Here is a 72,089-nt window from a genome sequence, read left to right on the forward strand (position 1 = left end):
TTATGGTGCCATCTCTTTGTTCTCTCCTTGTATATCTTGGCGTTGTGATATGCTTTTTCATGCCATTCTTCAAGCTCAGAGAGTTGCATCTTCGTTTTTATCCCTACAGCTTCCAAGTCCATGTTCCATCCTTTGATAGCCCAGTGAGCCTTGAATTCTAGCTCAACGGGTAGATGACATGTCTTCTCATAAACAAGTTGATATGGTGACATTCTGAGAGGTGTTTTATAGGCTATTCTATAAGCCCATAATGCATCGGGTAGTCTATCCTTCCATGCAGTCCCCATCTCGTTGACCATCTTCTGCAGAATGATCTTGATTTGTTTGTTCGATGTTTCTTCTTGGCCACTTGTTTGAGGGTGATATGGAGTTGCGATGTTGTGATGGATCCCATGTCTTGATAAGTAATTGTGAAAATTCTTATCAATGAAGTGAGTGCTTCCAGCACTAATCACCATTCTTGGAACACCGAATCATGGAAATATTATTTCTTCAAACATCCTCTTGGAGCTCTTGGCATCAGCAACTTTACATGGCATGGCTTCAACCCATTTAGAAACATAGTCAACTGCCACCAAGATGTACTCATAGTTCTTCGACTTTGGAAATGATCCCATGTAGTCGATACCCCGGACATCGAAAAGCTCTATCTAAAGGTTGTTGGTGAGTGGCATGATGTCTCTTGAATTGATGTTCCCATGCTTTTGGCATGAATCACACCTCTGGATGAAGTCCTTTGTGTCTTCATACATGGTTGGCCAAAAAAATCCACTTTGCCAGATCTTTGCATGAGTGTAGAATGTGCCATGGTGTCCTCCATGTGGTGATGAATGGCATCGTTCTATGATCTTGATGCCTTCTTTTGCTGGTACATACCTCCTGAGTAGGCCATCAGAGTAGACTCTGTAGAGGTATGACTCATCCCATATGTGGAGACGACTTTCGTAGATAAGCTTCCTTTTGTTCTCCCCTGGTGGTACATAACCTACAACCATAAAATTGACAATATTTGTGTACCAGGGGTTGGATCTCATGATCTTGAAGAGCATGTCATCCCATAGAGAATCATTGATGGGCAATTCCTGTGGATTCTCAAATTGCATTCTAGACAAGTGATCAGCAACAGAATTTTCTACTCCCTTTTTATCTTTTATTTCTAAGTCAAATTTTTAGAGTAACAAAATCCATCTTATAAGTCAAGGTTTAGCATCTTTCTTAGCAAGCAGGTATTTCAAAGTAGCATGATTAGTGTAAACAATCACCTTAGCTCCTACTAAGTAAGATCTAAATTTATCAATAGCAAAAACAATAGCCAGGAGTTCTTTTTCAGTTGTTGCATAATTAAGTTTAGGTCCTGTCAAAGTTTTACAAGCATAGGCAATTGCATGATGCTTCTTATCTTTAGTTTGACCCAAAACTGCCCCATAGCATAATCACTTGGATCACACATAATCTCAAAACATAAAGACCAATCAGGAGGTTGAATGATTGGTGCACAAATGAGTGCTTTCTTAAGAATTTCAAAAGACTTTAAGCATGCATCATCAAATTCAAAGGAAACATCCTTGGCCAAAAGATGTGTAAGTGGTCTAGCAATATGTGAAAAATCTTTTATGAAGCAGCGGTAAAACCCCGCATGACCAAGAAAACTGTGGATCCCTCTGATAGTTATGGGAGGAGGTAATTATTCAATTACTTCTATTTTAGCTCTGTCTACCTCAATCCCACGTTCGGACACCAAGTGTCCAACCACTATGCCTTCTCTAACCATGAAATGACATTTTTCCCAATTAAGGACAAAGTGTTTTTCCTCACATCTTTACAAAACCTTGTCTAAATTTTCAAGACAATCATCAAAAGTTTTTCCATAAATAGAAAAATCATCCATGAAAACTTCCATGATTTCTTCAATCATATCAGAAAATATAGACATCATGCATCTTTGGAAAGAAGCTATAGCATTACATAGTCCAAAAGACATTCTACGATAAGCATAAGTTCCATATGGACATGTAAAGGTGGTTTTGTTTTGGTCATCATGATGGATTGGTATTTGATGGTAGCCTAAATATCCATCAAGGAAACAAAACAAAGAATGATTGGCCAGTCGCTCTAACATTTCATCAATAAAGGGTAATGGAAAAAGATCTTTCTTTGTTGCCTTGTTAAGTTTTCAGTAATCTATAGACATCCGCCATCCTATGACGGTTCTTTATGGAATTAATTTATTCTTTTAATTTTTTACAATAGTCATGCATCTCTTTTTAGGCACAACTTGCACAGGGCTAACCCACTCGCTATTTGGGACGGGATAGATGATCCTGGCATGTAAGAGTTTCAAAACTTCTTTCTTAACAACCTCTCTCATCGCATTATTAAGCCTACGCTATGGCTCCCTAGAAGGTATAGAATCTAGATCTGTAGGGATGCGATGTGTGCAAAGAATAGGGCTAATTTTCTTAAGGTCTTGGAGTGAGAAGCCAAAAGCAGAGCGATGCTTTTCTAAGACACATAGTTGGTAAGTGGAGGGTTTCTTCCTAAGAAAGTTTATCACTTATGATCATAGGAGAATCCTGATCATTATTGAGAAAAGCATATCTAAGACCAAAATGTAGGTGTTTAAGCTCAATGGAGGGCTTAGGTGGCTCCTTCAATTCATCTAAGGGTTCCAGCTCTACAGAGTCTCCATCTTCTTCTTCGATGAAGAACTAGGCATCATCTTCAAGATTGGGTTTGATCAACTCATCTAGAGATGCAACCTTAACCTCTTCCATTGGGTCTTGCTCAGGACTTGGCTCAGTCTCAGTATTTAGAGAATGAGTGATGGGTAAAGATAATTTAAAGTTTTTCCCTAGGCTTATTTTCAAACTCCTTGTTTGTCCTTCTTGGATTAGTCTTTCAATTGGTTGTCCTATCAAAAGGTCAAACTCCATGATATCAAAGATATAAAAGCTCAAATGAACCATGGTGTCTCTTACCTTGATAGGGAGGACATAAAGTATCCCCAAACTTGGGAGAATGTGTCCTGAAAGACTTCTCAACAATTTTGTTGTTGGGGTTAATGGCGTGTCTTTTAATAAATCATGAGCAAAAGATGTGAACATGATATTAACACCCACAACTGGATTATACAGAGTATCGAAGGAAGTTCCATTTATTTGGCAACGAATAGAAATAGAAGGTGATTCTAAGCGAATCACATTAGAGGAAAGCTCTGATTCTTCTAGCCATTCATTGCTTATAATAGACACTATCTCCTTCGTAGTCTCTTTAAAGAAAGCTTCCTTAGAAGGTCTAAGATTTCTTTATGGGGTAATGGCTTTTGAGGCTTCCACATAGTGTGGTATTTTGAGGTGTTCCATATTCAACAAAAAGTTCATCCTCGAATTCAAGCATAAAATCCAAAATTGGAGTTTCCTCCTCTTTCGGTGGTTTGGGATTTGGGATAGCTGAAGTTGGTGATGGGTTTGGTAAAGGTTTAGGTTCAGCTATATGAGATTCCTCCTCTAATGGCTTCTCATTTACTTCTTCAGGTATGGGGTGTTCTCTAAGATTTTATCAAGAATGATTCTCCCCAAATTGGCAGGGACATGCAAGAACGACCCTCCTGAATCTATGTTAAGAAACTTCGAGGTTTCCTTATTAAGACCCATATAAAAGTCTTGAAGAAGAATGGGGTCTTGAATGGCAAGGTCAGGGTCAGTGTTAATTAGATCTTTAAAAAGTTCCCATGATGTGCCAAGAGATTCTTTATCTTTTTGTTTAAAACATAGAACCTTTGAACGAAGACTGACTACTCTAGAGATGGAAAAGAAATATAAGCAAAAGTTAGAGCATAAAGCTTCCCAATCTCCTTGCATACTCCCTATGGTTTGATTATACCAATGTTTAGCTCTTCCCGTCAAAGAGAACGGAAAAAGCTTCCATCATAAGGTTTCATCCGACATGCCCACAATGTGTAACCATGCACAGGTCTGCTCAAACTCACGTAGGTGAAAGTATGGATTTTCATCATCTTCGCCCGAAAAGGATTGTTCCCGGACCATGTTAATTAAACATGGGCGCAACTCATAGTCAGGTGTTAAAATAGGCTTTGAAGATTTTGGTGGCTCTAGGTGTGCGCTCGTAGGTGCAGCGTATTGATGGATAGGAGTGGTTTCCATTATAAAAGAAATAAAAGAATAAAAGATAAAAGCTAAAAGATACAAGGTTAAGCTAGGTTTGAAGTTAACTCAGCAATCGTTTCCCCAGCAATGATGCCAGAAATGCTTGTTGGTATATTTTAGACACACACAGATAAATCCATAAGCGCACGGATACCGATGTAGCACTACATTGGAAAGTATTCTATAATATCAAACTCAAGGAAACGTGTGTGAGCTACTAAGTCTAACTTAACCAGGAGTAGCAACAAGGCTTAGGATAAACAGGAACGTAGAGGAGATCACTAAGGCATGGATTGCAAAGTGACTAAGGTGGCCCAGCTGGCCAAGGCCTAGCAGCCGTAGTCCGTCTCAGCCACTCTACATCCCGTGGCCCACCTCGACCTCTTCCTCTTCCTTCTATGGCACGACTCACGGCCACCTTGACACCTCCTCGATCTAGGCCATCCAAAGAGGACAAGGAGAAGTTGAGGCCATCGAGTACGCCTGCTCTAACAAAGACAGGCATGCTCCACGCACTACATAGGTACAGAGAGGATGCCCACCCCTCGAACCATGGGATCCTAGAACAGGGCGCCATCCCTCTAACCATCTCTGCATGGAAAAGACTACACCGTGGGGCGGTGGCAGCAGGTACGGTACTGCACCACCCCAAACTTAACCCAATGAGATGGGCGTACGAACTCACCCACTATGGGATCGGTCACACAACCTCGAGCCTATCCTCTTAGGATCGACCTAACCAATGAAGGGCCTCAACCTAACCCCTTGAGGTCGAGGTCAACATCACCATAGTCAAGGGGGATGACCGTCAACCCGGGACGGTCACCTGCCCCTATAGCACCCGGTTTTAAGAACAAAACCAGATACACACCATATGTGAGCCCAGGAAGTCAAATCTCACATATAGCTACAAATAAGGGTAACATCAAAAGACAATGCTCAATATATAACGCACTTAGTATAAAGGATATAACCTTAGACAGTAAATAGTGGAAAGACAACTTCGATCTTCGGGTGAAGACTCCAATTCCATAGGGACAACTGACTGGTTGATCACAAGCCTAATTTCTCCAAACTCTAGCAATCTGGTACCCATCCAGGATTTTTCCAAAGATTTAAAAAGTAAAGCAAGCGTAAGTACATGTCGTACTCAACAAATATAACATGGGGTTCATGAGGCTCAAAAGGCTGACACTGGTTTAACTACGATTAGCTTTTAATGAGTCATCTTTTAGCAATTGGGTGGCAACAAGTTTATTCACAAGCCCATATAAACACATGATCAGGTAAACATGAATAATGAATAGCATAAACAGTAATCATTAATGAGCATCTTTATCATTAGTATCATCAGTGTTCATCATCTATTTCGTAAGGGTCCAAGGCCGCTCGTGACCATGAGCAAAGCCGATATACTAGTTTTACACTCTGCAAAGGTTGTACACTTTCACTGTGAGTCATGATTTATCCTTTCGCCCGAGGTGATCAGCCTCTTGACCCACCACCAAGGAAGGTCAGCAAGGTTCACTATGAAGCCTTTCAAAGGTTTGTCTAACAAGTTAGGACTGCTAAGGTTTCCCCATCAATAAGCATGAACCCCCCTCCAAGGAGTGAATAACAAAATACCAAGAAACCAAAGTGCACCCTCTTGGCAGGCTGAGATCATACCTGTCGGAGCCCCTCTTGCGCCATAAAGGTGACCACTAATAAGCTAGAAAAGGTCCTCATACTGAGCTAAAACCAGAGCCATGTAGCCCTCACAGTTGTACTGTAAGTCCCTAATGTTCGCTTACAGATAAGTCATTAGGGAGAGGAATCTAGAGCACTATAAAAATAGCCCAATGCTCTAGCCCCCTTGTTCCATGTTGCTAAAAAACATCTTTTAGTGTTTATTTCATAATCCATTAGTCAAGTTACAAGATCATGGCTTTAGTTGAGCACTAGCATCATACTACCCAATGCAATACCCCATAGGTGATAAGGAATCCAAGATATCAAATAGCTAGGAAAATTACTACGGTTGCCAAGGTAGACACATTCATATGATTAAGTTATTAAAGTGAATAGGACAACAAGAATGATCCCATGCTATACTTGCCTTAAACTCAGATCCTTCTTCTAGTCCAAACCTTCAATGAACTGCTTCTAGATTCACCGCGTATAGCTCACCGACTGGACATGATCATAAAACACCACACAAGCATCCATGCAATCATACACAAAGAAAACAATAATACTAAATTAGAACAGTACACCAAACATAATACACATCAAGTAAAAATGTTCTAAAGATGTTCCGCATGTTACTACGAACACACAGACGCGAAAACCACTCTAATCGGAGCTATAATAAAAATGTTATGAATTAAACAAGATTTCCTTTAATAAAATAATAGATTAAATCTAACCTCAAATTTCAAAAGTTGAAAACAAATCTAACAGTGGTATGAACATGTAGACAACGTAAATACGAACCTAACGCAATTTAAACGGGTCAAATCGGAGTTAAAACAGAGAAGATATGGCCTATAGATGGTAGTGGCAATTTTGTAAATACTAGGATCTAGATTTTCAAATTAAAATAAATAAAACAGGATTTTGAATCTGCCAGTGGACCGTTGGTTAGAATAGGAGGAAGCCGAGGGGCTCTTTAGCAAAAGTGTCATGGTGAAGGGGTATGTTCTAATCATAGACGTTGATCTGCAGATGGATGGCTAAGACAGAAAGGAGAGAGGTGGGGTTGCCGGCGTTGTGACACAGGCGGCGCCATGGTTGGGAGCTTTGCTCCTTGCTGGAGTTTGCCAAGGTGGCGACTCCGGTCATTGCTGGCCAAGAGAATGGCATGGGGAGGGAGAGAGGTGAGCCGCGAACACATCCAAAGGGTTAGGAGCGACGGTGGATGCACGACTGCGGTCTGCGGCTCCCAAGGGCAGCTCAGGGTCATCGGCGAAGAATCTACGTCGATGTGCGAATGTCACAGGGCGAGAGAAAGAGGGCACGAGGTGCCATCAGGCTACTTACCGAGATGCGATGGCAGGCAAGTGAACCACGTCGACGGCGAGGTTAAGCAGTGGCGAGGCAAGCACGACATCGGCAGAGCTAGGGTTATGGTGGCGTTACGTTACGGCTTGAGAGAAGGCGGCATGCTAGGGTTAGGGATGGGGTCAACGGGCATCTAGGGCTCCCTTTTATGGGGGCGCTATGCATGGGGAACACACCGAATCGATGGAAATCGGGTCACAACAAGTTACGAGTCAGAGCAGAGTCTGGCTCCGATGCGGGCTAGACGTGGGAGATGGCGCTGACACGCAGGCCTAGCGTGCTAGAGAGAGAAGGGGTGGGGCTAGGGTGGCAGAGAGAGGGAGCAAGGGCGCTGCGTGGCCGAGCGGCTACGGGCCTCGGCTGGGCTGGCCCAAGGCGGGAACGCGGGGAGAAAAAAAATAGGCCGCATGGAGGAAAAAGAACGGTGACGCGGCTCTAGGCTGCCTGCTGGGCTGCGGTAGCGGGAGCGGTCGAACGGGCCAAATGCCGGGTAGGGAGAGGAAAAATAAAGAATTCCTTTGCTATTTTCTTTTCCTATTTCAAAACCACATTTAAATATGAACCAAATCAAGTTTGAATAGGATTTCAAATACACTTTTCAATTCAAACAAAAATGAGAAATTTTAGTAAGTTTTCCAAAAATAAAATTTTCAACTTTTTAAATGTTTTTTATTTTCTAATTTTCTTTTCTTTTATTTCAAAGCCAGTTTCAAAAGCACTTTGAATTTATTTTGAATTTTGGATTCAACCACTCATTGCGGTAGATCAAATGCACCGGCATGTATGCACATACATGTTGCTAAATTCCTATGATAAATTTTAATATAATGAAAAATATTCTTCTTCCTATATTTCATGAGCACAAAATACAAAATTAAATCAATTTATACTTTTTTCAAAAAGAGCAAATTTTAGGGTGTTACAGCCCCCCCCATTGTCATCTCAAAGCCATCCGAGACAACAGAAGCAAGGACGGAGGCCACACCAAGCCCACACCGCACAGGACAGTTGGTGAACCACCACCATTCCCACAGGCCACCATGGTGCACCATTCCTTGACGTGAGGAACAAGAACAGTGACCCCGCTCAGACGTGACAATAGGAGTAGGGACAAGACATAGGGGACCCACCAACCGGGACTCAGCAATGACTTCCTCCTCCCCTTGGGCTCGCGACCACTCGGGTCAGGAGAACCCATCTGTCTCTATTGTAACCTAGCCCCCAAAACCTATATAAGGGGAGCCAAGCCTCCTTTCCAAACAATCTCGATCGATTCCTCCTACTTTGAATCCTTAGCTTACGAACCCCCATTGTAAGCCTTCAGAGCACTTGAATCGAGAAACACACACTTGCTACCCTCTGAGACTGGACGTAAGGCTCCGTCCCAATCTAGTATAATTTCCTTATGTCTCGAGTGCTACCATCGTCTTCCTAGAGCAGCGTGGCGCTAAATTTACTGGTTGATCCTCAAAACGCCGATACCCTCTCATTTACTCCATAGATTGATCATCTAAGTGAGTGGGGAGTGACCCAAAGTGCATTTGCATTGAGTTGAGGCATCTAGTGGCACTTGGGATTGGATTTGGTGCGGGTTTTCTTGTTATTCTTGGTGGTTGCCGCCACCTAGACAGCTTAGAGCAGCGGAGGATCGTTGAGTGGCTTTGGTGATTGTTGCCGGCTTTGATCGAGCTTTGTGAGGGGTTCTTGTGTCTACTCCTCGCGGGAGATTCGTGAAAGGCAACTCTAGTGGAATCATGGCTTGTGGAGCCTCTCTTGTGTGGTTCTTATGGCACCCCATGTGTTGGGCTAGGCTTGTGATGCCTATTAGCGCGTGAGCCACCAAGTTAGTCTCGCCACAACGTGGATGTAGGTTGCCAATAAGCAACCGAACCACGGGGATATATCTTGTGTCATATTGTCTCTTTGGTATTCTTGATTGAGACTTGCCCGGTTCGGTAATAAAAGCTCTATCTCTTGTGCATTTACATTTTCTAGTTTATTTGTGTAGAGCTTGTTTGCTTGCTTAGCTTGTAGAATAGCTAGTAGTTGTAATTTTTTTAGGGAAGCCATCTGGTGCATTTTATTGATTTGAGAATAGTGTTACATCTTTCATCGGGCTTCAAGAATGAAGCTAGGGGGATCATCGACCGAAATACAAGTATGCTTTGACTGAATAGCTAAACTTGCTAAATTATGCACTACTCTTTTAATATCTCTATTACAATGCTCAATAGAAATTGAAGAAAAAACCTGCCAAAGCATCTTGCATTCATCATATAGTGGCGTGTCGACTGTTGCTGAGAATCCGCTCTGCTCCATCGTCTCTACTACCTCCCAATAGTTTGACTGGATGATGATATGATTACAACCAATATGTTGGGCTATGAGAAGCCCATCTCTAAGAGCGTGAACTTCGGCTGTTGGAGCATCCACCATGTGTTCAATAAAGCTATAAGCTGTAGCTATAAAAGCACCATTTGTATCTCTCAAACCCCCCTATAGCTCCTTCACCTCTTTCAGGTTTATAGCTCGCATCAATGTTTAGTAACAGTGTTCCTTCAGGAGGTTTCTTTCATCCCTCAGCACGCTAACAGTCTTCTTCATAGCTCTTTGATAATTTGTTGTCAAAGTAGCAATGGACAAAGCAGCTCTCACTTGGGATTGGATGGTCTCACCATGAGCTAACTTCCTTCAATCCAACCATATGAACCAGCCACCTGTTAAGATCAATTCGGCCATGCCCAATTGATTCAGAAAAGCAAACGGTCTTGATCTGTTAATCAATTCAGCCACTATTATAGACCCCGAACAGTCCACAACTACCTCTCTCAATCTCCTACCGCATGCCGATCATCTGCCAAATCTCCTTAGCTCGCTTGCACAAGAACAGAAGGTGCTTAATATCACAAGCATCATTACACGCAGGACAAGTCCCTGAGTTTTCGATGTCTGTTGGCAAGGACACTCCTACATGGTAGCAAACCCATGTAGAACTTGCCACCCAAAAATTTTAATCTTTGCCGAGACATTAAGCTTCCACAATCTGGCCCATACCTCCTCTTCGCCAACTGCACTTGCTTGCTCACTAGAACATCAGGCGCCCTGCCATGACTTATCTTTTACACTCTTCAATTCCAGCAGGTTGACTAGATAATTGTTTCATGCACGAATAGTGTAAGAGGCAATAAAAGGAGACTTGAAAGGATGAAATATACCCAAAGACTTAGCCTTAGATAGAGTGCTTTGAAGACAGTTGTTCACGTGCCTGAACCTTGATTACTTCTGATGGGTTTCAACTCTAGCCTACCCCAACTTATTTGGAACTTAAAGGCTTTGTTGTTATTGTTGCTGCTGCTGCATGAATAGTGTAAGAGATTAATTTATGATGAATGCGTTTCCAATGATTGCTTTGCAAATATTTTTTGAGGAAAGATTGCTTTGCAAAATTGTACTGCATGTTCATTGACTCAAATGACAAATACTATCTCGACATTATAATTGCGTGCTAGGAATGTCTCATTTCACTTCAAAAGAATCCTGCCACTGCATGCCTCTAGAGAGCATAAAAAAGCAGGCTAGATAGTAGCCACTTAACCAAAAAAGATCCAGAAAGATTTGTACATGAAGCACCCCGCTCAATGTCGTTCCTCATAATTTAGTGCATCAGAAAAATGATAGAACACTGCATCAAACCAAAGTTTCTGTTCCAATTCCAACATGGGCTATTCAAGGCTAGCTGGTTAGCTCAACAACCAACAAATGCAATTCACAAAGCACAACCATCTTTGTAATTCATTAACAGCCCAAATACGCCACTTTTGTCGTTGGCTTCGATGGAGCACCACAGAGCAGTGCCGCATTTCCTGCTCTGTCCTTGGCCCGTAGATGCGCTCGTTGTTGTTGCGAGGACGTGTTCCTGTCATGATTAGAAGAACATTTTACAGGACCTGCATAGAAAGAACATCATCTCCTCAAGGATAACCCATGCATCAAGCAAACTTTGCCAAAAAAAAAGATCAGAAGAATTACCCAAGTGAGCTCCACTCCACCTTATCGCAACACAGGAACCCCCTACCATCTTGTTGATCCTTTGGCCCTGTTTGGGGCAGCGTTTGCTCAGCTTCTGAGCCCAATAAGTAAATAATCCCGCACAAACGCCCTGTGATCTGGGCCTGATCGCGAACGCGCTTCCGCGATCTCCGGTCGCCCGCAACGCTACTGAAATCGCGAGCTCGACCTCGCTTTTCCAAAATCGCGACCGTGTTTCTCTCCCGATGCCAATCCTCCCGAGCGCTCTCTCTCTCTCTCTCTCGACGCTCGCTCTTCTCCACCGCCGCCGCCTCCCTTCATCCCCGCCGCCACCTCTCTCCAGCCCGGCCGCCGCCTCCCCATCTCGCATCTCGTCACCTCCCGGTCGCTGCCGCTCCTCCTCCCTCCCGGCTCCTCCACGCTAACGCTGTCGCTCACCCACGCTCACGACGATGGAGACGCTGTGGAGGACGACGACGCGAGCTCCGCCAGATCCCCGGAGAGCGGAGGCCACCACGCGAGCTCCGCCGGATCCCCGGCGGCCACATCCGACCGAGCCCCCGTCGGCCACCACACGAGCTCCTTCCAGAACTCCGGCGGCCACATCCGGACGAGCTCCCGTTGACCACCACTCGGCCCACATGCGGTGGTGGCATGCGTATGCGTGCGGTGGTGGTGGTACGCGGCCACCACGGTCGAGTACATGCGGCCAGGGAGCTGAGCGCAGGGAGCATGCGAGCTCCAACGAGGTCCACGCGAGCTCTGACGAGGTCAACCCCCGCCATGGATGACCTCATGGCAGCCGAGCCGCTCAGCTCCGCAGCCACCCACTCCTCACTCATCTTCCGAGCGCCCGTCGATCTCCTTCCCCGCGCTGCAATCAGCCGAGGTAGCTAGCCTACGTGAATCCCCTACCTCTCCTCTCCCTCCCCATGCTCTTGGATTTGGAAATGGTGGCCGAAATCGCTGTCTCGGGAAGCTCGCCAAGCTGTCCATGGCGGCCGAGCTGACGAACACGAGCACCTGCACCTCCCGTCCGTGTTCCCTCTGTGCCTCCATGTCTATTTCCTATCTTCCTTGGACTAGTCAAGAGAGAGAGTAAATGAAGGCGTACCGGTGTACCCAAATTGATGTTATTTTGGACTATTACTGTACACGGGTATACAGGACAGATAATCTACCAAACATAATCAGGACAGCCAAATGCCTAGCTTATTCAGACAGCAGATTCTCTATATCGTGGCTTATCAGATAAGCCTGCTCAGCTTATAAGCGAGACTCAGAAAAGCTGAAACAAACAAGCACTTTATTGAAAGTTTATAGAAAAAACGAAAAACTACCCATTGGTCATTCGTTCACACGACCAAAAGGAACAGAATATAAAACAACTGCCTGAAACCTAATATCAGTACAACAGGTATGAGAACGTTTTTGGAGAAAACGAAAAGCTATCCATTGGTATTGTTCACATGGGCAAGAGGAACAGAATATAAAACAACTGCCTGAAACCTAATATCAGTACAACAGGTAGAAAATATGAGAACACAAACAATCTCTAAACTTAGAAGGGCAGAAGCTCAGGCATAAGCCACCTAACTGTATGCTGCACAGATCTGTTGTGTAGGATGTCATAGCTTATTCACTGTACTCTGAATCATAGTTAGCAAACATGTTGTAATGTCGAGTTCCAAACATCCTCGGCATCATATATACCATAAATCAAGAATTTGCACTGTTCATTTAAGTTAGTGTCACTCATCATTTACAACAAAATGTCCATCCCGTTTTGATCCACTTCACTTTGCACGAAGCACTGGGATTCATATATATTTCTTATAGAGTTATGGAAAATGATTCATGATCCATAGCTGCAAATATTTGTCATTGCAATTTCCACTTTACACTAAAATCATATAAATGTATGCATCTCAATAAATATATCCCGGCAAAACCGATTACTTGAGAACTACATTCGATTATTACATGAGGAAAAATTGTCCACATAAGACTGCAGTTGGGTCTCACACACATGGCTTTTGTCTATAGCTGTGTACACATCCTGATCAAAGGCCGTAACTGAAAACCACATGGACAAACAGCTTGCTTGAAATTCAGAACCCCAGCAACAGGAGCAATGCTATTAATGGCTGGTAGTTGCAATACCCAACATCAAAGGCAGTGACAGAAGCTATGTTAAAGGATCATACTTTAAAGGCTGCCTACTTTAAATCTTCTACTCTCTGAGCATATGAAAAAGAGGTAAGATAACAGCAGTTGGATAGTCTTGTTGTTCGGTAAGTCTTGCTATGGCCGTGCTACAGCTAACAGCTGTAAGAGCCAAGAAGCAATCTCCTGTAGATTGCCAGCACAACACTCTTGCAGAAAGGATAGCCGAACGATAGACATTGGTGTGGTGCTCAAAGTTTATTGTACCCTGTTTGGTCATCATGTTTGCAAATTAGAGATTACTAAAGATCCTAGAATATTATAAACCACTATCTGATCTAATACAAGCATTACCTAGTCTTGTTTGTTTCGAATCAGTTGGCTGCTGCTTCCTACCAGCAAGAAGCTAGCAACCAAGATGAATAAATGATGCAAACATTTTCTAGAGCTAAATCAGTACATCTCATATGAGCTGGAGCTGCAAGCAGATGGAGAAGTAAAAAATATAGGTATCTCAATGTAATATCCAAATTAGAACGTCAACCACTATGCAAAAGCGTAAGAAAATATCAGAGCACATAAGAAATATGCAAAGATCGAGGATGCGATGCAAAATCCCAACTAACCAAGCTTCGAAGAAGGATTGGTGTTCTCAGCTTTGTTCTTCTTAGCTCCGCGGCGGTGTCGGGGGGGGGGGGGGGGGGGGGGGGGGGGGGGGGGGGGGGGGGGGGGGTGTAAAAATTGCCCATCTTGATCTCTGCCGGAGACTTCAGTGTTGCTGGTGGAATCCGGGGCTGCGGGGGGGGGGGGGGGGGGGCGCACAAAACATGGGCTAGGCGACAGGGGTGTGGGGCAATGCCATTGTGTGACGTCGTCGGCCCGAGCAACCGCCAAGCCATGGTCCCCACAGCTGTGAGCCATCGAGGAGCCATCATGGTGCCGTAAGTCTCATCTGAGCATGAGCTCAAACAGTGGAGGAGGTCGTGGCTCGGATCTGCGACGGAGAGCAAACTCAACTATGCCGAACAGATCTAGTAGGTAAGAACGTAAAGATAAGGACAGTGAGAAAGGAATGGAACAGATACACGGCCGCACCGTCGAGTCGCATCGCCACCGATGGCCCATTGCCCCATGTGCCACCACGCCACTTCTCTACCCACCGCGCCGCTTGCCGTCCTCACACCATTGCCTTCCCTTGCAGATCCGGTGCCTACCGGAGTGGCGGCGGAGGCCAGGAACTCCGGCGCGGCGAGATGCGAGAACTCTCTATGCATGAGGAGGCGGAGCTCTCGGCGCCGTGCTCCCACCCATCAACGACGACGCCAGTGCTGCCCTGGATACGGCAAACCAGGAGGCGCGTGCAGCTAGCGGCGAGGACGGTTGTGGCGGCGGGGTGAAGAGAGAGAAAGGAGGATGAGGAATGAGGGCAGCTAGAGCTAGGCACCTGGGGTGGGAGCACTGGGCAACGGGAGGGGTTTCGTGCAAAACTGGCTGCGGGCGGTTTTATGTAAAATGAGAAGGCACTTGAATTTTCTCTTCTTTGTGTTAGAAATAATATTTACACCAGGGCTTTATATATAAATTAGTTGAACAAACACACTTAGGCCTCCTTTGGTTCACGCGTGAAGCAGAGGAGAAATGGAGCCTATGGATTTGCTGACGTGGGTTTGGAGTGGAGGAAAGCACAGTGCCGATTCCAGAGAAAAGAATTCATCCACACACAAGAACGCAGGAAATAAAACATCCGGTTGGAGCTCATGTTTTGGGAAGTCCGAGGCAAATGACCAACCTGACTGGTTGAGGTCCTGTTTAGTTCCACCAAATTCCTAACTTTTACGCTATGTAAAAAGAAGATTCTCCGTCACATCAAATTTACGGTACATGTATGGATTACTAAATATTGATGAAATCAAAAACTAATTGCACAGTTTGGTTGTACTTTGTAAGACGGACGTTTTGAACCTAATTAGTCAATGATTGGACAATTATTATCGAATAAAAACAAAACGGCACTGTACCCGTGTTGCTACAGTGTTTCAGCGGCGCCAACTCAAACGAGGCCTGAATTGTACTGCACTGCACAAAAGTTGGCCAATGATTTACGCAAATCACTACACCGTGGAAAGAGAAAAGTGTTGCAGAGTGATGTTTTCTGTCCTGTCAAATCGGAATCTCACTGCAGTATTCCAGAGAAAAGTTTTCCTCTTGCCAAAAAAAAATTCAAACCGATGAATAGTAGCACTTTCGTCTTATTTGATAAATATTGTCCAATCGTGGACCAACTAAGCTTAAAAGATTCATCTCGTGATTTCGAACTAAACTATGCAATTAGTTATTTTTTTTACCTACATTTAATGCTCTATGCAAACGGCTAAAAATTGATGTGATGGAGAGAGAGTGAAAAAACTTAGAATTTAGAGGTGATCTAAACAAGGCCCTCCATTCCAAACGACGGCAACGCTTTCATTCCTATGTTTTTGGATTCCTACGTTTTTCCTACGCTTCACCCGTGAGCCAAAGCGGACCTTACTGTACTGGCCTACCGAATAGGACCGTAGGTTTATTTATGAAAACTTAGAGCACTTTTTTTTTGAAAAAAAAAGCCACGACGACGCATCCACTCGCGAAGGAGCCATCGATCCTCCGAATTCTCTTTGTGCCTATAGAACTGAGCGGGTTTTAAACAACCCCGATTCACTCTATTCTCCCCAAATTTATGTAGCCATTGACAATGGTATGCAGATCAGACAGAGAAGGAACCATTTTGGTTGTAGTGCCACGCTACTACATCCTCCCTATCGGACGTGAAGGGGATTTGCATGATTCGGTGAGCATCCACAGGCCAGAATAAGTTATTTATTAATTCTTCGTCCCATGCACCGCTCACTGGATTAATGAGCTCCTCAACTAATGTAACCAGATTATTTCAGCGAGGTGTTAAAACCTTGAGATTGTGATGTAACACCCCGGTGTTATGTACCTAATTAGCAAATAAGTTAAGACTTAATAAAGGTTGCTAAAGAGTTTCTTGTGCTCTGTTAATAGGTGCTTGCTTGTGATGAACAACAAGTAGGGTTAAACTCTTTTAAATAGGTAAAAATAATCTTTATTAGAAAAAGACCAAATGCTTGTTAATAATAATGATGTTCATGAAGTAGTGTTGCTTTAGTGCTTTGTATGAACCTAGTGTATCTTGATCATATGTGGTGTTTCCATAATTTTTGAAGTCAAAAGGGCTCGTAAAACGATAAGTTTTTGTTTTGTTTGAACAACTTTTGTTAATAGAATCAATATGTGTGAGGTCATCCAACCTTCCTTTTTAGCTTAAACACCTCTAAATGATCCTTTGAGTAAAATGTGTTTAGGGTTTGTTTTGGAAAGATGTGATGAAAATGCTTAAAAATCACCCTGTACAAGGTCCGGTTTATCCGGTCTTTGGGCAAAAACCGACCAAACCATCGAGACAGCGGTTTCAAACCCACGGGTTAAGCGGTTTCCATGTACTAGTGCAGGCAAGCAGTAGCCGACCAAGGCGATCATGCTAGTTGGCGACGACTGTGAACTCGCGAAGCAAGCACCCTGTACTAGGTCGCCCTCGTGGCGAGGTCGACGGCGACCACGGAGCGAGCACCACGGTGAGGTCGACGGCGACCGCCGAGCGAGCCCTGGCGCTCTCATTGTGGTGCAAGTAGCACGGCCCGAGGAAGCTCTGCATGGAGGAGAGCTGCTCACTCCCAAGAGGCACGCTGAGCTGCGCACGGTGCGGGGGTTGAAAGCTCGCGAGCTCACGCACGCCATGTCATCGAAGACCGCTAGCAGGGGCCACTCGTCGGTGGTGGTGAAATTTTTGCATTTTGGTCCCTTTTGAAAACATTTTTTTACAAAAAGACCTATGCCAAAACGTTTGCTGAAAATAGACCATTTTTAGGCGTCTTAGAACATGACGCCAAGGTATGAGGGTCGGCGTCGACTGACACGACGCCGAGGTCTTGCCACATCACGGATGACCCCGGTCGACGGCGACACGGTGGTGCATGGGGTCTGAGACGTCGGCGTTGTGTCAGCCAACGCCACAGGCCCAACCTCGGCGCGGTGAGACTACACATCGAGCTATTGGCACCATCTAGCGCGCGGCCCAGGCGGCCCAACAATGCTTCGTGGCCCAATAGCTCGGCGCGGGGTCACTTAACGCCGAGCCACCAGACTCGGCGCGGTCCGACTCAACACCGAGGTCTGGACTCTTAAAGCCACGCCACGGCCCCCTTCTTCTTCCTCCCTCCATTTTGAAAGCGTCGGCTCTCTGTCTCCCAAATCCTCCCACGGCCCCCATGAAACCATAACCCCCAAATGCGACCCTAGGTGCCCGGATCTCGTCTCCCGAAGCTTCCTCGAGGTAATGGTCCCTCCCCTCCTCCAATCTATCCACGTAGATGTGCTTGCATTGCCTCTAATCATGTGAAATCATGGGTGTATGGTGTTTTGGTATATATGTATTTGCATTTGCAAAATGTATGGCTTAGGTTGATTGAGTGCATTGTTGTTTAACTGTTTTATGTGCTGAACATGTTAGGTTAGTTTGGTTTCTAGTTATTTTGGTCATTAGGGTTCTTTGTTTATTGTAGGTGTCATTAGGGTTAGTTATTTGTTGGTCATTAGGGTTAGTATGTATTTTAGTTATTTGTTGATCATTAGATTTCAATTTTTTATGACTTGAACATTTTGCCAAGGTACTCCTCTTTCCCCTCTTTCATTTCATCCATTTAGATTTGGTTGTTTGTGTTTTTTTTTGAACTTGGCATTATAGGTTTGGTTCATGTTCATGTCATTCGTGCAATGTATGGTGGTTCAAATGATTGAATGACCCAAATGTATGGTTGTTGTTGTTGTATATGTTCTGGTTTATAATCATTGAGTTAAATTTTGTGTTTGTTGGGATTCAAATTTGCTTAGGGTTTGTAATGAAAAGCTTATTTGGGAGGTATGGTGATTTAGTGTTAGTAGCTTTACATTCATTGGAAGGTACTTTGGATTGATTTTTTTCTACATAATGTTAGGATGCCAAGGCGTGGTAAAGCTCGTATTCCAAGGTAATCCCAATGTTTATTCATTCTTTGTGCAACAAATAGAAAACCCTAGGTTTAGGTTTGGTTCTCCGTTAATATGACTAAATTCTTTCAATTGTAGCTATGGTCGTCAGAGGGCAAATCCCTACGACCTAAAGCCTCTCCCTGAAGGTGTTCCTCGACCCATGTGCTTTTGTGGTGATCCTTGCAAGATAGACATCTCTGAAGATGAGGAAACATATAGACAGAGGTACTGAATGTGTCCCAATTATGCATGGGAACCTACAAAACAACAACGCCGTGCATCGATTGTGAGGAATTTTTATTGTGTGTTAATTAATTTTCTTGTGATATTAAGTATTGCTTATTTATTTGTTTTGTAATAATTTATTTTTCTTATAGACCGTTCCACCACTGTGTGACTTTGAGCAGTGGATTGACACTGAGATCAAGGAGTCGGACAAGCAGCATCTAGAAGGCCTGAAGGAGTGGGATGCGGAGGTTAAGGAGAGGTTTGAGCAGAGACGTAGATAGGAGGCTATAGAAAAGGAGCATAAGGAAGATGAGGAAAGGAGGCGTGTTGTTGCGTACAGGGCGGAGAGGGAGAAGAAGCTTGAGCGTGTGCGCCGAGCGAAGGCGGCGATGGAGGAGAATCCTGATGCCTAGAGGAAGGGAAAGTGGCCTCGTTGCACTCAGTAGGTATTTGGTTTATTCATGAGCGATGTCGTGTAGCCCTGGACTTTTTTACTATGTTGTAATGCACTCTGCTTTTATTTCAGATGAACTTATTCCTTGGACTTTTTTTATTATGTTGTAATGCACTATGCTTTTATTTTAGATGGTCTTATGCCCTGTACTTCGTTAACTATCCTAGGACTATAGTGCTACTGTTTGTATCACTGAAAAGGCTACTTGTGCTATTGCAGTCACTGAAAGGGCTACAAGTACTGTTGTAGTCAATAAAAAGTCTATTTGAAAACTCACTGAAAAGCCTAGATTCATTTACTGTTATATCTGTATACGCAATGAATTAATATCAGAGTGATGTACTGCATTTAGATGAAGTGACAAAACACAGGTGTAGCCTTTTTCAGATGAAATGACCAGTCATGGTTGTAGGCTTTTTAGATGAAGCATCTAACCTTTGCAGATTCAATAAATGAGTATGCACACAAGTTTTTTGTCAAGTAGCATTCATGGTGAACCTGCCTTCATCTCTATATATAGTGCTCCATGTCTTGCTCCACATCCACACTGTAAGGAAAATGGACCCTTGGCCCATTTACTTTGGATTTTGGTGTTTGATGACCAACACAACTATATTGGACTAATGAATTTGCAAGTATTTATTTTATAGTTCAATAGGGTGCAAGACATGACTTGGACGAAGGCGACGTGATGATTCGATGATCAACACCTTAAGAAAGACCTTAGGAGCACAAGAAAAGACCCAAGATATCAAGCAAAGTCCAAGCATGAAGATAGGAACTAAGCCATACGCAAGATCGCGAAGAAACGAGCTCGCAGAGGCGACCGGACGCTGGAAGCGCGACTGGACGCTGGACCGGTGGCTCGGCAGACAGACGACCGGATGCAAGGACCGGACGCTGGCGGCAACCGACCGGACGTAGAAACGCAGCGTCCGATCAAGTACAGAGAGGTTCTAGGCGTGTGAAACTATGACCGGACGCTGGCAGCGTCTGATCGGTGGTTCACGGCTACAACGGTTAGGACGACCGGATGCGTCCGGTCAGGACGATTCAGTGTTCGGTCAGTAGCAGATTTGCGGGAGTTCGACCCCAACGGCTACTTTCTCAGTGGGGCTTATAAATACAACCCCCAACCGGCCATTTGAGGTGTGTGGAGCTGAGAAAACATACCAAGGGTGTTGATACACCATTTTAGTGATCTCCACATGCATAGTGCTTAGTGCTTTATTAGGTGATTAGCATAAGTGCATTGCGAAGTGCTTAGGTTGATTAGACCACCGCTTATGCGCTTGCTCTAGGTGTATGCCTAGTGTTTAGTGAGGTTTGCATACCTCTTGCCATCCCATGCTTGTGAGCACAAGAGTTGTACATTGGAGGGGCTTGAAGTCTTGCGAGATCGCACCAACCGCGTTTGTGGTGCGGCCGCCACCATGTACCGAAGGGAACAAGGCCCGCGGCGTTTTAGCCAAAAGCTTGATAGTGAAGACAGCGGGGAGCATCCGAGAGAGGCTTGCCGGAAGGCACATCGGAGACCCACTTGCACATGGGGAAGGCCCGAGGCTATCCACGGAGTTACCCAACTGGGAGCTTGGCCCTTGCGAGGGATTCCTTGCGAGGGGCTCCAACGAGGACTAGGGGGAAGCTTGCGCGCTTCTCAATACCTCAGTAAAAATACCAGAGTCATCGATGGGAGTTTGCATATCTCTACCTTGCTCTTTAAGCTTCTACATTTACATTGATCATATTATTATCATTTGCGGTAGAGATAGCAACATACTAGCAAAACTATAGTTGCACATCTTGATAGATTATCTTTTGCATAGGTTTTGCTAGAGGTAGACAAAGAGGCCATAGTTTTAGAGTTAGATTTTATAAGTTGCCTAATTCACCCTCCCCCTCTTAATCGTCATGGTCCCTTCAATTGGTATCAGAGCCGGTTGGCTCATATTTGGACCCTTGGCTTAACCGCCGTTGAGCCAACGCTATTGTAGAGTGGTTGGGATGGATACCGCTAGGCCTCCACAATTTGATGGCACTAACTTCCTCTACTATAAGGCTAGAATGGCTTGCCACCTTGAGGTGGTTGATTTAGGTGTATGGAAAGTCACTCGTGACGGGATGAAACCCATTAAGAATCCTAAAAGCCCACAAAGAGTGACAAAAAAGAAATGCATTTTAATGCTAGAGCTAAGAATTGCTTGTTTGAATCATTTAATATGGATGTGTTTAACCAAGTGTTCACCTTAAATACGGCACATGAAATTTGGTTAAAACTCCAAGAGCTCTATGACGGCACAAGTAATGTCCGTGAGCAAAAACATTATCTAGCTAAGCAAAATTATGATTCCTTTGCTATGAATGATGATGAGCTTGTTCGTGATATGTATTCTCGATTGAATCTAATTATCAATGAGCTCCATTCAATAGGATTATTAAAGCTAGATGATGCGGACATCGTGAGGAAGATCATCTCCATTCTACCACAAAAGAAATATGCAAGCATCATCACCATCCTTCACAACATGGAGAACTTGAGCACCATGACCCTGGGCATTGTCATTGGCAAGCTAGTGGCATTTGAAATGTCACGTAAGATGGGTCAAGGAGAAGCATCTTCATCAAGCAAAGGCAAAGCTCTCGCTTGTAGCAAGAAGAAAAAGATGAAGGGCAAGAAAGTTGAGTCAAGCTCAAGCTCAAGCTCCTCAAGTGAAGAAGAAGAAGATGAGGATGATGATGATGATGAACAAGAATCAAGTGATGATGATCAATCTTCCTCCTCCACCTCTGACCTTGATGAAGAATCAATCAAACTTATCAAAAAGGTGGAAAAGATGATCGTAAGGCTCAATCTCAAGGGTGTGCCCATCCAAATTCAAGACCTCGTTTTCACTAATCAAAGAAATGAGCAAAGAAAGAGAGGATGCTATGGATGCGGTGAGTTGGGGCACTTTGTGAAAGTTTGTCCAAACAAGCCCACACCCAAGGCAAAGAAGAAGGCGTGCAAGAACAAAGCCCTCACATCAATAAGGTCATGGGATGATTCTTCAAGTGAAGAAGATCATCACAAGAGGCAAGGGCGCAAGCACTCATCATCAAGCTCCTCTCGTGTGTGCCTTATGGCATGAGGTAATGAAAACTCATCCTCTAGTGAGAGCGATAGTGATGATGATTTGCCTTCTTACAATACAATTGTGCAACAAAATCTTAAATATGATAAAGTTTGCACTAGTCAACAAAAGAAGCTCAAACATTTAAAAGAAGAGCTAGATAGTTCACAAGAAGCATACAAAAATTTGCTTGAACAATATGAAAACTTTGCAAATCTCAATGTCGAACTATCCACTAAAATTGAGCAACTTGAGGCTAGTGCAACAACAAATGCATGCACAATCAATGATGAGCAACTTTTAAAGAAAAATGAAAAATTAAAAGAAAAGTTAGCTAGCTCACAAGAAGCTTATAATAGTTTGCTTGCTAAAATGGAAACCATGTGCAAACATTGTGATGAGCTAACTAATAAAGTTGCTAATCTTGAAGCCGTTAGCACAAACCCAACCAAGGCATCTAAAAAGAAAAGTTCTATCTTTAACATGTCAAAAATGGATGCCTCTACTTCTTGTAATGATTTATGTTCAGACTCACCTTTGTGCAACCAAGTTTGTGTTGAGAAAGTTATTGTAGATACATGCACACAAGAGGTTGCAAAGGAGAATGAGCAACTCAAGCAAGAAGTAGCTCACCTCACCAAGGACTTGACTCAAGTAAAAGGCAAGGCGAAGCAAACCCAACTTCATCAAGATAACACCATCAAGGGAGTGAAGAAGCTTGATGAAGGACAAACCATGGTTTGTTACGTATGCCACAAGGAAGGTCACAAGTCCTATGAGTGCAAGGTGAAGAATGGGGGAGGAGCAAAGAAGAAGGAGAAAAAGCAAACAAACAAGCTCTCCAACACCTACACCAACAAGGTGGACAAGAAGGCCTCCACACCTTATCTCTTGAAGAAGAAGAAAAGTGATAAGGTGGTGGCCATCAAGGTGAACAAGCAAGCCAACAATGGGGTCAAACGCTTTTGGGTGCCAAAGGAAATCATTTCCAACATGAAGAGCACCAAGAAGGTTTGGATCCCGAAAGGGAAGTGAGAAGTTCGTCGGACTTCGGGGAATTTGGAGACTTGGCAAAGTATGGGTGCATTTCATGGGGTGCATCATGATAGACAAAATCATTGCCAAGTGGGTTAGTGAATATTATGGACCCAAATTCCCCTTCCCATGTTAGGTAACTAGATGTTATTACTTTTCAATTGGTACATCTTGCAATTAGATTTTCCTACAATTGGTATCTTTCAGCATCTAGTTACTCTTCATGCCTAGGTCTGCATTTGCATGCTTATATCTTTTGTCATGCATACACTAGGTATTTCATATGGTAGGCTTGCTCGGTTATATTCTTAACCCTTGGAGCAAACCTACATGGTGTTAAAATTGCTTAGAAGCACGGCACATAGCTTGTCTTACTTTTGTTTATCTAATATGTGCCAAAGTCCAAAATTATAGATAATCTCTCCCGAATATCTATTTTGAAAATGATTCTCACATTCATGAGATGTCATCTTTCAAGTGGTATTTTTTATTCTAAAATCAATGTGCATGATTTCTACAAAGTATTCTACTTTTGTGTGCACATATTTAGGGGGAGTAATTCTACAACTTGGATGCTTTGAGACTAACACTTTTTCAAATGGTATCAATTTTTCAAACATATGTGTAGTAGTCTCATTGTAAGGAAATTAGAGTCCCCGGAGTTAAGCATCATTCTTTAATTGGCATCATCATGTTGATTTCTTTTCTTATTTATATGCTTTCTCCATGCATTATATAGATTAAACTCTCTTGTGCAATAAATTGCTAATTATGCATATGCTTTGCTTTCTACCATATGTATGCATACTTTTAGGGGGGCTTAGTCTATATAATGTGAGAGTCAAATTTTGTGATCCATTTCACTCTTTATACAAAGGATCACAAAATTTGACCCTCCCTTGTGCTACTAATGTCTTCCTTTTCAGTGTTTGATGCCAAAGGGGGAGAATTTGAAGGACCAAAGGCAAGCATCAAGTTGATGTCTACAAGTGGTAATGGTCCGAGAAAGGGAGGAAAGTGAATTATGGATTAGTCTAAGTAATGGGAGAATTTTTTTTTGAAAGATAGGCTTTAATCCATAATATCACATGGGGACATTTGCAAGGGCAAGACATGCTTTTAAGTAAAGTTTTAATTGGTATCTGTCAATTAGTATCATATAACCTTGCCCTTTGCATTGCAACCTAGCAAGTAGGTAGTTTTTAACTTCCAAATTCTATTTATTTGCTTGCTTTGGTCGTGTTGGCATCAATCACCAAAAAGGAGGAGATTGTAAGGAAAATGGACCCTTGGCCCATTTACTTTAGATTTTGGTGTTTGATGACCAACACAACCAAATTGGACTAATGAATTTGCAAGTATTTATTTTGTAGTTCAATAGGGTGCAAGACATGACTTGGACGAAGGTGACGTGATGATCCGATGATCAACACCTTAAGAAAGACCTTAGGAGCACAAGAAAAGACCCAAGATATCAAGCAAAGTCGAAGCATAAAGATAGGAACCAAGCCATACGCAAGATCATAAAGAAACGAGCTCACAGAGGCGACCGAACGCTGGACCGGACGCTAGAAGTGCGACCGAACGCTGGACCGATGGCTCGATAGATAGGCGTCTAGACACAAAGACCGGATGCTGGCGGCAACCGACTGGATGTAGAAACACAGCGTCTGATCGAGTACTGAGAGGTTCCAGGCGCGCAAAACTACAACCAAACGCATCCGGTGACAGGCGACCGGACGCTGGCAGCGTCTGATCGGTGGTTCACGGCAGCAACGGTCGGGATGACCAGACACGTCCGGTCAGTAGTAGATTTGCGGGAGTTCAACCCCAATGGCTACTTTCTCAGTGGGGCTTATAAATACAACCCCCAACCGGTCATTTGAGGTGTGTGGAGCTGAGGAAACATACCAAGGGTGTTGATACACCATTTTAGTGATCTCCACATGCATAGTGCTTAGTGCTTTATTAGGTGATTAGCATAAGTGCTTTGCAAAGTGCTTAGGTTGATTAGACCACCGCTTATGCGCTTGTTCTAGGTGTATGCCTAGTGTTTAGTGAGGTTTGCATACCTCTTGCCACCCTGTGCTTGCGAGCACAAGAGTTGTACATCGAAGGGGCTTGAAGTCTTGCGAGATTGCACCAACCGTGTTTGTGGTGCGGCCGCCACCGTGTACCGAAGGTAACAAGGCCCACGGCATTTTGGCTGAAAGCTTGATAGTGAAGACGGCGGGGAGCATCCGGGAGAGGCTTGCCGGAAGGCACATCGGAGACCCACTTGCATGTGGGGAAGGCCTGAGGCTATCCACAGAGTTACCCGACTAGGAGCTTGGCCCTTGCGAGGGGCTCTAATGAGGACTAGGGGGAAGCTTGCGCGCTTCTCGATACCTCGGTAAAAATACCAGAGTCGTCGATGGGAGTTTGCATATCTCTACCTTGCTCTTTGAGCTTCCGCATTTACATTGATCATATTATTATCATTTGCGGTAGAGATAGCAACACACTAGCAAAACCGTAGTTGCACATCTTGTTAGATTATCTTTTGCATAGGTTTTGCTAGAGGTAGACAAAGAGGCCATAGTTTTGGAGTTAGATTTTATAAGTTGCCTAATTCACCCCCCCCCCCTCTTAGGTGTCACGGTCCCTTCACACACAACTTGTTTTCTGGTTTAGTTTTAGCAAATGTCGAGCGGAGGTTCCTCGAGTGGAAAGGGTTTTGGTGGAGGGAGAGGAAATGGGGTGACGAAGGGAACTCTGATTGTGTGGGAGGGTTCTCTGGGTCCTGATTCTTTTGAAGAACCAATAGAGGAATTTCCTTTGGAGGAAGAGTGACTTCACCCATGAGAGACCTCTTAGATCATATGACAAGCGCATTGAAGATTGGCCAAAATGCCACCATGGTTTGGATTGCATTGTGCAGATGTACAACAACTATGACGGTGGAGGCCATTGTTTCTTCAGATGCCCGCGAGGATTTGTATTTCCTTTGAACTCTCTTCTTTTTTAGATTTGCATTTGGTTTGTAGTAGTACTTATTGGTAGATGGGTTTTTAGGATTCAAGCTATCCAGATAATTGTGGCTTCACTAGATGGGTCGACCCTCCTCCTATCTATCCCCATCAACAGTACATCACATATCTATAAGGATGCATCTTTGACCTAGAGTATGGCCCTGGAAGTGGTAACAGGGACAAGTCAGACGATGACAACAGCAATGATGCATAGGAGGCACTATGCAATAATCCGTACTGCTAGTGCCCATACCATAAGAAGCATGGGCCTTCTTCTCCATCGCCACCTCCACCGCCGCCGTCAGCTGGAGGATACTATGGGGAAGGCGCAACTTAGTTCAATATGTGGGAGCATTATGAGGACCAACCTTTGTTAGTCAATCCGAATGTGGAATGCTTGTATGAGTTGTTCTTTTCAATCTCCTAAGGCATGCTAGGTTTAGTTTGCAACATGCCATTGTTAGTTTTCATGTGAGTGTGTAATCGTAGTACCTTTGCAATGTCTGTATCACTTGTTTCTTTCAATCCCCTAAGGCATGCTAGGTTTAGTTTGCGACATGCCATTGTTAGTTTTGATGTGAGTGTAATCATTGTGCATTCGCTATTTCATAAATTGCAATTTACCATGTACTATGGTTGATTCCCAAACTGAAAAAAAGATTTGACTCTCTCTAAAAATACAGGATTGAAATCGAACCAACCTTCGGTTTTTCCTACAGGAACAAACATAAATATAGCATGTCTACTCTTATTAGTATAACTCGTGTTAGTAGAAGAGGAATCGTTGAGAAAGATTTTTCATTTGAATCATGCAAATAGGATTTCAACCTATACCAAAGGTTTAGAAGACCTCTGTCTTTAATACTTTATTCTTTCTTTTTTATGATTTATAGGCTCGGCGTCAAGTCGGACGATGCCGAGGTAGATGACCATGGCGTTGATTCAGCCCACGCCAACCCTAGGGTTTGGCTCGGCCATTTATGTGAAGTGTTGGGCTGAGGCTCAGCGTCGAGTCGGCCCATGCCAACCCTAGGGTTTGGATCACCACGGCCCACGCCAGGTTTGGGCCGAACCTCGACGCTAAGTTGGCCCACGTCGAGATCGGACAGCTAGGCGCCGAGTCGAACCACGCTGACGTTTGGGCCACGGGCGTCGTCGGGTCAGCCCACACGCCTACCTCGGCGTTTAATATTTTCATGCCGAGATTAATGACTCGGCGTCAATTTACGGAACACCGAGCTTGGGCACCTCATCGCTTTGAGGCAAAGGATTCCAGTATGCACCAGGGGTCAACGTCAATTGACTAAACGCCGAGGTGCCCACCCTCGGCGTGTGTTCAATTGACGCCGAGCTCCTGGGTTCACCAAAAAACAATGAACTGAGCATACACATAACACATAATACACAGAATACATGACAGAATACATGAGCATACAGAATTTCACATAACAAATGACCACACCGACATACACATTCATTCAACATCCATACATACATAAGGTCCAACACATTCAACATCCAACATAGTCCAACACATTCAACATCCATACATAGTCCATACATATGCTTCATCAATCATCCAACATAGTCCAAACATAATACAAGGTCCATACATAGTGCATTACATAAGGTCCAATGCATACATAGTCCATGCACAAAATATAGCATATGAAGTCTTTGGATCTTTTAGCTCGCTCCTTGTCTAATGCTCCATTATTTTCTCCTTGTCTCTTTTTTTCCTACAGTAGTCCATTTTCACAACTTTTAGCAGATATTGAGCTAAGTTAGAAACCATTAATGAGACTACCTTCACATAGCTATTTGGTGTTTGCTAAAATCTAAGCCAAGTATCATGATTACCATATCAAAAGATGTACCTTAACGTGGATGGCGAGCGCAATGCTTTCCCCTCCCAAACGGATAGGTACCTGGAGTGTACCTGTCCACTGGTCTAAGCGTCCTCTGTGGATGTCCAGAACTGGAGGGGCCTTGAGTTCCTTGGGGTGCATCTTCAAGCTAGGACATGCCAATCTCATCATACTCATGCTCATAGTACTCTCCCTGTTCTTCATCATCTTCTCCCTGGTGTTCTCCTTCATCATCATAAGGACCATGTCCTTGACCACCCTCTGCACTAGTTGCTGCACCATGTGAAGAAGAAGTCCCGCCAACATGTGCACCATGTGAAGATGAAGTCCCTCCAACATGTGCAGTAGAAGGTCCAGCACCAAGCTGTTGTGGGACTGCCACATCTGGGGCACGTCTACATCCAAGGCGTGCAGCTACCTTTCGGAGGCGATGCATGGCACGCTGCATTTTGAAAGCACTATTAGTAAGTGGGGTTGGTCGCAAAACTATATAAAGATGTAACATCAACTGAATGACAGGAGACTACCTGAATGTGCTATCGTAACATGGAGGCCTCATTAGTATCGCCCATAGGAATCATCAATGCCCTTCCTTGCTCGGCCACTATCCTCATTATCTCCATGCTCTATGCAACAAAAACAAGAATTTAAGTCTCCATCACAGTAAAGACCTCAGAGATGGAAATAGTTGTATCACTTACAGCTCTAGCTAACGCAGGGGCGATCTCAACTTGCCTGCCTTCTCGGGTAGCTTGGTCATATGGGTTGTTGCCCTCATCCTCACTCGCAATGTCAGCAATGTCTTGCTCCATCCAAGTAGGCCTCAATTGAAGCCTTGTTCATTGACCAAGCCAAACAAGGTAATCATCGAATGGCTTGTCATGATGGACGGCGTGGATGCCCATGTTGTTCTGCTCCATCAACATCCACTCATCAATGTAGCACTGGTGCTCCAACTGCCAGTTGGTGATCTTCTTCTTTTTTGTCTACTGAACCTACAAATTTTACACCATAGCGGCAATATGAAGGCCTACTCAATGATTCATTCATGTGAAACGAACAAAATATTGCATGTTACGTACTTGTGGAGCTGCCAACCGGTGGAGAAATCCTCGAGTAGAGAAGGTTGTAGCCTACCAAACTGTCATGCTACACGGTGTGGGAGATGGTACTCCACTGCATAGAAACAAATAAGGGGGGTCCTCATCGTCTAGATGTCCTCGTCTGCCATGCACAAGGAGCTCAAGTTGAGATCCGTGACTTGCCTCCATCGATATGGGCGCCATTCAACCTGTACGCAATGTCATCATCAACTAGTAGATGCTTAATTTGTGCACATATCCTCGATTAGGCCAAAAGGGTGGGAAACTTACATGCTGTGGCAAAAGGGTGTCTAGCTCATTGGTGAAGCTAATGTACACATGGCGTGACACGTGGTAAGTTCCGTGGGCTTGCTCATAGAGGTGTGCCATGGTAGGGGCGACAACTGCATCTCCTTGTGGAAACCAAGGTTGTGGGGGATCAAGCTGATGCGGTCTCCCAACTAGAAGCCTCTCCCACATCCAAATCTGCAAAATAGAGTGTAAACTTGCATGTTAATCACTTTTGTTAAGAAAAAACATTGAATTGTAGTAGAAACTTGTACAACTTTGCTTTATTACCTACAACAGTGTGATGCACCCTGACATTGTAGCATGCGCGCCTCCAGGACGGCGGCAAGCCTCGCAAAGCTGATGGTATAGGAAGGCAAGTATAGTCGAGCCCCAACTCGTATTGCCGGCATCCTCCTAGTTCCAAAGGCACGGGATGTACATCCAGGACGCCGTGTCTCCAGTGCCGTCAGGGAAGAGAACCGTACCAAACATGTGCAAGACATAGGCCCGACAGTAGTATGTCATAGTCTGGGTGTCTACGTTGGGTGGGCACTCCCAAAACTGCTGACGAAGCCACCTCAGGGACACCCCACTGCTGCGCTATTTCTTGCCAGCCTCAACTGCCGCTAGGGGACGTCCCAAGAAGTGCTCAACCCGCTGCTGCCATCCTTCAGACTCTGTGTCTCCTGTCACTGGGAATTCTCAGATTTTGACTCCAAGGATCATGGCAACATCCTCGAGAGTGACCGTCATCTTCCCGCACGGTAGGTGAAAGCTGTGTGTCTCCGGACGCCACCGATCTATCAACGCCATTAGCGCCGCTGGGTTGAAAGGTGGCGTGCCTCGACGACAAACACGAGCAATGGTAGCAAGGTTCGCCAGCTTCAGGAGGGGCGTGTCGTCGTAGACCATGGTCGTAGAGGCCTCATGTGTCATTGGCCTCAGCACATTCAAAACCTACAAAAAAAGACAAGCTTGAAAAAGTATTAGTTCATGTCACTTTATAAAGAGCATGGACTATAGAGCAAAAGATGAACAATGCACTGTTTCATATGAATTATTGAATATACCTCTCCGTTCTCGATCCTCCGAGCCCGGTGGTGCTCATCGAACCTTGGATCAAGAAGGGGGAACCGATCCATCCTGCAACATAAGGAATGCCAAAGCATTAGTATAAGTTAAAGCATGTATATGTGGTACCAAGTAACATAATAATAAAAAAATAAAAGTAAACCAATGCACTATTACACAAAGCAATTCAAGTAGCTAGCTTGGTGGATACCTGTTGTCTAAGTAGTTCAGGACATTTTCTCTTATTATGGCCCGTCTTATGGCAACCAGAGCAACGACTCTTTTGGGTGTCCTCTACAAAATATGTCCCAACCTTACTCGTGGTTGATCTACCTTTCGTGGCTCGGTCCATGTCCATCCTGAACCGCTTCCACTGCCTAGGTCCTCTACTCTTCCAGAGTAAACCAAGATCAGCCACATACTTGGGGCCATCATAAGTAGGCCATTGGCTCTCATCAAGAAATGGCTCGAACTGAGGATTCTAGGTGCTCATTAGGTTCCTCAAAGAGAACTCTACGGCCATACGGGGAGTGACCTCAGCATCAACACGTTTAAGGCGATAGGATGTAATCATGTGGGAGCAAGGCCTATGGTATATGGTCGGTTTTCCACATGTACACTTGTTCTCATTGATCACTACTTTATATTTTTGAGCACCCCAGTTTTCACCACCAATGTTAGTTCCACCACCCTCTAGAATCTCATATCCATGGTTGATCGGATTGAAACATGAACCCTTCTATCGTTTAGACTTTTTCTTTGAGAAAGCTAGCTCTGGAGATGCTAAAAGTGGCCAAGCTTTGCCTGCTGTCCATAGAGACCTTGCATGCTTCTTCCTCAAAACGAACCAAGCATTCAACTTGTAGAAGGTGAATGAGGCAATAGCAGTCACAGGCAGACCACAACAACCTCTTAGAAGGCTATTGAACATCCCTGCCATGTTACTAGTCATGAAGCCCCATCTCCAACCTCCGATGTCATATGCAAGTGACCACTTATCCTTCGACGCCATCAACTCGCTCAAGAATTACCTGCCATCAACATTTGTGGCTAACTTCAGGGCATCTAGCTTGTCTTCAAATAATTGAACCTCTTCTTGCCTACAAACCTCCTCAAATAATTTGAAGTTGTCCTTTGTGTGATCACACCTTATAAGATTCTGAGCAAGGTGTCTGGTGAACCACCGGTGATGTATTTGGCCGTAACCAGGAATCTCTTGTTCTACGACATTCAGAATGCCAGCATGCCTATTGGATATCACACAAACATCACGTCCCAGACCAATTACCACTTGTCTTACTAGCCTGAGAAACCAACACCAACTATCCGTGTCCTCCTTCTGAACAATTGCAAAGGCCAATGGCACAAGCTGGTCTTCTGCATCTGTCCCAATACAAACAAGCATTGTGCCTTCAAATTTCCCTATAAGAAAGGTCCCGTCAATTGAGACGATGGGCCTGCAATGCTTGAATGCTTTGATGCTCTGCCCGAACGCCCAAAAGGCCCTTCCAAATACCTGGCTACCATTCCTTGTTTCACCCTCCTTAGGTAAATACTCGAAGTGCATCACAGGATTTACAACCCTCATTGCGTTCAACATTATAGGGAGGCGCTCATAAGCTTCTTCCCAATTTCCAAATATTATTTCTAGTGCACGTTGCTTTGCCCTCCATGCTTTTCCATACTTGACATAGTAATTGTACCATTGGAAGATGATCTCAACCAACGCAGACACTATAGTGGTTGGCATATGCTTCACCATGGGGCATAACTGTCTTGCAATGAACCTAGAATTGAGCTGCAGATGGTTCTCTTCTGCCTTAGCAGTGGCACAAACATGTGGTTGCTTCATTGAGGTAATCTTCCATTTGCCTGCCTTCATCTTCCTAGCACATGCTCTCCAACCACACTGTTGTTCTTCACAAGCAACAGTGTACCTCTTCTCCTTGAATGAATTGATGACCCTAAAAGGTCGGTTGTGTACAATGGAGTACTCTTGCAACCATGTTTTCAACTCATCCATGGTAGAAAACAATATGCCCTTCCGTATGATAAGGCAACCGCTAACATCAGGCACTGTTGTATCACTTGGCCCACCATCAGCTACTACCCTGTGACCATGGCTAAGGTCCTTGGAATCACCAACTAGTGGATCTCTCCAAGGCAAGACCCTAGACAATATCTCTATTTCCCTAAAATTAAGACGACCAACAGGGCGATCGTCATCAGAGTCTTTGGCTATCTCCTCTACGAAGGATTCATCATCTCCAGCTATCTCCATGTCAAAATGGTTTGTAGCCCTAGCATCACCAAAGTCTTCTTCACCACTAAGATCATCTTCATCACTAAGCTCATCCTCAATAGAAAAGTCTCCGCTAGCGTCGTCCAAACCTTCTTCTACATCACCAATTACATAATCAGCATCCTCTTCATCACTATCATGATTGCCCTCACCATCAGCAACCACATTCTCCTCCTCATCTCGACCGCCCTCATACCAACCTCCATCACGCTCGAGCGATCCAAACACTTCACCACCACCGTAGCCTAGTTGTGTGACAAGTATTTCTTCTTCAGACAAAGGACCATAACCTATGTGAGCAGGGGAAGATGGGCATGCTTCGAAGTTATCATTTCCTAAGCCAGACTCCTTACTTACTACTAAATCCAAAGATCGCACTTCTGAGGCCAATACAACTGCCTTGTAATCATTCCATTCAGACTCGCTTGTAATTTTGAGCAACCGCTTGATCCGAGGACCCTTCGACGACCCAACATCTATGACACCTTCAAATTGAACATGCACGTCTCCTTCATTCTAGCCTAACTTAATCTTCACTCGCTCCACTAACTGGGTCAAAGATGGTGTTTCAGAAAAAATCAACAACTCCTCACACATGTCCAGAAATTCCAAACTATCATCTCTTGTCCTAATAATATGGCCTCCATGATGCAACCTCACTAATTTATCCATCTATAGCCATCACACAACAAGTAGTGTCACATATCAATATATCATGCGAGTTTCAATCCAATAAGTAGAAACTAAAATATATCATTTCATCTTTTTCAACCCCAACAACATAATCATTTCTAGTCATAAAAAATTGAAATCTAATGACCAACAAATAACTAAAATACATACTAACCCTAATGACCAACAAATAACTAACCCTAATGACACCTACAATAAACAAAGAACCCTAATGACCAAAATAACTAGAAACCAAACTAACCTAACATGTTCAGCACATAAAATAGTTAAACAACAATGCACTCAATCAACCTAAGCCATACATTTTGCAAATGCAAATACACATATACCAAAACACCATACACCCATGATTCCACATGATTAGAGACAATGCAAGCACATCTACATAGATAGATTGGAGGAGAGGAGGGACAATTACCTCGAGGAAGCTTTGGGAGACGAGATCCGGGCACCTAGGGTCACATTTGGGGGTTAGGGTTTCGTGGGGGCCGTGGGGGAGACGAATAGAGAGTAGAGCCAGCGCTTTCAGAATGGAGGGAGGAAGAAGAAGGGGGCCGCAGCGCCGCTTCAAGAGTCCAGACCTCGGCGTTGAGTCAGGTCGCGCTGAGTCTGGTGGCTCAGCGTTAAGTGACCCTGTGCCAAGCTATTGGGCCACGAAGCATTGTTGGGCCGCCTAGGCCACGCGCCGGATGGTGCCAATAGCTCGGCGTGTAGTCCCACCGCGCCAAGGTTGGGCCTATGGCGTTGGTTGACACAATGCCGACATCTCGGACCCCATGCGCCACCGTGTCGCCGTCGACCAGGGTCGTCCATGACGTGACAAGACCTCGGCGTCATGTCAGTCGACGCCGACCCTCATACCTTGGCGTCATGTTCTAAGACGCCTAAAAATGATATATTTTCAGCAAACGTTTTGGCATAGGTCTTTTTGTAAAAAATGTTTTCAAAAGGGACCAAAATGCAAAAATTTCACTCGGCGGTGGCCGTGTCACGCGCTGTGTGTTTGCACTGCTCGTTGGCATGATGTGTCAGAGCATGTTCTCCGAGGAGATTTTTTTTTAACATTTTTTAAAACTAATTTTAAATCTAACACTGTTTAATTTTTTTTAAAACTAACACTTTTGGCTGTGCCTATTGCCATGGCGTGGCAAAAAGCCTGTGCCGCACCATGCATGGTGGCATGGCGAGAGGGGTGACGTGGCGACGACCGGGGCGCTGACCGGTGGTGTGGCAGGTGCTGCCGCGCCACTGATCTTGGCGCAACAGTGATGCATCGTAGCCTACGACGCGATAGGACTAGATAAATAACGCCCGTGAGCCACCCTCCCTCCCGCCTGCCCACGAGCCACCTACCCTCCCTCCTACCTGCCCTCCTGCCCGCAGCGCCGTCGCCGCCGCGCCTGCCATGCCACAAATGCCAGCACGACACGGATGCCCTCACTGCAGTTCAACCCTTATTGAGGTGAAATTTGGCGCCGATTTCTTCATAATCAAAACCCTCATACCTTCACTACCCCTTTATATTAATCGTTAGCTATGAGATTGAGAGATTCTTTTAAAATATACTTTAGCCATTAATTTATCTTACATTGTGTCATTATTTATATACTCTAATTGTTAATTTTCTTACAATGTATTATTAATTATAGCGAAAACAAATGTCTAATTAAAAGACACGTGAAATATAAATCTATTTATGTGTTTTTTGTGCACTAGACATACATAAATATAGCGATAAATTTGGTTGGTTGAGTTTTTATGATTTAAATTGTTATATGCTTGTTTTCTTTCATGGAAATATTAATCCAAATGATCATTTTACTCAAGCATATATTGAAAGCACTAGAACTTCCAAAATCATGCACAACATCGTCGATATCGTACAGCTATGAGTCCATCATAACATTGTGCGAAAAAAGTAGACAACTTGTATTTTTAGACATATCAGTATAAAGTATAGGACTAAGTATGACACATATGATAGTTTTCATTCAATTCATCTTATACTGGGATACTCATCCCTAGGTTAAAATTATAATGAGCTACTTTAGCAGATGCAGACAAGCTATTGTAATAATTTAATAAGAAACAATGGTGGACAGCAGGTCCATACATAGAAGTTGCTTATTTTTCGTGAAGTTGTTTAATATGTCTGTTAATGTTACTTTGAATATATACATGTTCTTTCATATTGTGTTCCTATTGCATAACAAGTTGTTCAAATTTTGCAATGTTACATAATGTTAATTTGAATATTGTTAATTTGAATACTCTAACCCTTTGTTTATCAATTTGTAACAGGATGGACCCTCCCACGCAGCACCCGTTGTACCCTCTTCTTGAGGTGGAGTACGACAAGCTGCACCGAGCACACATCTTGAGTGACACTGATGCAGAGGTGCCCTTGCCTCCTTTGAGGCCCCGCACGCACACCAGGACGCACCAGTGGGACGAGCGTTACACGCTGTACATACGATGTGCTGGCTTCCTCGAGCTTGTCCGTGTTGTCAACTACGGTCTTCCGCCCCTTGACCCAGCACTACTTACTGTAGCTATAGACAGGTGCGAGTGCCTTCATTGTTGAAAGCTCTAGTTTGGTTTTGGTTAATTGATGAAACCCTAAGTGCTAACCTAGTTTATCAAAGTGATTATGAGATAGGTAGCACTACTCTAAGTGATGAAGTAATGGCGAAGATCATGACAATGGTGATGGCATGGTGATGATCAAATGCTTAAACTTGGAAAAGAAGAAAGAGAAAAACAAAAGGCTCAAGGCAAAGGTAAAATTGTAGGAGCCATTTTGTTTTAGTGATCGAGACACTTAGCGAGTGTGATCACATTTAGGATCGATAGCCGTACTATTAAGAGGGGTGGAACTCGTATCGAAATGAGGTTATCAAAGTGCCACTAGATGCTCTAACTCATTGCATATGCATTTAGGATCTAGTGGAGTGCTAACACCCTTGAAAATGTTTGTGAAAATATGCTAACACATGTGCACAAGGTGATACACTTGGTGGTTGGCACATTTGAGCAAGGGTTAGAAACTTCACCGGTGGAGTGTCTGCCCGTAGAGTACGAACAGTCCGACGGTGCCATCGGCGCCCTAGACAGAAAAGACAAAGGTCACTACAAGTGACTGGACGCTTGTCTCGGTTGGACCGGCGTGTTCGGTCAGTGGCAGTAGAGGGCGGGTGTTTCGGTCTTCGATCGGACGCTGGCGCTAAAAGTGACCGGACACTGGCAGGGTGCGTCCGGTCAGTGCTGACATACGCTGATGTGGGACGCATAGAAGAGACATTGACTGACCGGATGTTGGGTGAGTCCGGTCGAGCATGACCGAACGCGTCCGGTCGTGAAAATTCGCATTTGGAACCTTACTGGAAACGATCGGACACTGAGATCCAGCGTCCAGTCACTTTCTAACTGACGCGTTCGGTCATCACTTGACCGTTGAAATCGGGCGATCGGCGTTTGAAGCCGATGACACGTGGTGCACATCACACGACCAGACGCTGAGGTCCAACGTCTGATAAATATGAGCAGAGCATCCGGTCGGCCCGTGTTCAGTGCAGTAAGGAGCCCAACGGCTCTATTTCATGGGGGCTTCTATTTAAGCCCCATGGCTGGCTCAAGCTCACTCTCTTGCACATTTTCATTGACATAGCAACCTTGTGAGCTTAGCCAAAGCCCTTCCACACATCTTCATCATTGATTCATCATCTTTGTGAGATTGGGAGAGGATGCAAGTGCATTGCTTGAGTGATTGCATCTAGAGGCACTTGATGTTTGTGTTTTACTGCAGATTTTGCTTGTTGCTCTTAGTGGTTGCCACCACCTAGATGGCTTGGTGTAGTGGTGGAGGATTGGCATGAGTTGCTGATTGTTTGTGGCCATCTTCAGTGATTGTGAGGAGATTTGTACCTTCCCTGATGGAGCACCAAAAGGTAACTCTAGTGGATTGCTCGTGTCATTGAGTTACCACACTTATGGGTAGGTTATTGCGGTGTCCAATTGTGTGGACGAGGTTTGTGCAACACCTCTTAGCCGCCGAACCACCAAGTGTTGGTCGACACAATGGGGACGTAGCGTGTTGGCAAGCACGTGAACCTCAGGAGAAAATCGGTTGTCTCTTGCCATTTGGTATTCTCCCAGTAATTGATTTAATATTCACCTTGTGATTGGTTCACTCCTCTACACGGTGGTATAATCACCCTACTCACTCATTTATATTCTTGCAAACTAGTTGTGGCAAGCTCTTTAGTGTAATTAGAATTGAGAGCTTGCTTTGTTATTTTAAGTTCATCTAGTGGAGCTCTTTAGAGTAGCAAGATTGAGAGCTCATAGTGAGTAGTAACTTTGCAAGTTGTGTGCCTAGGAATCATTGCAACTAGAATTATTGGATAGGTGGCTTGCAACCCTTGTAGAGCTAGAGCAAGTTTGTTTTTCGCTATTTGTCATACTAATCAAATTGCTCTAGTTAATTTGTAGATTTTTAAATAGGCTATTCACCCCCTCTAGCCATATTAGGACCTTTCAAGTGGTATCGGAGCCGTGGTCACCATTTGATTGAAGGCTTAACAACCTCGGTGTCAAATTATGGCTCAAGTTGTGTTCAACCATATGGGGAGCAAACCACCATTCTTTGATGGCACATGCTATGATTATTGGAAGAGAAAGATGAGGATGTATCTTGGTTCAATCAATGATCAAGTATGAGAAGTGACCGAGAATGACTATGCTATCATTGATCCCGATGATCCCACCAACCAAGATAAGGTCAACAAGCAATGTAATATAATGGCTCTCAACACCACATACAATGCCATTGATTCCAAGGTGTTTGAGCAAATCAAGGATTGTGAAAGAGCAAATGAGGTGTGGAAGAGATTGGAGGAAACATATGAGGACACACCGGCGGTGAATAGTGCCAAATTGTATATCCTCAAGGATAAATTGACAAGTTTCAAGATAAAGGAAGATGAGAGCATTCCGAAGATGTTCCATCGTTTGCAAGTGATTGTCAATGATTTGAAGGCATTAGGAGAGAAGATCAAGGATGATGATGTCTCTCATTGGTTCTTGATGTGCCTACCTCCAAGATTTGAGATGTTGAGATTGCTCATCATAAGAGGAGGATTGAAGGAGATTACCCCTAAGTACTAGGTGATGTCATGACCCAAGAGACATACCGTATGGAAAGGGAGGGGGATGACAAGGATGACAAGAAGGAAGAAGAAGACAAGAAGAAGAAGAGTATAGCATTCAAGGCTAGCTCATCATCATCCAAGAACAAGGGCAAGTCCAAGAAAGAATCAAGCGATGATGATGATCTTAGTGATATTGATGATGAAGCTATGGCCCTCTTTGTCCGCAAGATGGGAAAATTCATGAAGAAGAAGGGCTATGGTGCAAGAAAGAGAAGAGATCACACCAAGAGCAAAGAGTATGTGAGAAGATGCTACAATTGCAAGAGCCCTAATCATGTTGTAGCAAATTGTCCCTGCAATAGTGATAATGATGAAGATGAGAAGAAGCACAAGAAAGATAAGAATGAAAAGGAGAAGGAGAAGAGAATGACCTTCCAAAAGAAGAAGGGTGGAGGCTATGTAGTCACTTGGGATAGTGATGGTTCCTCGGATGGTGATAGCTCTAGTGATGATGACAAGAAATCTATCAAGAGAGCACTAGCAAGCATCGCCATCAACAAGAAGCTCTCCATCTTCGACACTCCATCGACATGTCTCATGGCAAAGACTACCAAGGTAAAATATGATGAGAGTGATGATGATGAATGTGAAAGTGACTCTTGTAGGAATGATAATGATGATGATGATGAGGAGGAGGAGTACACCAAGGAGGAGCTCTTGGACATGTGTGAGCAAGTGCACGCTTGCAATGAGATGAAGAGAAAGGAGTACAAAGAATTGCGCAAGAAAGTAAAATTTCTTGAGCAATCCTTTGATGAGCTCAATGCTACTCATGAGAGGCTAATGGAAGCCCATGAGAAGCTTGTCAAAGCTCACTCTAAGCTTAAAAAGGCTCACTCCTCTCTCATTGAGCAAGTCAAAGTGGAGGAAGCCAAGAAGGAGCAAGTGATCATATCATGTGATGTGGGACTAACATGTGATCTTATTGATGAATCTATTTTTGTTGCTCCCACTAACACTTTTTGTAGCACTACCACTTCCACTTCACCCTTGAGTGATGGTCTCACTTGTGAAAACTCACTAAAAGTGAAAAATGAGACCCTCAAGAAGGAGGTGAGTGAGCTCACTCGTGCCTTAGGCAATGCCTATGGTGGAGATGCCCGCTTGCTAAAGTGCTTGGGTAGCCAAAGGTTTTCTCTCAACAAAGAGGGATTAGACTATACCCCTAAGAAAGGCAAGGTGGCCTTTGTCACTCCCAAAGCTAGCTTTGTGAAGGGCAATGGTCGGTTTTGCAATAGATGCAAGCAAGTTGGGCATATAGAGCAATATTGCAAAATTAACAAGAACAAGATACCTAATGTATCATCAATTAAATTTGATTCTTGTTATATGCTTGTTAAGGGTGCCAACGGTGTGAAGGCTAAATTCATTGGTACACCAATTGTGGGCCCAAAGAAGAAGGCCATTTGGGTACCAAAGACCTTGGTAACTAACCTTCAAGGACCCAAGCAAGTTTGGGTACCAAAAAAGAATTGATCTTCTTTTGTAGGTCAATTATAAAGCCGGAGGAAGGCATTGGGTGCTTGATAGTGGGTGCATACAACATATGACCGGTGATCCAAGAATGTTTAATTCAATTAATGAAAACAAGAGCAATAGGATTGATAGTATCACATTTTGTGACAATGGCAAAGGCAAGGTTAAAGGGCTTGGTAAGATTGCAATATCCAATGATTTGAGCATCTCCAATGTGCTACTAGTAGAGAGCTTGAACTTCAACCTATTATCAGTAGCTCAATTGTGTGATCTTGGTTTCAAGTGCATATTTGGTGTGGATGATGTAGAGATTATAAGTGTAGAAGGCTCTAACTTGATATTCAAAGGATTTAGATATGAGAATCTATACTTGGTTGATTTCAATGCTAGAGAAGCTCAATTGTCAACATGTTTGATCACTAAGTCTAGCATGGGTTGGTTATGGCATAGAAGGCTTGGTCATGTTGGAATAAAACAATTAAACAAGTTAATCAAGCATGACTTAGTTAGAGGCTTGAAAGATGTCACTTTTGAGAAAGATAAGCTATGTAGTGCATGTCAAGCTAGAAAGCAAGTTGGTAACACACATCCTAAGAAGAGTATGATGAGCACATCTAAGGCATTTGAGCTAGTGCATATGGACTTGTTTGGACCAACCACATACACTAGCATTGGAGGAAACAAATATGGATTTGTGATTGTGGATGATTTCACTAGATATACATGGGTCTTCTTTCTTGGTGACAAGAGTGATATGTTTGCAACATTCAAATCTTTTGTCAAGGGTATTCACAATGAGTTTGAAACAACAATCAACAAAGTTAGAAGTGACAATGGAAGTGAGTTCAAGAACACTAGAATTGATGAGTTATGTGATGAATTTGAAATTAGACATCAATTCTCGGCCAAATACACTCCTCAATCAAATGGCTTAGTTGAAAGGAAGAATAGAACTTTGATTGACATGGCAAGATCAATGTTGAGTGAGTATAATGTGAGTCATTTATTTTGGGCCGAAGCAATCAACACGGCTTGCTATTATAGCAACCGTCTCTATTATCACCCCATGATGGAGAAGACACCTTATGAGCTTTTGAATGGAAGAAAGCCCAACATAGCATACTTTTGGGTTTTTGGTTGTAAATGCTACATATTGAAGAAAGGCACTAGATTGAGAAATTTGAAAAGAAATGTGATGAAGATTTCTTGCTTGGTTACTCCACTACTAGCAAGGCTTATAGAGTTTAGAATTTGGCTAGTGGTACTCTTGAGGAGGTTCATGATGTGGAATTTGATGAAACAAATGGTTCCCAAGAGGAAGATGAGAATCTAGATGATGTAAGAGGCACTTAATTGGTCAATGCAATGAAGAGCATGGACATTGGTGATATAAGGCCTAGAGAGGTGATTGATGTTGAAGATGATAAGAATCAAGTGCTCTCTAACTCAAATGTGCAAGCTAGTGGTTCTCATGATCAAGTTCAAGGAAGTACTAGTCATGACAAAGTGCAAGATCAACAACAAGTGGCTAGTTCATCATCTCAACCAAGTAATCAATCTAATGCAAGCAATCAAATGCAAATGCTCTAACCAACCAATGTTGCAAGAGATCATCCATTCGATACCATCATTGATGATATTTCAAGAGATGTGCAAACTAGATCAAGATTGGCTTCATTTTGTGAGCATTTCTCATTTGTGTCATCTATTGAACCAAAGAAGATAGATGAAGCTTTAAAAGATGTTGATTGGGTCAATGCTATGCATGAAGAGCTAAACAACTTCACGAGAAACTAAGTATGGGAGTTAGTTGAGAGGCCTAAGGATCATAATATGATAGGAACCAAGTGGGTCTTTCGGAATAAGCAAGATCAAGATGGGATAGTAATAAGGAACAAAGCAAGATTAGTGGCTTAAGGTTACACTCAAGTTGAAGGTCTTGACTTTGGAGAAACATATGCCTCGGTTGCAAGATTGGAAGCAATTAGGATCTTGTTAGCCTATGCTTGTGCCCACAACATCAAGTTGTACCAAATGGATGTGAAAAGTGCATTTCTCAATGGATACATTAATGAGCTTATGTATGTTGAGCAACCTCCTGGTTTTGAAGATGAAAAGAAACCCAACCATATTTACAAGTTGAGAAAGGCTTTGTATGGATTGAAACAAGCACCTAGAGCGTGGTATGAGACATTGAAGGATTTCCTACTCTCTAAGGGATTCAAGATGGGAAAGGTTGACACCACTCTCTTCACCAAGAAGCTTGGAAATAACTTGTTTGTAATGCAAATCTATGTTGATGATATCATTTTTGGGTCAACAAATCAAGATTTTTGTGAGGAGTTTGGTAAGATGATGGCAAGTGAGTTTGAGATGTCCATGATTGGAGAGCTTAGTTACTTCCTTGGTCTTCAAATCAAGCAAATGAAGAATGGCACATTTGTGAGTCAAGGCAAGTATATCAAGGACATGCTTAAGAAGTTTGTAATGGATGATGCTAAAGCTATTAGTACACTAATGGGGACAAGTGGAAGCTTAGATAGTGATGCTAGTGGCAACATGGTGGATCAAAAGATGTATCGGTCTATGATTGAAAGCCTACTCTATATGACCGCATCAAGGCCGGATGTGATGTTTAGTGTATGCATGTGTGCTAGATTTCAAACCTCACCAAGAGAAAGTCATTTGAAGGCAACAAAGAGAATATTGAGGTACTTGAAGCATACACAAAATGTTGGATTGTGGTATCCCAAAGGAGCAAGATTTAAGTTGATTGAATATTTAGACTCTGATTATGCAGGATGCAAAGTTGAGAGAAAGAGCACATCGGGCATATGTCAACTATTGGGAAGATCACTTGTGTCTTGGTCATCAAAGAAGCAAAATAGTGTAGCACTTTCAACCGCCGAAGCGGAGTACATTTCGACCAGTAGTTGTTGTGCTCAATTACTTTGGATGAAGGCTACTTTGAGTGACTTTAGAATCAAATTCAAGCAAGTGCCATTGCTATGTGACAATGAGAGTGCCGTAAAGCTCACCAACAACCCAGTTCAACATTCAAGAACAAAGCATATTGATGTCCGCCATCATTTCATAAGAGATCACCGACAAAAAGGGGACATTTGTATTGAGAGTGTGGGCACCAAAGATCAACTCGCCGATATCTTCACCAAGCCACTTGATGAGAAGAGATTTTGCAAGCTAAGGAATGAATTGAACATACTTGACTCCTCCAATATGTGTTGATGCACCCCCCCCCCCAATTTATATGACATGTCTCTCCTTCGAGCAATCCAAGGTAAAAGTTGATTGGCATGGCATACATCCTTGCTAAGGACATGATTAGTGCATCTAGACATATTTCACATTTGAATAGGCTCATTCATGAAAATCAAATGAATTTGATGCTTGTATGGTACCACTATTGCTTGTATGTTTAAAATGATCTAGTGGTAGCTTATGACATGTTTGTGGTCTTGTAAACTTAGTGTTTGATCTATAAAATGAGCTATAAGTGTTTAACTCAACATGGTACAAGATAACCCTTATTTGGAGGTGTGAAGAATCTTGTCCTTGGATCAAACCGAGTTAAATATCTTTTGTAAAGTAATCTAGATTGAACCAAATTGGGAAAATGATCCTCATTTCACATGGTTTCACCCCAACCTATCTATAATTTGAGCTCACCTTTTGTGCTAATTGTTGACAAAGGGAGAGAGAAATTCACAAAGATAATAAGATAGGAGGAGCAAATAAATGAAATGACATTGTAAGGGGATCAATAAAAAATGCACACAAGTAAGGGGAGCAAGCTCATAAACTTGTATGTTGCATTTTGATGTGCATTTCATATATTTGCTTGCATGGTACAAGTTCTCAATTTCAAAATCCATGCTTGTGTGGTGTATGCTAGTTGTAGGTTTGAATGTTGAAAGGAAAAACTAGCATGCATAGGCTAAAGTAACTAGACCTATGTTCATTCTATGGAAACTAGACCCTTACTTGTAATATTGATCTCATGGGGTATTCTAGTTTTTGTATATGTCTAGTTACTAATGGTGCTAAGGATGGTATATTGGTGCACTCCGGTTGGTATCACGCTTCAAAGGTCCATCTCATATACCTTAGCATTATTTGGTAGAAATTAACTCATATATTTCCTATCTAAGTATATGTGTAAGCTACAATCCAAACTCTTAGCACATATGTAGGGGGAGCAATTACTACCATTTGGAGTTCATAAAACTTGTCCATATTCTTTTACACATGGTAGATATGCTTAGGCAAGCAACGTGAATTCAATTAAATCTCCATTTATATCTTTGTGAAAGGGTTGTCATCAATTACCAAAAAGGGGGAGATTAAAAGCTCTAGTTTGGTTTTGGTTAATTGATGAAACCCTAAGTGCTAACCTAGTTTATCAAAGTGATTATGAGATAGGTAGCACTACTCCAAGTGATGAAGCAATGGCGAAGATCATGATGATGGTGATGGCATGGTGATGATCAAATGCTTAAACTTGGAAAAGAAGAAAGAGAAAAACAAAAGGCTCAAGGCAAAGGTAAAATTGTAGGAGCCATTTTGTTTTAGTGATCAAGACACTTAGCGAGTGTGATCACATTTAGGATCGATAACCGTACTATTAAGAGGGGTGGAACTCGTATCGAAATGCGGTTATCAAAGTGCCACTAGATGCTCTAACTCATTGCATATGCATTTAGGATCTAGTGGAGTGCTAACACCCTTGAAAATGTTTGTGAAAATATGCTAACACATGTGCACAAGGTGATACACTTGGTGGTTGGCACATTTGAGCAAGGGTTAGAAACTTCACCGGCGGAGTGTCCGCCCGTAGAGTGCGGACAGTCCGACGGTGCCACCGGCGCTCTAGACAGAAAAGACGAAGGTCACTGCAAGTGACTGGACGCTTGTCTCGGTTGGACCGGCGCGTCCGGTCAGTGGCAGCAGAGGGTGGGTGTTTCGGTCTTTGACCGGACGCTGGCAGGGTGCGTCCGGTCAGTGCTGACATACGCTGACGTGGGACGCACAGAAGAGACATTGACTGACCGGATGGTGGGTGAGTCCGGTCAAGCATGACCGGACGCGTCCAGTTGTGAAAATTCGTATTTGGAACCTTACTGGAAATGACCGGACACTGAGATCCAGCGTCCGGTCACTTTCTAACTGACGTGTCCAGTCATCACTTGACCGTTGAAATCGGGCGATCGGCGTTTGAAGCCGATGACATGTGGCGCACATCGCACGACCGGACGCTGAGGTCCAACGTCCGGTCAATATGAGCGGAGCGTCCGGTCGGCCCGTGTTCAGTGCAGTGAGGAGCCCAACGGCTCTATTTCGTGGGGGCTTCTATTTAAGCCCCATGGCCGGCTCAAGCTCACTCTCTTACACATTTTCATTAACATAGCAACCATGTGAGCTTAGCCAAAGCCCTCCCACACATCTTCATCATTGATTCATCATCTTTGTGAGATTGGGAGAGGATCCAAGTGCATTGCTTGAGTGATTGCATCTAGAGGCACTTAGTGTTCGTGTTTTGCTGCGGATTTCGCTTGTTGCTCTTCATGGTTGCCACCACCTAGATGGCTTGATGCAGCGGTGGAGAATTGGCACAAGTTGGTGATTGTTCGTGGCCATCTCCGGTGATTGTGAGGGGATTTGTACCTTCCCCGACGGAGCGCCGAAAGGTAACTCTAGTGGATTGCTCATGTCATTGAGTTACCTCACTTGTGGGTAGGTTCTTGCGGTGTCCAATCGTGTGGACGAGGTTTGTGCAACACCACTTAGCCACTGAACCACCAAGTGTTGGTCGACATAACGGGGACGTAGCGTGTTGGTAAGCACGTGAACCTCGGGAGAAAATCGGTTGTCCCTTGCCATTTGGTATTCTCCCAGTGATTGATTTAATATTCACCTTGTGATTAGTTCACTCCTCTACACGGCGGTATAATCACCCTACTCACTCATTTATATTCTTGCAAACTAGTTGTGGCAAGCTCTTTAGTGTAATTAGAATTAAGAGCTTGTTTTGTTATTTTAAGTTTATCTAGTGGAGCTCTTTAGAGTAGCAAGATTGAGAGTTTTTAGTGAGTAGTAACTTTGCAAGTTGTGTGCCTAGGAATCATTGTAACTAGAATTGTTGGATAGGTGGCTTGCAACCCTTATAGAGCTAGAGCAAGTTTGCTTTTCGCTATTTGTCATACTAATCAAATTGCTCTAGTTGATTTATAGATTTTTAATAGGCTATTCACCCCCCTCTAGCCATATTAGGACCTTTCAATTGTACGTAAACATTCTTATAACAAATTTGAGGCAACTAACAATTGTTCTATTTTTATAACAGGTGAAGGCCTGAGACCCACATGTTCCACCAACCTTGCGGCGAGATGACCTTGACCATGTAGGACATGAAGGCTATCTTTGGCCTTTGGTTGGGGGGACTTTCAGTGACAGGTATAGTTGACAACGATCACTGGAGGGAGCTGGTGGCTCAGTTCACTGGCTTTCTTCCACCAGACGACGATATTTCAAAGAAAAATAAGTGAGCAATTTAAGCCTATTTAATACTTGCATTGCTTTCCTATAGCCATCGGGTCTCATTTTCTTTGGTGAATTTCAGGAAAAGTTCTGGTGTTTCGTCGCCGTGGATCACAGAGCGCTTTGATTACTTGTACCTACAGGCTGATGAGGCTCAGATCGATAGGTTCGCTAGAGTGTGGCTCTGGCACTTCCTTGGTGCTTTTCTCTTCCCAGACGTCTCGGGCAACACCATCAGCTGGATCTTCCTTGACATACTACGCCAGCCGTGGGATAACATAGCGGCATACAGCTGGGGCAGCGCAGTCCTGGCATGGACGTATCGACAGCTATGCGTTGCCTGCCATCGCACCTCAGGGTATGCGAACCTTGAGGGTTGCTCCTACCTATTTCAAGTTTGGTGTTGGGAATGATGGCCCATTGGGTGGCCCCTTGCTACTAGTTTACCGGTAAGTACTTTGGTTCACTATATTCTTTGAGGCAGTTATATATGATTAAATTATTAATGGCTAATTCATTATTGTGTTCAATGCAACATTGGAATGGGCAGGATATACTCTCTATAGCTCTGTATATCTAGATGCAAGCAGAGTTAGTTAGAGGGAATGCGAGGCGTAAGTATATGGAGTACACGGACGGTCTCGATGTCCTGACACAGCACCAGGTTACGCTCTCTTACTATCATGCATGTATCTTGTTTGATGTATACTATATCACAACCTAACTCAATTACGAAATATTCAGGGGCATTGGTGTCCTTGGGATACTCCGGAGCTCAATTACTATATGAGTCCTGTCACTAGGGATGAGTCAGACGAGTATCGCTGTAACGTCCCTCTTATTTTCTTCCACGTGGTCGAGATTCACTTGCCCATCAAGGTTTGCAGGCAGTTTAGAAGAATGACAAGCTACCCACCACCGCTTTACTCCACCAACCAAGAATTGCATGGGTGCATTATCGATTAATAGCAAAGCTACAATTTAGAGGTGTGTATGGTACAACTAACAATCATTTTGTTGCAGGTATGGCCGCAAGAAGAGGTACAAGACTAAGGATTGGCGCATGGCACACAACGCGTACATCTAGTTGTGGCAGAACAGGGACCGATAGTCAGTTGATGCGGGTCCCCTACATGACCAGCACACCTTCGATGAGTACCTACGGTGGCTTTACAGGTCTACGAGAACACATATCAAACCCCCATACACTGAGGAGGCGATTGACAAGGATGACGAGGAAGATATGATCGAAGATGTGTACGACATTGCCACTAGGGACGACACACAACTACAGAGAGCCCCGCTTCAAAGATACGTGGTACGATACTCTAATGGTATAATTTGTTATCCATTTGGTATTAAGTATGTGTACTAAAACTGTCCAACCGCGTTTCTGTACCCAGACGACACAATTGTCAAGGCTGTCCAACGAAACAACGTTTTGGCTTTATGAGTCTAGAGGGCTAGGGCCAGGCGTTCTCGAGGCTTTTGTGGAGGTAAACATAAACTTTTATGTTCCAAAAATGTTTCTTTAGTGTATATGCGTTTAGGAAATGCACTAATTTTACCGTCTATTTATGCAGAAAGTGAAGCGGAGCTGTAGGAAGCTAGCACAGAAGCTGAGCTGCATGGACACTCCTTGGGTAGAACCGGCAGTCCCGGCATGATCGGGTGACACGTCTTCTGGCTCTTTGAGGACACCAGCCGACGCTTCTCAGCCGATGATAGGTGCTATTTCCGCAGTGCGTACATCACCACATCATAGCGCTGGGAAGGACCCTACAACCGAGGATGACGATGACGACGACGACAACGACCCCCCGGGCTTCCGCAGACAGCACCACCAGTGGGACGATTGGCCGCAGGACGAGATCGGCATGTCTCAGCTAGGTGGTACCCTGCTTGGTACTCAAGGAGCCTCACAGGTAGTAACAAAGGTAGTTTCTTTAAATACGTAGGCTCTATGAACTAACGATCTTAAAGATTATAAGTAATCGTGCAATCATATACTTGCAGGGTATGAGCCGTACGCACTGGCAACACAACCACACCGACGTTGGCTATACTCCCAATGTGTTGCCTATAAATCCAAAGAGATAGAGGCGTCCGAGGATCCTTACACTCCTGGGACTTAGTTGGTTATGTCGAACAAATATTGTCGTCCGAAACAGTCGAACAAATGTTATGTCCGAAACTTATGTCGTCCGAAACTTAGTTGGTTATGTCGAACAAATGTCGAACTTATGTCCAAAACTTGTCAACTTGCGCACGGACTCTATTTCTTTGCTTCATATTCGTTTCAATGCGTCGCGGTAACACTGTCGACGAGATTAACTAGCAACTAGTTCGGGACCCGGCAGTCCCGGTGTATCTCACCATCGGTGGCCGACGTGTTGACCCCGATCCTCCCGAGCTTGGTCATCGCCGCCACGAAATCGTCGAAGAAGGCACCCTGGTTGGACGCGTAGTAGTCGACCGTGCTGCGCGACCTCATGTCGGAGTAAAGCACATGGTAGAAGACGTTGTGGAAGCCCACCGGCGAGGGGTCGAGGAAGGCGAAGACGTTGGGGTCGGAGCTGCAGGTGCCGTTCAGCTGCGACGCGCTGTTCATTGCAATTGAGGCGGGTCTTCTGTCTGCCCCCAGGTACTGCCGCGCCGTGGGCTATGGCGCGGCAGACCCTGTCACGTCACCGGTCAGCGTCCCGGTCGTCGCCACATCACCCCTCTTGTCGTGCCACCATGCATGACGTGACACAGGCTTTTCTCCGCGCCATGACAATAGACGCGATAAAAAATGTTAGTTTAAAAAAAATTAAAGAGTGTTAAATTTAAAATTAGTTTATAAAAAATATTAAAAATAAAAAAAATTCTCCGAGGACCTGGACCCGCCACCACGTGCGACCTCGGGGATTTTGCGTGGGAGACCGTGGTTGTAGGCTTGTGGCCATGGCGCTGAATCCGCCCGATTGCTAAGCGACGGAGCGTGTGAGGCGTAGGATGATGAAGTTTGTTGCCTGAATTTGCAAACTTGCTGGTTTTTTCTTGAATTGAAAGAATGGAGCAGAGGATAATCTCATAGCATGCGGCGGCGGTGCAGACGGTCCACAGCAAAGAAGAATCGATGGGTAAAGCGGTTTGGACCGATACAAACCAGCCCGTACGTGGCCTCTCAGTACGGTTTGCTATGGTCTGGTTCCTGGCTTGGGCCGGGTTCAAACCGGACCATGTACAGGGTTACTTAAAAATGTCGAAAACCCTGATTTCCGATCTTTTCTTGATTGCAAGTTTAGAGCCGATTAAGTTATTGTTTTGTTAATAAACTCTAAAATGTGATTGTGACTTAGTATAAGTTTTATACCTTGTGGTGGAGTGCTGGTTTGTGCTAGATTTGGATGTTTGATAGACTTCTTAGTGTCCCAAAGTTTGAATAAAATGCTGAAAAGAACCTCTCCTGTGATCTGCCTAACTCTAAGTTGTTCATCGACGCTGCTAGTTTGACGTTTCGCGTTCTCTGAATATTTCTAAACAACGGTAGTGATCCCTTTACAAGAGTTAGAGTTTGTACATAGGAGAAGAACTCTGCACAGTTTGGAAAGTGTTGGACCATGTTTGGACCTTCAAAGTCTCAGTCAAACTGGTTCAGATCTCACTATTGGAAGCCAGTCCATGAACTTTGTTTATACGCTGACAGAGCAAAGTTTGACCGTGTTTACCCGCTAATGCGTTGCCCTAGTGGCCGTGGTCTCTTAATCAAAGTTGGAGCTTATACAGTGGTGAAGATATTTCCAATGATGCAATGCAATGCTTAAGTCAAACAAGCATGCTACACCAAGATAAAATCTATAACTTAACATTTTAAACAACACTAGAGACATATTAAAGGTTCATGGGACATAACACAGTTATAAAACCTAGATGACACATATTTTCCATTTTTATATACTTTTAACTATTTTAAAACCATTAAACAAGCCTGCTACAAGATAAATGTATAACTCAGGAAATAAACATGCACTGGGTATGAATTTTTTGCCAGAGATCAGAGATAGCAACACTAGTATACCATAAAATTTTCACTTCATTTGGACTAAGAAAACATGCTCTATTAAATAACACATAAATAAATCCATAAAAACTAGATTTACCGTACAACAAAAACTTTATACTAAATCATATTATATTATATATCTACTGCATAGATCTAGTCACGAGGAGTTCAAACAACTTGAATTTCTATTTTATTATTTTTCTACAAATTACTATGATTTTCTAAAGTTTTAGCCGATTTAAATAAACAAAAGGAAAAAGAAAACACTATGCAGCACTATTCATTTGAGTCACGCTTTCTGCACTTAGCCCCCTCACCTCCTTCTTATTTCTCAGTCGCACCCTTCTGCTCCACAGAGCAGGGGCGCACGGGGAAAAGCGGCCGGCGGCCAAATCCGGCAGGCCCGCCCGGAGCCGCGCCAGCGGCGGTGGTGGCGCGGGGGCGTGGCAGGGCCCCAGCCGCACATGGGGGTGGCCGCGGCTCGCCGGAGGCGGCCCGGGGCGGGCCAGCCGCGGGTGCCGGCGGCTGACTGGCCGCATCGGCCGCGGCGAACTACTGCGGCGCTGCCGGCGGCACGGCGGGACCCGGGGAGGAGCGCGGGAGGGGCGGCGCGGCAGGTGAAGGCGGTGGCTGTGGCGGCTCGGCCGGGCGCAGCCGGTGGTGGCCGGCCACGCGCGCGGCGGTTGCACGGCGGCGCCGCGGCGCTACAGCGGCTACGGCAAGGCGGCTCCAGCCTCGGCGGGCTCAGTGAGCGAGCGCGGGGTGCAGAGGGAAGCGCGGCGGAGGCAGTGGCGGTGGGCGCAGCGGCGAACAACGGCGACGAGCTCAGCCCTGAGCTCGCGGCCATGGCAGTGCGCGCTCTGGAATGGAAAGAGAGAGGGAGAGCGAGTGCGGGAGAGGCAAGGAGAGGGAGGGAGAGCGCACGGTGTGGGCAGGGGCGCGCGGCGAGGACGACGCGCTGTGCGCACACATGGCCAGAGCAGGGGATGGGCGACGGCAGTGGCCACTTACCCCTCTTGGAAACAAAGTGCAGCGCGTTTGGTCAAGCTGCGGGCCCCATATCTTAAGTCGCTTTGACACGGCTCATCCAAAACAGTTTCACCGGTGAAACCAAAGCCGGTGAAGTCAGAAAAACTAGCTTCATCTATTTTGCCGGAAAAGCCGGTGAAGCTCATCCAAAACAGCTTCACCGGCTTTATCTATTCTGCGCAAACCGAGGCACTGTAGCGTGAAACCGTTTTGTAAGTCGGGGTTAAAATGAACTAAGCCGAAAAAAACTAGTTTTTCTGGCTTCACCGGTTTTAGCTTCACCGGTGAAGCTGTTTTGGATGAGCCGTGCCAAAAAGTTGAACTCCAACTATGCGTAAGGACCACTGTCATTAGAATCATGGATGAGTAGATAAACACACTTGAACTTGGCTTTGTCAGGCTGTCCACAGAGTTCACGGACTGGGTTCCAACAGTGAGATCTGCCCCTGTGTTGAGTGTTTGACTTTGATTTTGAAGGTCCAAACTCAATCCAACACTTTCCAAATTGCATAGCTCTCATCCTAAGCATAAACTTTAACTTTTATCTTCGAACCATACCCATTGTATAGCAAAAACCGGAGCACGTCAAAACTGTAGCGTCGATGAACATCCAGCACTTTGAAAGTTTCTCTCCCTAAACCGGACCTCCACTTTAAACCGGACGTCCGGTTGAGGTGCTCAGGTTCACAAAAATTAATTTTTAGAGCGAAAACCTGTCCGGACCGTTACAAGCCCTCAGCCTGGACTGATTATAAAACCGGATATTTTTCAGACCTCCGATTCAAACTGGAGCTTCCGTATGGGCTCTCAAATTTTACCATAAAAACTAAAACGCTCGTAGCTTCTCCAAACTCCAATCTCGATGATTTTGGACATTCCAGAAAGCTTAACCGAACGGCTATTCATCCCAATAAACTTTATTTCCAAAGCCTTTCCAAATGTGCTCCACTCCACCAAGTGTTCCAACATGTCAAGTATGAGTTAGCACGGCTTAAGATAATTAATCATCAAGTAACACTGTGGTGTTACAATCCCCCCTCGCAGGTCTCTCACACGGTGATGCGAAAGCAAGCAGCTCTGGTGGATTATGAACTTCGTAGGAGCTAGAGGTTGCAGAAACTTTACAATGGATTCAGAGCTAACACTTGTAAGGAGAAAAACTATTTGGCATGCTCTTCGACCCTTTCCACAATCTCACCGATGATGATTAAAAACCTGGGGGTCTCCTTCTGCAACATGAATGAGGAAGAGCTCTCGGTAGCTAATCTACATGCCAAAACCAAGCCCACTAGAAATGAAAAGGTGGGGATGCTCTCCCCCCCCCCCCCCCCCGAACTTCTCAAAAAACCAAGCCCACTCCTGTGAGTCGCAAGCCAAGTTCCAGCAAGGCTGTAGGAGTAAAGAAGACAGTAACCAAGAAGAAGTCAAAGAAGTAGTTCTCTGTAGGATCATGTTGAGTTAGTCTGTTGTGCTTTTGTTAATCTTTAATCATGAATACTAGAACTTGGAAAATATTCTGTTTGAATGTGAGAGGGGTGAACTCAGATAAAAAATGGAATTCTATCCCTGATAAAGTTGTGGAATGTGGCTATGAAATTGTGTCTCTCGGAAACCAAGCGTGAAGACTCTGATGCTTCTTTCATTCGAAAAATTTGCCCCCCTAGTTTTGACTCTTTCCAGTTCTTGTCGTCGGTGGGCGCCTCATGTGGCTCTATTGTTATTTGGAAGAGCCATTTCTTCAGGCTCTCTTATTTTTCAGAATCAATTTGCACTATCTCTTGAGTTTGTCTCCAATCACACAAAATGAACCCTGGGTCCTCACTAACATATATGCTCCCTGTGTTGAGCCTAGTAGAACTACATTTTTGGACTGGTTTAAACACATTCAGATGCCTGATGACATCAACTGGCTCATCTTAGGTGATTTCAATCTTTATCAGTCTCTGGAAGATAGAAATCGTCCAGGTGGTGATTATAACGATATGTTTCATTTCAATGATGCTATTACCTCTTTAAGACTAGTAGAGATACCTTTGGAAGGCTGTCTCATTTCACCTTGAACAACAAGCGAAGTACAAACGCTTGGATGACATCCTATCCAAATACTGTGGTTGTTCCCCTTGTAACGGGAACTTCGGATCATGTGGCTTGTTTGGTGTCAGTAAGCACAAAAATTCCAAGAGCTCATCTCTTTCGTTTCGAGAATTTCTGTTTTGAACATCTTGAATTTTTACCTATGATTGAGCAGTGCTAGAAAAGCTAAGTTTACACCGGTTAGGGGTAGCACCAATTGAAGAAAAGCTTGTCCAACACCGGTTGAGATGGTTTGGACATGTGCAACGGAGACCTCCAGATGCACCGGTGCGTAGTGGAATCCTAAGTCAGGATAGTAACATGAAGAGAGGCAGAGGAAGACCGAAGTTGATTTGGGTAGAGGCAATAAAAGGAGACTTGAAAGGATGGAATATACCCAAAGACTTAGCCTTAGATAGGAGTGCTTGGAAGACAGCTATTCACGTGCCTGAACCTTGATTGCTTCTGTTGGGTTTCAACTCTAGCCTGCCCCAACTTATTTGGGACTTAAAGGCTTTGTTGTTGTTGTTGTTGTTGTGATTGAGCAGTGCTAGAGTAATCCTGTGCAACATGTGGATAAAGCACAAGTGATCACAGCTAAGTTTACACAGTTGCCAGCACCTGGATTACTCAGCCAACCCAAATCAGCCAGCCAACAGTATTTTTCTCTCACAACAAATCAGCACCAGTCAGCCCAAATCAGCCCAGAAACCAACCAGCGAACAAACCGGATACTTGCGAGTTGCGGGGTCCAGAATCCAAATCCATTGTGCAGCAAACAAGTCCTTGTGGGCTCGCGGGTGGGTTTTGCCAAGCTCATCTCACATTGACAAGTAGGTCAAGGCGATGGCGATGATCGCGGGTGCACCAAGCAGACCAGATGTGTAATCAATTAGGAAAAGTCGTCAGATCTCCATTGATTAATGTGAAAGTTAGATCTGTCTTTTTTTAACTAGAAAACTGGATTTTTAGACACTTTTGAAACAAGTTTTTTTTTACCACCTACGGTCTAGAAACTAGTTTTAAAAGCAATTTTGGCGTGACGTTATCCAGTCATCCTATATGTGGCATCATGTCACCAGACTACATTATAGTTCAGGCTCAATTAGATTTTATTCAAAAATTATAAAAATATATAATAATAATCCCTCGACCGCAAATAAATTGAATTGAAAGCCATCCAAGCCATAACTAAAACCACGCTCTTAACAACCCATAGACAGACTACATTATGTGGAATGAGAAGGAAATGTCGGGCCAAGTTGAGTGGGTGTGGCGGCAGTTGGGCCTCAACTAAAACCACGCTCTTAACAACCCCACTGGCATAGGAAACAAGGAGGCAGGCGTGTTCATTTTTTTCCGCTTTCCCTTTTTTTCATATAAAAAGACGGCCACGGAATACTGACAGTTCAACGCAATCGTTACATCTTTTGCTGGGTGATGAGGTCAGGTCACCACCATGGCAGCTACCAATCGCTCACCAACACGGTTACACTACTTTGGTTAATTATTCAACGACGATTACTGATGTATTCCACATACAAGCTTTATTGTCCCGGCCAAAAAAGTTATACCACCACGTACGGTTCATACAAGACATATATGCTTACGTTGCATGAAAGTCGTGGAGACAGGCATTCTCGATCATGTTGCATGATTGTTCAGTACACTTACTAGTATATGCTTACGTGATTATTGCACTACTATATAAAAAAGGATTTTAGGAGACTAATCTCAAAAGAAACATGAAAATTTGATATAGAGAGAGAGAGAGAGAACATCCTATATATACTCATAAAAGAGAATGTAGTGCAGTGGTGGGATGTGATGTGTAAGCTCAAGGTCATCATGGGTTCAAATCTTGAGAATTCACTTAAATAATTAAGGGACGGATCCAGCGGCATGCCCCCCCCCCCACCTGGCCCCCTACCGCCGCTGAACCCTTGAAGCGGATACTGATAAATCGCTTAAATGGTCATTAACAGATCCTATTTGATAGAGGCGGTCGAGATATCTGTCTCTGTTAATAAAAACGCTTTAAAATAGTCCACATACTTGTGTTACAAGTGTGTCATCACCGTTTCCTTTTCGTCTTTCTCCATTCCATAGTCCATGCGGCGTAGGGGGCTGGATCCATCCCCTTCCTTTTTAATTCGTCTTTGTTTTACTTCGTCTTTCTCCATTACACACTCTCCACATACTTGTGTTACAAGTGTGTCATCAACGTTTAATTTCCTTTTCGTCTTTCTCCATTTCATAGTCCACGCGGTGTAGGGGGCTGGACCCATCCCCCTTCTTTTTTAATTCATCTTTGTTTTACTTCGTCTTTCTCCGTTACACAGTCCACGCGTGGAACGAGGATGTGGATTGGTGTGGATCCGCACCATACCTGTGTGTCATTAAGGGTTATTTGAATACACCCATTTCTCATGGGAATTGAAGGGATTGAGGAATAAATAAACTAATTGTAACACCTAGCGCATTAGAAGCATGAGATAGTTGTGTTGTTGGTCCATGTGGCTCGTTATGCGGCTCATGATTAGCTATAACTGGTGGGTTTAGTACCACTTTGTAAGTTTAGGAGCATGAGTGCCAGCTTATAATTCTGTCTTTCCAAACATCGCACAATTGGGCTAACACTTTTACACAAAGAAGAAAAGACGAAAGTATAAGAAAGGTGTTATACGAGTATGTAGGTCCATTCCATGTGAGGAGTTGGGTCATATAAGCAGATTTTGGACGCATGGTCAGTGGCGGATGGAAGGAGGGCTGTGGCACCCCCAACCTTCCCATACCTCCCATAATATACCCCTTAAATTAGGTTCTTAATTATCTAATTAGCAAGTTAATGATACTATTTGTACTATGATTTTTATTCTTACTCCATAGTAATATCTAATAGCATCTTATATAAATAAAAAATAGATCTTCCAAATATTTCCTCCATATCTTTTACTTTTATTATTGCTTATCAAACATTAGTTTGTCCCCCATAGCACACACTCTAATTGGCTAGTTAATTGAAAATCATTGCTTTCCTTGTTTAATCCTTCTGGATTGATCTCCAATAGGATCTATATTATTTAACATTAGTCTTCCTATTATCATTAGCTCGTGTACTCAATATTTAAATGCTACACGGTGGTCCGATGTTTTCGTTTAATCATCTATTTAAATGATCATTTTACCCGTTTAAGTGATCATTTTGTCCGAGGCTAAATAATAAGTGACCGATTATTTGCCATTTAACGTGCAGGATCTAATACTCGTTAATTGATCGGGTGAAGGTTAAAGGGCTTTTTACCCGTGTGCCATTATAAAAGATCCAAATGATATATGTACCATCGAATTTTTGAAAAGTTCCTCACCACCCTTGTCTAAAGTTTCTTTCGCCTGAATGCTACTCTCGTCACCTTACCGTTTGTTTTTAACAGAGCTGGCAGGCAACTAGACACGAAATGACTCATTTGCCCATTACTGTGTCCGGTCAATTCCCCATCGTCCATGGGCTTCTCGTTGGACTCTCTGGTTCATTCCCCACTCCTATCCAAACCCTAAGCAGGCTAGCCACTCAGGTCAACGAGGAGGGAGCTCGCGGGTGAGGCGCGGCCGCTGCAGGTGGTTCGCGCGTGCAGGGAGGATCCCCGCGGGCGCGGGCTTGTGCGCGGGGAAGCGAGTCGCGGCGCGGTGCGCTTCTACAGGGCTTCGCGTGGGCGGGTGAGATGGCGTAGCGGCAGAGCGGAGACAGGCGGGCGCGAGCGGGGGCACTTGTGGCCCCAGGGCGCGAGAACGGTGCCCAGGCAGGTGGGCTCACGGGCCCTGAGGAGTAGAGGACCAGTGGGAGCACTTGGTGGTGCTCGCCATTGTTGCAATCCTCGGCCTCGTCCTCATCGTCAGCCCCGCCGGATCGACGCCGCCCATCGTGAAGAAGGTGAAGCCTCCCCTTTTCTCATGCGCCCAATGCTTAGGAATGTGAGATTGCTGCCAGCTTGCCGCTGTGGCTCAAGCATTAGTCCTCCTTGATTGGGCTCGGGAGCTTACGGGATGGAAGGATCTGTTCATGTTTTTTCGGCCTGGTACACGGAAACGACGTAATTTTGGTTTTGGGCCTTTCGATCTGCATCTGTGCAGTTGAATTACGGATGTATGTATCTATGTTGTGGAGGTTGGAATATTTCATTATCTGAAAATCTGGGTAGTTGAATTGCCGTAGTGATCTGCAAATTTGGAGGGAGATGAAGTAGAATAATGTGTGCATGTACTTATTTCAAGTTTCTTCTTGCTAGCTGTACGCTGATCTACCTCGTAAGATTGTTGGATGTGATGTTCTAGTGTACCATATGTATCGCAACCACTGCCTGATAGACTTGTATTAGCAACTCAAGGTACTATGTGGCAACCACTGCACGTTGCTTCAGGTGCGCAGGCAGGCGGGCTCACGGGCCCTGAGGAGCAGAGGACCAGTGGAGGCACATCCTGAGGACCAAAGGAGCAGAGGAGGGAGGAATTGTTGTGGATTCATAAAAGATGGTGGACGGACGACCAGCTTGGCTTCCAGATGGGTGAGTGTCCCTTTTCTTCCTCAAATGCATACATTAGTTCCATATTTTGGTGTTGTTTGGACTGAATTGAACTGCATAGATGTTAGTAAATCGTATTTGTTCATGTGTAGGAATGACATCAAGACCAGTTTCAATCTAGAAATCAGGATAATTAGTCCAACTATCCTGAGGACCAATGCTTGCTGAAAGGTAACATAGAAGTGCCAATTTATTCTGCAATTATTTCCTTTTATAGTGTCAATTTATTCTGCAATTATTTCCTTTAGTGGTAGAAGACCATGTTCCTGTTCCATTTCTGTTCGCAGCAAGTCTTGCTTCTACTTGTGCTCGTGCAAATGGCAATGCCTTTGTCTTCTAAGGTGCAGTTCAAGTACATTCTAAACACAAATTTGCATAACTTGAGGAACATAATGATAGTGTCAGTAACCTTTGTACCTAACCTGACATATGTGGCATAGAACTATGCAACTTGATCATCAGATTATGCTGTGGGCTTGATCATCCCAACTCTGCTTCTGCCCTTACTGATCTACACGGCCCCAATTCATAGTCTGTTATTTCATAGTGAGACTTTGTTGTTATTTTGACTGTTTGCTTGCCCAGTATACTCTGAGGCTATATTCATTGTCTGTTATCATTTATGTATTTGAGACTATAATTACTGGATGTTTACATTGTTGCTAACCTATCTGTCCATGCAGAGGTCTACCTAAAAAGAAGAAAAAGAAGATAGAACTAGCTACTACTGAGACTAGCATTGTGCCTGCAGCACCACAAAGGATGGCCTTTCCAGTTCTACCTACTGTTGTGGATCTATCAAAGAAAAGGAAGAACAAATCATCCTCATCAACTCGTGCAAAGAAACAAAAGAGTACTTCCAATACTTCAACTATTGAGGCTAGTGACCCCTCCATGAGGTAAGCTAATTTCCTATAATTGTCTTTTCACCACTTTAATTGATAAGAACTGTTTTGTACTCATGTCTCTTTTTTTAGAGGATCTGGAACAGGATCAAATCAGCTAGACCCTTTAGGAGCAAGTGAGCAGCACACAGCTGACAAGAGTGCAAGTCAGCACCAGCACAAGAAGAAGAGGGCCATTTCAAAAAAATTGACTCCAAACAAGGGTAGTCTAGCCATGTCAACCCGCAGCAAGGCCCCTAGTTCCCCTTCTAGTCCGGCCATGGGAACTAGAAGCAAGAAAAAACTTGATCTGTAATGAGTTTGCATCTCTATGGCATGCTTTTGTAGTAACCAGACAATGTTTAAACTAGCAATGAGGTCAATGTGACCATCTTTTATGTGCAAACTTGATTCAGTAATCAAGCTGACTATGCACGTCATGATAACTTTGGACCTCTATTATGCCTGAATGTACTTAGTTTAAATGTTTATTGTGGTTGTCACAATTATCGAGTATTTTGGATGCATTTCAAATTTATTATAATTATTAAAGTTTACCACGTGCACACATAAGCTGTTACCGTGAATTTTTCATAATGGTATAGAGAAAAATGCGTAGTTTTTGGGATCACAGGAAGTATTACAGTGGCATATGAGGAAAGAATGAAAATTTTGATGCATTCTATAACTAAGGGCAAAAGCATCTTTTTCGCTGGCCGTTAGCTACTGTTAGAGGCAAAATAGACGGAAGTGGTACACAGGTAAAAGAAACTTTAGACAAGGGTACGGAGAAACTTTTCAAAATTTTAATGGTACGTAGATCATTTGGATCTTTTATTATTGCACACAGGTAAAAAGCCCAAGGTTAAAGGCCTGAGACTAAATATTTTCCCTTTATTTTTTTTAGTTTTTCTGCTATCTTTTGTATCACAACACAAACATTTATTTCAGTGTGATGTATACCTCTATCATGTATATATTTTGACACGCATGATTGTTGCCGGTTTGCATGGCCACCCTATGTTCAAATCCTGGCTCTGCCTCTGCGCATGGTGTTACACTAATTTATATAAGCAGATAAACATTTTTTGGACACGAGATGTTACACTGATATTTTATACATTTTCTTGGTAATAAGTTATACAAAGTGGCATTATTTTATACATGAATGAACATCATGGCCCTTCGTACATTCTCCAACATCGATGTTTTGGATTATAAATGGTCATTAAACAAGATAAATAAATTATAAGTAATACTTTTGAGGTGAACGAACACACAAAAAAAAATCATATGACAATTGTGAGCCAAATATAAAATTGGTTAAGCCAACATTATTTTCTGTGCGCACGGGAGTATAGACGGCAAGAAAAGCCTGTGGGCTGTGGCAAGCTACGTATGGAGATGGGGACGTAGTAGTAGCATAGCAAGAAGAATCCATCGAAACCATGCCGACATGCCCATCCGAGCTATCTCTTCGGGCTTCCCAACGTAGTACTCATTCGAAGCCACACAAAAAAAAAACGTAATACTCATTCGACTGAATTGACAAATATAGGAAAGATAAATGGCCCATGAACCAACGTAAATACTGCTCTGGGCATGCTCTCCACTCAGGCGCCCTCACCTAAATGAAGTGAATAATCTAAAAAAAAACTAAATGAAGTGAAAAAAATGGTTAGATTCGACTCGGTATTGGACCCATTTAAAAACAGCACCATCTGGACAAATCGGATCATCGAACGCTCCATCTATCCGCAAAAGTTATTTTCGTTAGTTTCCTATTAGTTATTTATATTCACAAAAATTACCTTTCTATGTGCTCCAGTATTTATTCTTTTTTAATTTCGCATCCTGAACATACCATCGCATGTTCCACTTTCCCAACATCCGCGAGGGGATGACAACCTCTCTTTGTTAGACATTATATAGATTACATTTTATTTTGTTGCCCAACTAATATTGCAACATCCAACTATGGGCCTTGGAAATGAAACACATGTACACACAGGGACTGCTTGTACCTGTGCCTGCTCACGAAACACTTCCAACATGAAAAGTACTTTCTCTAACATACGTCTAAAGCAGATAAAACATTTGGAACTTACGCTTGCAACGTATGTGTATAGCCACTGCAACATATGCAATATCCAGATAAAAGCACTTACAATATATGTCTGAAGTAAATGAAACATTCTGAATAGATACTTGCAACATATGTGTATACCCATTGCAACATATGCGACATCTAGATCTACTTTTGCAACATCTGTATCGCGCACACAGGGACCGCCTGCGCTGACTCATGAAACACTTGCAACATGAAAGCACTTCCTGCAACACACGTCTGAAGCAGATGAAACATTTGTAACCTATGCTTACAACATATGTGTATATAGCCACTACAACATATACAACATTCAGATAAAACACTCGCAACATATGTCTGAAGTATATGAACATTTTGAGTAGACACTTGCAACATACGTTTATAGTCATTGCAACATGTGCAACATCCAGATCTACTTTTTTTTGCAACATCCATAAGGAACACTTGTAACAAACATTTAGAACATCTGAAACACTTAACACATATATTTACAACATACGCTTTTAGTACAACATGGGTGGACGGCGCGATGAATTGGCGCGGCAGAGGCGGCCCTACGAGACGGCCGCAGCAGGCGAGGCGCGCGACGGCCGAAGCAAATGCGCGTGGGCCGGAGCAAGCAACGGTGCGGTGGGCGGGGCCCAGGGAGCACGTAGTGCGGTGGGCGGGGCGCAGGGAGCGCGTAGCGTGTGGCGCGGGCAAGGCACGTGGAGCGGTCTGTCCGGATAGACGAACGCCCGTTTCGTAGCATTACCATTAAAGACAGTGCATGATGAAATTTTGATACAGTGTTGACTATGGCTATCGGGCAAAATAAATTATTAAGCTAGCCATACAAATATTTTATATGTGTCTCTAAGTTACCAGAGCTCATACGGAAATGGTTGCTATTTATGTTGACCATGCTAAATTGACTCGCAATTGTTAGTTGATCTCCACCAATAGGCCCAACGGTCTATTGGGCCCTTATCTCTGCTCCTTGATCGGGGGAGCCCAACCCTAATCCGGTTGGTGGGCCCCTATCGCACAGCACACATAAAAGGAAGGTGGGGGTGAGGGCTCGGACTACGAGGTTCAATGGAGCCATCACCCACCTATAGAGAAACCCTAAACCGATCCAAAGAGCTACTGCCAGCGACAGGATGTGCCCCAACAACCTTCGCCGTTCCCCTGCAGGTCTACACTAGACCGCCGTCTCGCCACAGAGCCAGAACTACCCCTACACTGCTGCTGTGCCGCAACAGTGAACGCGAGAAGGATCTTACCCGATCCTACGGTCATAGAGGTACACACATCGATTCTAACAATGGTACCAGAGCCTGTTGCCTCTATGTAATCCTAACCCTAACCGGGTAAAAGCAAAGAAAAGGGACCGGGGGTGGTGGATGTCACTGGAACCCGGTCACCACCGCCACCGCGCGGGAAAAGTGCCGCACTAACACGGCAAGAAAGAATAGATCCGTGTTCGGATCAGAGAAGATGAACAAAGAAGGGGAAGGGAAGAAATTTGGAAAGAAAAGGTTCAACCGAAACCCTAACCCTAATTTGTAACCCCCTCATCCCAATCGGAATCAAACCCGAAAAGAAAAGAAATCCAAATCGGTTCAATCCGAGCACCAAAAAGAAAAACAAAGAAAGAGGGGTTCGGCCTAGACCCGCTCAAATCTGAAGGGGAAAAAGAAAGGAACCCTAGATCCGATTGGGGAAGAAGAGAAAAAGAAGGGTCAGAACCCTAACCCTAACCCTAAGTTTCCCATTCGGATGAACTCGAAAAGAAAAGGAAGATCAACAAATCTAAATCCGAAGGGGAAGATCCAAACCATAGCCAGTTTGGAAAAGAGGAACAAGACCCAAATCGAAAAGAAAAGGGGATGGGAATGGAGAAAGGGAAGAGGGAGTGGAAAGAGATCTCATCGTGCACCGGGCAAACCGTTTCGCCGGCGAGGGAGAAGAAGACCGAGCCAGGAAGTTTTTCGCCGAGCTCGGCCAAGGGGGCGCCGTGGCCAGGCCGCTCGACGGCGGCGTGCTCACCCATTGGGGAGCACGCGCGCCGGTGAGGGGGCTGGCGACGGTGCCATGGCCGCCTCGCTCCACCGCCTTCGCTCACTCTCGCTCGGTGCGTCGCTCGGTATCTCGCTATGGCTGAGAGAGAAAGAAGAAGGAGAGCGGCGACAGAGAGAGCGAAGAGAGAGAGGGAGAGCAGAGGATCAAATGAACTAGGGTTTCGGGCACCAGCCGCGGCATCAGTTTTTATACTTCCCGAAACGAGCGCACGGCCGTCGGATCAAAATCAACGGCTGAGATAGAGCGGGCCAGTTTTGGCCCAGGCGGGGCGCGCGACCGAGCAGGTTTGCCGGCCTAGGCCTAGGTTGCGGCCTGGGCGCGGGGAGGCGCGGCGCGCGTGGCTTCTGGGCCAAAATTTTCGCGCTAGGCCGCGCTGAGCGAATGGTTTTGGGCCGAAGGAACAGTATAGAAAATGAATTAGTTTCATTTTTTCATTTTCTAGTAAAGATTTTATTTCCTAGAAAATGAATAAATGGCTCAAAAGAAAAATAGAAAAGTAAATTTTACCTGTGGGTAAAATTCAAGAAATTGAGTATACATTTTCCGCTGCTAAAGAAAAAGTATATTATCCAGTGATTTTGAACCAACGTGATATTTAACTAAAAAAAAGAAAGTTTTTCCAGTAAAGGTTTATTTCCTGGAAATTGATTAATGGATTAAAGGAAGTCGAAATACAATTTTCCCTGTGGGTAAAATTCAAGGAAAAGAGAATTTTTCCACAGCCAAAGTAAAGTTGTTGATTCTCCAATTATTTTGAACTAATGTGGTATTTAATTGGAGAAAAAGAGATTTTTTCTGCTGCTAAAGAAAATGTTGATTCTCCAGTTATTTTGAACCAATGTGGCATTTAATTGGAGAAAAAGAGATTTTTTTCGCTGCTAAAGAAAATGTTGATTCTCCAGTTATTTTGAATCAATGTGGTATTTAATTGGAGAAAAAGAGTTTAGATATGATTATGATGTTGTTGTTTTCTGATCAACGTTGTTAATAACAATATCGTAATGTTAATGATTTATACATTAATTCTACTTCTGCCCAACGGTGATGTAGAATTAGTGTATAAGAACAGATGTTAATTTTAATGATTTATGCATTAATTATACTTCTGTCCAACGGTGATGTAGAATTAGTGTGTAAGAACAGTTGTGAAAGTTAAAGATTTATGCATTAATTCTATTTCTGCCCAACGGTGATGTAGAATTAGTGTATAAGAATAATTGCATGTTTTGATTTTGACCAACGTTGAAATCAAGGCATACAAATGGTGTTATTTTATGTTAAGAAAAGTTTTGACCTAGTTTTCATCTTGTCTAAGGTGGACTAGGTAGTCACCTCACTGTGTTCCACTGAGTTTGTGGCACCGGTGAGGAAGACAAAAGAGAATGATGCCACTTGGGCAACCAAAGAGAGGGATTTTGAATCCCAAAAGATATCCTATGACTCCTTGGGCATAGGAAATGAATCACTACCAATAAGAAAAGTTTGTCTATGATAAAGAACATGATTGAGCTTGTAATTGTGGGCTCAATCTTAAGAGTGTGACACGGACACCGAGTACCTCAATAGAATAAAGAGTCAGTTCACTGGTTCTTCAAAGACATGTACTATCTAGCTGATAAAGCAGCTGGTGACAGATAGTCACTCTGATAATGGTGGCATAAGAGAGCTCACAATGCGTCGTCGAAATCATGGCACTATCGTTCAGGCCATATTTCGAGGGGGAGAATAGAAAGACTAGTTAAGAATGATATTCTTCCTCCATTAGAGCTCTCAGATTAAGAACAATACAGAGAATGCACAAAAGGAAAGTATGTAAAGAAAGATGACAAACGAAGCACAGGAATTTTACAGATTATCCACACTAACATCTGTGGTCGGTTTTCCTGTAAAAAGTGTGGATGGTTATGATTCGTTCATAACATTCACAGATGATTACTCCCATTATGGCTATATTTATCCAATCAAAGAAAGAAAAGATGTATTGGATAAATTTAAGATATTAAAGATTAAGATAGTCAGGTCTGACCGTGAAGGAGTACTACGGTCAGCATACCCTAAAAGAATGGTATAGTAGCCTTGTATTCTATACCGGGTGAACCTCAGCAGAATAGAGTAGCTAAAAGAATCAATCGTATCCTGATGGATATGGTGGGCAGTATGATAATTTACTCCACCTTACAGTTGAGCCTGTGGATGGAGACGTTAAAAACCCCATTCATATTCTCAAAAGAGTATCAAGTAAACCGGTGCCCAAAACACCGTATGAGTTGTGGACAGAAAGTGTACCCTCACTAAACCACTTGCGTGTGTGTGGGGGAGCCCTGCTGAGGCTAAAGTATTTAACCCAAATATTGGGAAGTTATATCCCAAAACAGTAAGTTGCCATTTGTTTGGCTACATAGAAAAGTCAAAAGGTTTTCGTTTCTACTGTCCAAAGAGACACACAAAGTTTGTGGAAACGAGACACGCTGTTTTTCCTAGAGGATGAAAAGATGAGGGAGAGCATGGTAGCTCGAAAAATTGACCTTGAAGTGAAGCGGGTGTATGCGCCCACTCCAATGATTCATGAGCCAACTTTCTCACTACATGCTGTCGCTGCACCGACAGTGTAAGATACTATGGTGTCAGCACCTGTTGTTATTCCACCTGTGGCAAAAATGAATGAAAAATGAGAAACCTGTTCTTCAGGATTCTATAGAACCTATTGCCACACATGAGGGGGAGCAACAACAGCCTCAAACAGTAGATGTGCCAAATGTGGAGCCCCCTAGAAGGTCTCAAAGAGTTAGAAAATCAGCTATTTCTGTTGATTATGAAGTGTATAACACTAAGGAATTTCAAATGGAGGATGATCCCACCTCATTTGAAGAAGCCATGGGAAGTGATCATTCATCAAAGTGGCTTGAGGCCATAGAAGATGAAATGAAATTGATGAATGCCAATAGAGTTTGGGACTTGGAAATAATTCCTAAAGGAGCCAAAATAGTAGATTGTAAATGGATCTACAGAACAAAACTTGACTCTCAAGGGAATATAGAAACATATAAAACATGACTTGTGGCAAAAGGCTTTATGCAAAGAGAAGGGATTGATCACAATGAGACATTTTCTCTAGTTTCATGTAAAGTTTCCTTCAGAATCATAATGGCATTAGTGGCACATTACGATTGAGAATTACATCAGATGGATGTAAAGACGACATTTCTCAACGGAGACTTGGAGGAAAATGTTTACATGGCACAACCGAAAGGTTTTGTCATGGAAGGAAAAGAACGAATGGGATGTCGCCTAAAGAAATCCATTCATGGATTAAAACAAGCTTCAAGACAGTGGTACTTGAAGTTTGATCAGACAATAAAAAATTTTGGGTTTAAAGAGAATGTAGAGGACAATTGTGTCAATACAAAGTTTAAGAATGGGAAGTTTATCTTCCTTGTCCTGTATATAGATGATATCTTACTTGCTAGTAGTGATGTCAGTCTACTACTGGAGACAAAGAAATTTGATATGAAAGATCTTGGTGGAGCCTCGTTCGTTCTAGGGATCGAGATTCACCAAGATAGAAGAAAAAGGGTATAAGAACTGTCACAAAAGGCATACATAGAAAAGATCTTAAAGAAATTCAGTATGCACAAATGTAGTCCCTCACCTGCTCCTATAGTCAAGGGCGATAGATATAGGGATTTTAAATGCCCCAGAAACCAATATGAGCTCAATCGATAAAGTGAAAGTGGTTCCATATGCTTCAGCTGTCGGAAGCTTGCAACATGCTCAAGTATGTACGCGCCCTAACTTGGCATTTGTTACCGGGTTTTACTTGGCAGATTCCAGAGCAATTCTGGAATAGAACACTGAAATTAGTAAAGAAAGTCTTGCATTATTTGCAAGGAACGAAAGGTCTCATGATGACATATAGAAGATCTAATTCACTCCACATGGTGGGATATTCAGATTCTGATTATGCGAGAGTGAATGCATATCCAGACGTGGATTTTCTATCATCTCGCAAAGGGGAGCTATTTCATGGAAAAGCTCAAAGCAAACTGTCACTACATCGTCCACAATGTATGACAGTTTGTAGCGTGTTATGAGACAACGGGCAGGTGAACTAACTAACGAAGTTCATACCCGGTTTAAAGGTGGTTGACGACATCTATAGACCACTAAAGTAATACTGCGATTATAATCTGGCAGTACAGGATGCTCACAACATAAGTCAAGTGGTGCTGCCAAACATATTGACATAAAGTATTATGTTGTGAAAAATAAAGTCCGGGATCAAGTCATAAGTCTTGAGCATATAAGAACAGAAAGGATGCTCGCGGATCCGCTTACAAAAAGCTTACCACCCAACATGTTCAGAGGACATGGTGTTCAGAGAACATGTAGCTAGCTTGGGTTTAAGGGAAAGCCTAAAATATTCCTGGATAAAAGAAGGCCCAAAGATAAGTATCTATTTCAGAACAGAGTAGTGAGTTGTAGCTGTTAAGTCTATCGGTAATGGACCATGACGATGAGACATGCTCTATGAGCTAATCTGTAATGAAATGAACAAAAGCAAATGATATGAAAGTGAAAGATGGAATAAGATCAAGGGGGAGAATATTAGTTGATCTCCACCAATAGGCCCAACGGCCTATTGGGCCCTTATCTCTGCTCCCTGATCGGGGGAGCCCAACCCTAATCCGGTTGGTGGGCCCCTATCGCACAGCACACATAAAAGGAAGGTGGGGGTGAGGGCTCGGACTACGAGGTTCAACGGAGCCGTCACCCACCTACAGAGAAACCCTAAACCGATCCAAAGAGCTGCTGCCAGTGACGGGATGTGCCCCAACAACCTCCGTCGTTCCCCTGCAGGTCTACACCGGACCGCCGTCTCGCCACAGAGCCGGAGCTGCCCCTACACCAACGTCTACGCTGCTGCTGTGCCGCAACAGTGAAGGCGAGAAGGAGCTTACCCGATCCTACGGTCACAGAGGTACACATATCGATTCTAACAGCAATATGATCAGGCTCATATATATTTGTGGTCTATAATTATTTTTGGACCAAAGACATTTTTTAGCACATGCATGTAAGTATAGACGGTGGCCATACGTTGCTCTAGCTGATCATTCAGCACAGCTCTCCATGCATGTCGGTTATGTCATGCATGTCACGTATTCACGTTCTGAACTTCTGATGAGACATCCATACATACGTGTATATGCACATATTTGTCTTATGTTACGACCATGGATTAAAATATAATTGGGCCCACTGAGCAGCCGGTGCAGCATGGAGCAACAGCACGGGCGGGGCGTGACACACGGACCAGTGCATCCGGACACCAGATCAGTCCGATGGCTTGTGGATTAAAAGAACACAGGCGCACGGAGCAGTCCATCCGGACGGTCAGCCGTTTTCTAGCATTACCGATTTAAAAACAATTGATAAAGTAAAAATTCGAGGCCCATGTAGATGTCAGAAGTAATGTCTGTGTTAATCCAACACTGGAAATGTATGCAATTCTTGTGCACCAGTTGTGAAGAAGAGGAGATCAATGGAACGCTATGCCTCCGAGCCATGGCGGTGCGGGTTGGAGGTCGGTTTTGCCGCTTGAGAATCAGTTGTGTTAATTATGGGTTATTTGTATATTTTCTCGTAGTTTTTTCACCACGAATTTCCACCAAAATTGTCACTTCCCATATGGATCAGTTTTCACAAAGCTTTAAATAAATAAATAGACTCCACGAATGCATAATCCTCGTCTGATACTAGGGTAATCCAGGCGTGTTTGCTTGGAAGGGTTTGCTTCCTGGACGAACGTTCGTTGGCTCCCGACTAAACCGAATCCGGTTTGCGAAACCAGGGTTCCCAAATTCTACAAACTATGCTGCAAGTGTGGTTACGTGGATTGCACGTGACGTCCTTGTGGGACTATGCGTTTTAGTGTCAACACTCTTTTTGGAAAAAACTAACTATTAGTTTATGTGTTGGTGCAAAACGATGACCACACACCCTAAAATGCTAGAACACGCAGATTGCAAAGCAAAAAAATCTAGCGACATTATTGTCTTGCAAAAGATGGAAACTAGAGGGTGACCCGATTTTCCCAAAAAGGGGTAAACTAGCTTCACCCTTATACACATGGATGGCTAGGTTTGGAAGCAAACCTGCAAAAGGTAAATATCATACTTTCATACTTATGCGACGAAGAACTAGTTCATAGGAAAATTAGCAAAAGCTGTCGAAAAACTCTCGCTTGGAAGGGATCCGTCAGGATGTGGACATCGCTAGTGTGCCCTATTTATGATACTAATAGCAAGCCTAGGATGCCATCCATGGTTGTTGAGATCAGTAGATGAACAACAATAGAGATTTTAAAGAGATTAGGTTTTAGAGGTAAAATGTAAATGCACAGTATATTAGTTTGACTAGGTGCTTGTAATTCGGCCATGGCTGTTTATATATTTATATTCATATACGGACTTGCGAATGTCCGGACGCTAGCGTCGGACAGTACCCGCTTAGAGCGAGCACCCCAGCGAGTCAGGCTTGTAGGCGAGCGCCCGGGTAGCAGGCCCGCGCTATCTCGGACGTTGCCTGCGCCGCCAGCCGCTTCCCACGCGCATCACATGTGCAACCCTCGATCTACTTTCGAAACATCCAGATGCAACAGTTACAACATACAAAGAAGACAGATGAAACACTTGAAACATGCATCTCAAACACTTATAAAAACACCAGAAAAACACTTGAAAATCATTGCAAACATATGTAACATCTATCCAGATGAAACACTTGCAATAGACGTATGAAACACCTGAAACCACTCGAAAAATACGCTTGCAACATGCATGCATATGCAATATTTAGATCTACTTTTGCAACATCCAGATAAAAATACTTGCAACATACGTCTGATACAGATGAAACATTTGGAACATACACTTCAAACATACGTGTATAAATATTGCAATATGTGCAATATTCTGATCTACTTTTATAACATCCCGATCTACTTTTGTAACACTGATACGAAACACTTGCAACACACCTATGAAATATCTGAAACATATGTTTGTAAAATGCGCTTTCTACTTTTATAACATCCCAATCTACTTTTGTAACACTGATACGAAACACTTGCAACATACCTCTGAAATACCTGAAACATATGTTTGCAACATGCGCTTTCTACTTTTATAACATTCCGATCTACTTTTGTAACACTGATACGAAACACTTGCAACATACATCTGAAATACCTGAAACATATGTTTGCAACATGCGCTTTCAGTGTAACATCTCCTTGCTGCTTGGAAATAGAGGCTCATTGGTGTGTGGAGTTCACCGATGTAGAGCTCGCCAGTTGCGTGGTGCTCGCTGCTCTGGTGGAGAAGGTCGCGATAGGTTCGTTGGAGAAGGCCACGATGGGTCACTCCGGTGGAGAAGACAGACACGCTCTGGATATTGAAGGCCACGGTGTGTAGGAGGCGCCATGGAGAGGGAGGAACACGGGCAGCCGCGCTGGGGCGATGTGGAGATGCCAGCCGATAGCCGGTGCCTGGACGCTTGAAGAACGCCGAGGTGGCACGGCGGAGCACTGTGGGGGCGTTGCGGTGGAGAGCCTTCTCGAGAGGACGAGTGGACGAGAGGCTTCTGAATAGGACGATGGACAAGAGGATATAATGTTAGGCTGTTGGGATGGTGTCAAAACCCCCCGAACAGCGATGTCCGACGATCGAACGTGCAGGTGTAAGCATTTCCAATTTATATATAGTGTGGGGGCATCTTCTCTGCGATAGGTCGAAAATGTCAATTTCATCCTAAACTTAATTATAACGATTTAATTATTTGATCAAATTAATGAAGCTTGCCGAATAGTATTTAAAAAAAAACACTAAGTAACTGCCTTAATTTTAATTAGATCGATAACTTTATTTTATATCTTCTAGAAAAAGCTACGAATGTATCTACGTGTTGATTGACGACGGCTGATGCCACGTAAACGACGGCTTTTGACTTGTCAGTCTCTGTGTGAATTGTGACAGATGGAGCCGCCCGTGCCACACCAAACGATTAGTAGGTACTAGTTTACTGCCACTTCTTGACACTTGTAAAGCAGCAACGTACAGCATATATGCTTTGGGCTTTTAAAAAAAAAGAATTAATTTGTACTCTTAATAAACAAGGAACTAAACAAAAGTCATGGATGGTCCTAGATGCAGAGTTGAGAGAGAGGTAATAATATATACTTGCGTAGGCTGTAAGCAATTTTAAAGCTAGTGGAGATCTGATACGTGTTCTTGACCGATATGTCAGTTTATTTGCTCAACACACATCTACTATTAGTTGCTGCGTACCGTACCTCCTTTATTAACTTGTTATAATTCACATCATGCATTATTTTTGGCTCAGGGATATTTAGTCTGTTTGGCT

At 43.7% G+C, this 72,089-nt stretch overlaps 1 protein-coding gene across 1 annotated transcript; it reads right to left on the reverse strand.

Moving 5' to 3' along the window:
- Nucleotides 1-31,827: 31,827 nt before the first annotated feature.
- Nucleotides 31,828-46,740, reverse strand: LOC136543941 (uncharacterized; the record flags this gene model as incomplete). The annotated part of the gene is made up of 3 exons (XM_066536252.1): nt 46,716-46,740; nt 33,055-33,233; nt 31,828-32,682 (listed from the first exon to the last, which is right to left on the reverse strand). Coding segments are annotated over exons 1-3 (1,059 nt in total), but the record flags the coding sequence as incomplete, so codon positions are not given.
- Nucleotides 46,741-72,089: the final 25,349 nt, after the last annotated feature.

This window comes from Miscanthus floridulus, chromosome 3, assembly GCF_019320115.1.
Source record: "Miscanthus floridulus cultivar M001 chromosome 3, ASM1932011v1, whole genome shotgun sequence".
Classification (NCBI taxonomy): Eukaryota; Viridiplantae; Streptophyta; class Magnoliopsida; order Poales; family Poaceae; genus Miscanthus; species Miscanthus floridulus.